Source organism: Petromyzon marinus, chromosome 74, assembly GCF_048934315.1.
Source record: "Petromyzon marinus isolate PM22_M1 ecotype Great Lakes invasive population chromosome 74, UKy_Petmar_22M1.pri1.0, whole genome shotgun sequence".
NCBI classification, from domain to species: domain Eukaryota; kingdom Metazoa; phylum Chordata; class Hyperoartia; order Petromyzontiformes; family Petromyzontidae; genus Petromyzon; species Petromyzon marinus.
This window is the reverse complement of record NC_133740.1, coordinates 10,821,145-10,893,233: the sequence shown is the minus strand read 5'-3', so window position 1 is coordinate 10,893,233 and position 72,089 is coordinate 10,821,145. Positions and strand designations below refer to the sequence as shown.

The 72,089-nt window shown below is 47.7% G+C and overlaps 2 protein-coding genes and 1 long non-coding RNA gene across 4 annotated transcripts in view; 2 read left to right on the top strand and 1 right to left on the bottom strand.

The window, feature by feature from the left end:
• LOC142907089 (high affinity copper uptake protein 1-like) overlaps positions 1 to 2,875 on the top strand; it is a 12,660-nt gene extending 9,785 nt beyond the window's left edge. The window contains exon 4 of the mRNA XM_076056116.1: positions 1 to 2,875. This exon is cut by the window's left edge and continues 3,821 nt beyond it. The gene's annotated coding sequence lies outside the window, so the exon portion shown is untranslated.
• Positions 2,876 to 5,702: 2,827 nt separating this feature from the next.
• On the top strand, positions 5,703 to 10,451 carry LOC142907088 (uncharacterized). The gene is made up of 5 exons (XR_012930791.1): positions 5,703 to 5,802; positions 6,921 to 6,978; positions 8,252 to 8,410; positions 9,646 to 9,728; positions 10,326 to 10,451. It is a non-coding gene; the product is annotated as an uncharacterized LOC142907088 (long non-coding RNA).
• A 1,077-nt stretch (positions 10,452 to 11,528) lies between these two features.
• LOC142907087 (transmembrane emp24 domain-containing protein 5-like) lies at positions 11,529 to 70,406 on the bottom strand. Of its 2 annotated transcripts, none has more exons than XM_076056114.1 (4): positions 69,761 to 70,406; positions 66,383 to 66,583; positions 63,892 to 63,989; positions 11,529 to 12,123 (listed from the first exon to the last, which is right to left on the bottom strand). In XM_076056114.1, exons 1-4 carry the CDS (start codon positions 69,827 to 69,829, stop codon positions 11,883 to 11,885), a joined length of 609 nt encoding a protein of 202 aa, XP_075912229.1. In that variant the 5' UTR covers positions 69,830 to 70,406; the 3' UTR covers positions 11,529 to 11,882. The 2 variants fall into 2 exon arrangements, with proteins under 2 accessions (XP_075912229.1, XP_075912230.1); XM_076056115.1 differs by lacking the exon at positions 69,761 to 70,406 and adding an exon at positions 68,841 to 68,903.
• Positions 70,407 to 72,089: the final 1,683 nt, after the last annotated feature.

Genomic DNA, 72,089 nt, shown 5'->3' with positions numbered 1-72,089 from the left:
AAAGCACAGCAGGTTGGCACAGTAGGGGGCACAGGTGGTGCATCAGCCAGTAGTCTCAGTCGACCCGTGGCACCTGGGTCTGCCCCGTGACCTGCCAGCGGGCGTTCGACACTTCACGTTGCCTCAAGGTGCACATGGCCTGGCACAAGCGTCGTGGTGACGTCACCGCCACTTAGTGGCGAATGGCGGTTGTGTGTGTGCGTGAATGTGTGTGTGTCAATGTGTGTGTGTCAATGTGTGTGTCACTGTGTGTGTGTCAATGTGTGTGTGTCACTGTGTGTGCGGGGAGTGGTGGCGTAGCGATGAGCACTACGCTGCGCTACGAACCCGGCAACCCGGGTTCGATTCCCGCTCACGGCCAACACCACCAGTGACGATTATCTGAACCGGTCCCGGGCCTCCCCTAGGTCGACTCAGCCTCAAATGAGTAACCCGGTGCTGTGTGCAGTAAGAGACAAAGGCGGCCGGGCGTGGTGCTGGCCACCCACCCTCCTCACGTGCCGTGCCGGCCTTCATAGCTGCTGCTACTCGCTAAAGGCACTTGCCCCCTACAGTCTGAAGGCTATTCGGGGGAGCTTTGTCTCGTCACTTCTTCTCTACGAGGGAAATCGGTGATCGAACTGACAAAATCAATCACGTGGGGTTGCTCGGTGTGGGGGGGGGGGGGCGGGTGGTCGGAACAACCAATATGAAAAGGTGATTGATTTTATTGTCCGAGTGACCTTGTGATTCTAATCAAAGACGTTGCCTCGCTGTGGTTCGTGGTAGTTGATGGTAGCGCCGTCTGCAAGCACGAAAACAAAATTCTGTTCAAAATGTCCCGGTTCGAACCACGCCCCAGGGGTCAATCGTTGTCGTTCGATTCCCGTTGCAGTAATTACTAAACACAATGATGTCTCGTTGGTTCTTACACGCAGTCGTCGCAGTAGTAGTCGTAGTAGTTGACGTTTGTTGGGTTAGGGGCCGTCCATAAATGACGTCACTCACCTAGGGGGCGGGGTCAGATATTTGTGACGATGTGTGACGTGAGGGGGGGGGTGAGAAATGTGACGTCACATCAAAATGTGCAACTTTGAAATAAATAAATACTGGCAACACGTTCTACTTAATTAAATAGACTTTACATAAATACAGACAACACGTTCTACTTAATTAAATATACTTTACATAAATACAGACAACACGTTCTACTTAATTAAATAGACTTTAAATGAATACAGACAACACGTTCTACTTAATTAAATAGACTTTTTAATATTTTGTTTTTTGGTCCTACAACATCAGAGTGCAGCGCCACATTAAATACGCACTACAATGACAATAGTTTAAAGCTTTCGGTAAAGTCACATAGAAACAAGAAAATATTTTGTATTATTTTATTGTTTCTCTTCTACGTGGTGGTAACTTTACCGAATGAACCAAGAATAATAATTGTATTGTTTTACAATAATTTTATTGTTTTATATTTTTATTATTTTATTGTTTCCCTTCTACGTGGTGGTGACTTTACCGAAAGAACCAAGAATATGAATCCCTGCAGTCACGAAAGCTTTAAATCAATATTTGAAGCATGTTTTATTTTTTTGGGTGGGGAGGAGGGGGGGGGCAGATCTTTATGACGTCATATTTGAGGGGGGGGTCAAAAATCGTCCAAAATCGCGTGACGTCATTTATGGACGGATCTTAACCCAATCCCAAACAAAAACCTCCCCTATTACGGATCATTAATCCTAACGCGGATTCATTTTTTTTGTTCCATTCCATGACATCTTTGTCCAAGCCCGCAAGGTTTAGGCCTTAATTCTTGTTACAGGGAAAATTGAGTTTGTAGATCCATGCGGTGTACAGCCGTTTCAATAGGTATAACACAAATATACAGTGTCTATTTGTTTGTGTTTTCTACCTTGTGATGGGACTTTGTAGGATGACACTTTGAGATTTGTAAGGGGGCCACGGGTTGACCAATAAGATCTGAATTGGTCTGGAGTAATGGTTGACAGACAGTGTGGATTTCTGCAGTCACGACAGCTTCAAATCTAGATTAGGTGTGATGAGGTGGGACACTGATCAGGAGCTGACAGCTGTGATGAGGTGGGACACTGATCAGGAGTTGACAGCTGTGATGAGGTGGGACACTGATCAGGAGTTGACAGCTGTGATGAGGTGGGACACTGATCAGGAGCTGACAGCTGTGATGAGGTGGGACACTGATCAGGAGTTGACAGCTGTGATGAGGTGGGACACTGATCAGGAGCTGACAGCTGTGATGAAGTGGGACACTGATCAGGAGCTGACAGCTGTGATGAAGTGGGACACTGATCAGGAGTTGACAGCTGTGATGAGGTGGGACACTGATCAGGAGTTGACAGCTGTGATGAGGTGGGACACTGATCAGGGGTTGACAGCTGTGATGAGGTGGGACACTGATCAGGAGCTGACAGCTGTGATGAAGTGGGACACTGATCAGGAGTTGACAGCTGTGATGAGGTGGGACACTGATCAGGGGTTGACAGCTGTGATGAGGTGGGACACTGATCAGGAGCTGACAGCTGTGATGAGGTGGGACACTGATCAGGAGTTGACAGGTATATACAGACACATTTATATATTCTTTAGTTTTGCCGAAACGTTAACCGAACCCGTGTCATCGCGTGAGCCTCATCCACCAACGTTTAAGCTGTTTGTCGATGTTGTTGTTTTCTGTGGATGTTGATGACGACGTGGTTGTTGGGCTGTTGTTGTTGTTGCTGTTTTGGTTGTTTAAAATGATCTTTCACGTTGCCTCAATCGAACGGTAAATCAAATCTGGCGTTGGGCCCCTGTGTGGCTCCTCGGATTTCCACCACGATGAATAAAGATGCTGATTCTGGGTGGTGATGATCGTCCTTACAGGAGTTGTTGTGTGTGAGTCCTAGCCTAGGGGCACCCCCAGTGGCAGCTGTCCCTGTGTGTTAGTAGGGGAGGCGATGTTGCTACTGCTGCTGTGTGGTCTAGCCTAGGGGCACCCCCAGTGGCAGCTGTCCCTGTGTGTTAGTTTGTCAGTAGGGGAGGTGATGCTGCTGCTGTGTGAGTCTAGCCTAGGGGCACCCCCAGTGGCAGCTGTCCCTGTGTGTTAGCCTGTCAGTAAGGGAGGTGATGCTGCTGCTACTGCTGTGTGGTCTAGCCTAGGGACACCCCCAGTGGCAGCTGTCCCTGTGTGTTAGTCTGTCATTAGGGGAGGGCGATGCTGCTGCTGTGTGAGTCTAGCCTAGGGACACCCCCAGTGGCAGCTGTCCCTGTGTGTTAGCCTGTGAGTAGGGGAGGTGATGCTGCTGCTGGTCTAGCCTATGGACACCCCCAGTGGCAGCTGTCCCTGTGTGTGAGTCTGTCAGTAGGGGAGGCGATGCTGCTGTGTGGTTAGCGCGCTGCGCTACGAACCCGGCGACCCGAGTTCGATTCACGCTCACGGCCAACACCGGCGGCGATGATCCGAACCGGTCCTGGGCCCGTCCCCTAGGTCGGCTCGGCATCGAATGAGTGCCTGGCGCAGTGTAAACCTCGCCACTGGGGGGGAGACAAAGGCGGTCGCGAGTGGTGCTGGTCACCTCCCCCCCCCCCTCGTGTGTCACAGGCGCTGCTGCTGCTGCTCGTTGCTAACAGCACTTGCCCCGACAGTTCGTTAAGGCTACCTGGGGGGGGCGGAACCTTTGCCTTTGTGATTCGTCAAATAGTGGACCGTGGACGTTGGCACGCAGTGGGGGCCTCCTCCTCCCTCCTCCTCCCTCCTCCTCCTCCTCCCCCCCCTCCCTCCTCCTCCCCCCTCCTCCTCCCTCCACCTCCTCCCTCCCTCCACCTCCTCCCTCCTCCTCCCCCCCTCCTCCCCCCTCCCTCCTCCTCCCCCCTCCTGCTCCCTCCTCCTGCTCGAGTCACGTGGGGGGATCTCCACACGACCTTCGCCAGCGCCACGCCCCTCCCAAGCGGCGGCGGCGGCGCCGCCATCGGCAAAATCCGCGACCCGCAGACCCGGAGGGAGGCAACTTTGGACAACTCGGGGCTGGGTGGTCCGCTTCGCGACGCGTCACACCCCCACCCCACCCACTCCCACCCACCACCCACACCCACCCACCATCCACATCCACCCACCACCCACGCCTACCCACCCACCATCCACCCACACCTACCCCACCCACACCTACCCACCCACCACCCATCCACCACCCACACCTACCCACCCACCATCCACCCACACCTACCCACCCACCTACACCTACCCACCCACACCTACCCACACCTACCCACCCACCACCCACTCCCACCCACCACCCACACCAACCCACCACCCACATCCACCCACACCTACCCACCCACCACCCACACCCCACCCACTCTCACCCACCACCCACACCTACCCACCATCCACATCCACCCAACACCCACACCTACCCACCCACCATCCACATCCACCCACACCTACCCACCCACCACCCACACCCACCCACCATCCACATCCACATCCACCCACCACCCACACCTACCCACCCACCATCCACATCCACCCACACCTACCCACCCACCACCCACACCCACCCACCATCCACATCCACCCACCACCCACGCCTACCCACCCACCATCCACCCACACCTACCCACCCACCCACACCTACCCACCCACCACCCATCCACCACCCACACCTACCCACCACCCACACCCACCCACCACCCACACCAACCCACCCACCACCCACATCCACCCACACCTACCCACCCACCACCCACACCCCCACCCCACCCACTCTCACCCACCACCCACATCTACCCACCCACCATCCACCCACACCTACCCACCCACCCACACCTACCCACCCACCACCCATCCACCACCCACACCTACCCACCCACCACCCACTCCCACCCACCACCCACACCTACGCACCCACCATCCACATCCACCCACACCTACCCACCCACCACCCATACCAACCCACCCACCCACACCTACCCACCCACCACCCACACCAACCCACCCACCATCCACAGCCACCCACACCTACCCACCCACCACCCACGCCCAGTGATTAGAGGCGGAGGGTGGGTATTGTAATTATATAATCGATTGGTAATCAGTTAATGGTTATGATTAGTAACGAGTTGTAGATTAGTAATTAGCAAGCGAATGCGTTTGGGTTAAAGGGCCGTCCATAAATGACGTCCCGCACCTGGGGGGGGGGAGGGGAGGGTCAGACATTTGTGAAGATGTGTGACGTTGTGGGGGGGTGTGTTTGAGAAATATGACGTCACATCAAATCGCGCAACTTTAAATAAATACAGACAACATTTTGTACTTAATTAAACAGACTTTTTAATAAATGTTTTCTCCCACAACATCAGAGTGCAGCGTCACATTAAATACGCACTACAGTGACAATAGTTTAAAGCGATTTGAAGAAAGGTTTATATATTTTGGGTGGGGGGGGCAGAGCTTTGTGACGTCATATTTGAGGGGGGGGTCTGACTTTTTGTGACGCCGTGTGACGAGGAGGGGGAGGGGTCAAAAATCGCGTGACGTCATTTATTGACGGCCCCTAAAACCACCCCCTCCATGCGTTCGAACGCAATGGATGGCCCCTAAGAGGTGGGCGAATCGATAGCAGCATTAACAAGCGATTCCGTTGCACTGCACTTACGCAGGAATCGATCCGGACACTCGCCCCGCCCCCCCCCGTCACCAGCCGCCTATATAAAGGGCGCGGCCGCTGCCGCCTCCTTCTCTTGGTGGCAATGGCGGCGGTGGTGGTGGTGATTGTGGCGGCGTTGGTGATGGCGGTGAGTGCGAGGCGGATCTTGGTCGCGGCAATCCGCAGCAATCCGCGGCGAATTCCGTCGCTTTGGACGCGGGCGAGTCCAGCGGTGGAATCGCGGGCCCTTTGGGCGCTCGTGAAAGTTTTAAATGCCGCGTGGAAGTTGTTTGTCGCGGCGGCCGCGCGGTTGTGCGGCCCCCGTTTAGGCGTCTTTGGTTAGGCCTCCAATTACGGGACGTCGACTTTTATAACGTACGGGACTTTTGTCTAATTGTGTATCTGCTCACACACCCCCCCCTATCTATATAAAGTGTGATCTGATGTGTGTGGCACTGTCTTTGTAATAATCGCCTTTAGGCGTTGTGCTCTGGGTCTACTGGCACTGCTAGTGAGACTAGGCCAGAGAAGGCTGCTGTCTCTGGTGTAGGCCCCAATCGGTTTCCAAGACTATAGAACAATTACATTATAACAATAGTGGCATTGTTACAGACTATATAGAACATAATTACATTATTATAATGGCATTGTTAGACTGCACAAAGCATAATTACATTATAACAATGGTATTGTTACAGACTATAGAACATTCTAATTACATTATAACAATAATGGCATTGTTAGACTACATAGAACATAATTACATTATTGTGAAAGACGATGCGTATAACATGATTATCAGAGGATGTGATGTTTGCATGTTCACCATAAGAACCGCGTGGGGTTAATCTTAATCAGACTTTTGATTTCCTTGCTAAAGGTAAAATCTATTTGGTGTTTGAAACCGAAAGGTTAAAACCAATAATTTTTTTGATACTGAAAAAAAGCTATCCCATTTTTGTTTTACAATACGGCATTTGATCGCTATCCTGTGTGTGTACAATACTAATTGTTGGCTTAATCCTGAGCCTTGATCCATATCCACTGCTGGATGAAGATCAATGTGGTGGTGCCCAGCCTGCGTGTATTCTCTAACGCACGTGGTTCCTGTAACCACCGTGGTTTATCCACTGCTGGATGAAGATCGATGTCTCCACACCTGCGAGTCTAGTCTCTCATCCAAGTGGCTCCTCTCCAGGCTTTTTTGTGACATTCTCACTATATCGTGAATGTTCAATGAACGTCGTTTTATTTTTCTTTACGCAGCATCGCCATGGATTTCCAAGTCGAGACCCGGCGGTTCTCCGTTTGCAGCCACCACGTGGTGAGTCTTGCAGTACACCGTGGCTATGAGATGTTAACTACCTCGCCTGGTACTCAGGATGTCGTGGGTTCGATACCGACCCTGACGATGCCTGCTGCTGCTGTGTATTTGGGAGTCTTTCCCCTCCCACGTTTTAGAATCGACATCGCCACGTGTTTAGAATATTTGGCTCCTGCTGTAAATATCCACGTGGTGGTGGTGGTGATGATGATGATGGTATGCGACTTCTTTGAGCTATCATTTGTAATGGGGGCAGGTCGCTTCTGAAGAGCTACATAGCTCGGTTGGGTTTGCCTGGTAGAATAAAAAAATATATATTTTTTTGGTTTGTTAATTATTTGCGTACCGTGTGCTTTGCACGCCTATCGTGTCTTTTTGACCCCGTGACTACTAACCGGGACATCTGCGAGGGTTTTTTGGGGGGTAGGGGAAGAGCTTTATAGCTCATCGTATTTGTCCGCTATAAACGTTATTTAGCAACACGCGTGCACTCAAAACCAAACCATGCTCAACCAGGCTATGGGGCCCCGTGCCTTGCTGGGGTCCGTGACTTTGGTTTTCACAAGCGACCTGGCCATCGCAAACGATAGCTCGACAAAAAACGAAGCGGCTTGTTAATCGACATCATCATCGCCGCGAGGACATGTCGAGCGGCAAAAGCATCGCTGAAACGATGTGGGCGCGTGGCTTCGGGGATGAGGGTCTGGCAAGGTTTTTGTGGGCAGTTTGATGACTGAGGTGGGTCTGGGAGCCTGGGAGGTGGCGTGCAGAGGTGATGACATTTACAGATAGGGACATCTGAATCTTCGTGTCGATTTATCTCGAACATTGTTCTGATCTGCGCCGCCTCCCAGCACCAGCCCGTAAGGACGGGTGGTGGGCGACGCCCTCCCCCACAGCAACAAGCGTCTGGGTTCGACTCCACGCTCGGGCGGCCTGTGTGTGCAGTCTGTGCGTTCCCGGCGACCCGAGTTCGATTCCCGCTCACGGCCACCCCAACACCAGTGACGATTATCTGAACCGGTCCTGGGCCTCCGACTCTGCCTCGAACGAGTTACCTGGTGCGGTGTGTGTAGTAAACATCGCCACTGGGGGAGACAAAGGCGGCCGGGCGTGGTGGTGCTGGCCACCCAACCGCTGTACCACCGTGCCGGCCTTCATAGGTGCTGCACTCAAAGCCCAGGCGATACGGGGTGGGGGGAGGAGGGGTCTTTGTGGTGTGTGTGCACGCATGCGTAATCAAGCATGTGCCTGGTTTTTGTTTTCGTTGCAGGGACTGCGAGGTGTGGGTGATGTGGTGGGGGAGGTGATGGTGACCTGAATTGTGGGGGGGGGGGGGGTAGGTCCCCCCCCCCTCCTGGAGAGGCTCGCTGGCTCGGCAGGGAGCCCGTGACGGCACTGCACGTTAGGACAGCGCCTCCGTGCCTTGTGGGTAAGTTTGCCCGACGGGCTATGCGAGTTTTTTTTTATAAGTTTGTCTCTGGTTCAGAAGCTCGCGTCAGCCGCCAGTGCCCTTGCGACATAATTGTTTTAAGTTGGCGGCGAAGTTAAAATGGTTCCGTCCATTCCAATGGCGTACGCCGTCGGGGGGGGAAACTAAAATAACTTTTTATCGGTACCGAGGGCTCCCCACGAAGCCACAGAGAGTGGGCGCGGTGGCGGTGCTGCCGCTACGGTCCTACTGCGGCGAGTTTCAACGTGGTTGTGAAACCGACGGATTCGCCGCCACCGCTACGTAATGCTGCGAAAGCTCTCTCGCGCGCGGGCGTTCCTCGGACACGGCGGCGGTGGAACAGCGCCGTTGAAAACCGCCCGAGTGCGGCTGGCCAATCCGCTCCTGGCCAATCCGCTCCTGGCCAATCCGCTCCTGGCCAATCCGCTCCTGGCCAATCCGCTCCTGGCCAATCCGCTCCTGGCCAATCCGCTCCTGGCCAATCCGCTCCTGGCCAATCCGCTCCTGGCCAATCCGCTCCTGGCCAATCCGCTCCTGGCCAATCCGCTCCTGGCCAATCCGCTCCTGGCCAATCCGCTCCTGGCCAATCCGCTCCTGGCCAATCCGCTCCTGGCCAATCCGCTCCTGGCCAATCCGCTCCTGGCCAATCCGCTCCTGGCCAATCCGCTCCTGGCCAATCCGCTCCTGGCCAATCCGCTCCTGGCCAATCCGCTCCTGGCCAATCCGCTCCTGGCCAATCCGCTCCTGGCCAATCCGCTCCTGGCCAATCCGCTCCTGGCCAATCCGCTCCTGGCCAATCCGCTCCTGGCCAATCCGCTCCTGGCCAATCCGCTCCTGGCCAATCCGCTCCTGGCCAATCCGCTCCTGGCGGTGAACGTGGGGGGGGTGGGGGGGAGCCCGTGATGCCCGACAAAACGAGTAGTGGACAGAATTTCATTTCTGAAACCTATTATGGTCTGAGGCTCCCCGAAAGGCGAAACATCTCCTGCCCTAGGGGGGTTGGTGGTGCGTGTAGGGGGGTGGGGGTGGTGCAGTTGCTAGCGGTCGCGAATCATCGTCAGCCGATTGCTGGGTTCGTGGTGGAATGCGCCAACCGCCGTGCCACCGCTCGTCCGTCCGTACGCGGGGGGGGGGGGGGGGGGGGGTGGAGTTGGAGCGGTGGGTGACGACCATTGCCACGTGTTGTAACGCTCCGGGGTTTCTCCCTCTGCCAGCAGGAGGATCGCTCGGGGCCAGTCCCCACCCCCCGTCTCGTCGGCACGGCGACAGGGGAGAGCGTGGCGCTCACCCCCCCCAGGTGGGTCTGGTGGGGCTGCCCTGGGCACGTGGGTGGGAAGGGGGGGGGGGCTCATCTTCTTTGGTTCTTTCGGTAAAAGTCCACGTAGAATGAGAGTAAAATTAATAAATTGATAAAATTTAAAATAACACCGATAAAATTCTCACGACGTTTTGTGTTTTATTTTATTTAATCAATGTATTATTTTATTCTCATTCTGCGTGGTGACTTTACCGAAAGAACCGAAGAAGGTTAATCCTTGCAGTCACGAAAGCTTTGAATCGAAATAAATGTAAGGGGGGTTGTGTTGGTGGAGAGAGGGTGGGGGGGGGGGGTTGTTGGTGGAGCGTGTGCCACGAAGCAGCCAAGCGTGATGATAAACGTTGACCACACGTTGACTGCGCGTGCGCGCGTGGTGTGATGTCGTGAATATATTAGCTCTATCTGATTCTTGGCTGCGGGCACGCTCCTAGTTCAATTATAATATTGATTAGTTCGTCTGTATTTAGTTACTCTTGATGTGGTGGTGGGTTTACTTTTCGGTAAGCGCGCACACACAGGCGCGCCTGAACTCGCGACTAAATTGTGGCACGTTGTGGGTGTTTGTGCTGCTTGCAGGTGGGAGCTTGGGGGGGGGGGGGGCTGGATCTACCCATCTGTGCGGAGTTTGGAGGCGGTGGTCCGTGGGTTGGTGTTGGATGTCCTGAACGTGTCGCTATTTAATAAACAACAAAGACACTGCCAGTGGTTTGTCGGAGCTTGTGTTTATTGTTCTCTGGCGTCACGTGTTGAGGCCCCCCCCCCCACCAGGGTGCCCCCCACTTCCTACCCCCCCCCAGGGTGCCCCCCACTTCCTACCCCCCCAGGGTGCCCCCCACTTCCTACCCCCCCAGGGTGCCCCCCACTTCCTACCCCCCCGTGGCCCCCCACTTACTACCCCCCCGGGGTGCCCCCATTTCCTACCCCCCCAGTGGCCCCCCCACTTACTACACCCCCCAGGGTGCCCCCCACTTCCTACCCCCCCCCGGTGGCCCCCCACTTCACGGCGTGGTGTTGACGCACCGCTGCTGCCCCGCGTAGTGACCGCCGCTGCCCCCGCCCCCGCCTGCGAAGAGGGCCCGCAGGGTGAGGGCCGAGGCCGCGGCCACGGCCACGAGGGCCGCGCACTGCGCCGCCGACCAGGCCGCCACGCGGGCCGCCTTCGCCTCCAGCAGGCGGCGGTCGCGGGCCTCGGAGGCGCGCAGAGCGTGCTGCAGGGAGCCGCTGCGGGCCAGGTTGGCGCGCACGCGCAGCAGGGAGTCCTGGGGGGGGAGTGGGGGAGGGTGAGAGAGTGGAAAGGTCGTCTCCACTCGCTCGCCCATCCACACTCACCTGGAGGTCATCCACTCAGCCTCCCACTCGCCCTCCCATCTCCACTCGCCCATCTTCACTCGCCCTCCCACTCACCTGGAGGTCCTTCACTCAGCTTCCCACTCACCCTCCCATCTTCACTCGCCCTCCCACTCACCTGGAGGTCATCCACTCGCCCTCCCATCTTCACTCACCTGGAGGTCATCCACTCGCCCTCCCACTCACCTGGAGGTCCTTCACTCAGCTTCCCACTCACCCTCCCATCTTCACTCGCCCTCCCACTCACCTGGAGGTCATCCACTCGCCCTCCCATCTTCACTCACCTGGAGGTCATCCACTCGCCCTCCCACTCACCTGGAGGTCCTTCACTCAGCCTCCCACTCACCCATCGTCACTCGCCCTCCCATTCACCTGGAGGTCATCCACTCGGCCTCCCACTCGCCCTCCCACTCACCTGGAGGTCATCCACTCGCCCTCCCATCTTCACTCACCTGGAGGTCATCCACTCAGCCTCCCACTCACCCTCCCACTCACCTGGAGGTCCTTCACTCAGCTTCCCACTCACCCTCCCATCTTCACTCGCCCTCCCACTCACCTGGAGGTCATCCACTCGCCCTCCCATCTTCACTCACCTGGAGGTCATCCACTCGCCCTCCCACTCACCTGGAGGTCCTTCACTCAGCCTCCCACTCACCCATCGTCACTCGCCCTCCCATTCACCTGGAGGTCATCCACTCGGCCTCCCACTCGCCCTCCCACTCACCTGGAGGTCATCCACTCGCCCTCCCATCTCCACTCACCTGGAGGTCATCCACTCACCCATTGTCACTCGCCCTCCCACTCACCTGGAGGTCCTTCACTCAGCCTCCCACTCGCCCTCCCATCACTCACCTGGAGGTCGTCCACCTGCACGTCCACCATCTGTTGCGAGCTCAGGAAGCTTCTCCAGTCGCCCTGGACATCGAGGTCATCCACCATCACCTCCATCCACACGGTCTTGCTGGACACGCGGCTGAATGTGTTGTCGAAGCAGACGGTGTAGTCTCCATCCTCCACCGCCTTGATGCTGCGCAGGATGAGACCCATAGACTCTGAAATTTCTGGACTCGCACAGACCCACACAGCGATTCCTATATTCACAGAGCCCTATAGACTGGGCCGTAGACTGAGCCATAGACTCGCACAGAGTGCCATAGACTCACAGGGAAACATGGACTCAGAGACCCACGTACTCGCACGGAAATCCACAGACCTACAGACTCGCACAGAGACCTAGAGACAGACCCACAGACTCGCACTGAGCCATATACTCGGAGCCAGAGACGAATACAGAGATTTATAGACTCAAGAGACCCAGAGGCTCACAAAGATTTATAGACTTGCAAGAGACCCATAGGCTCACATAAAGATTTCTTAACTCACCCAGAGATTTGTAGACTCGCACAGAGACCCACAGACTCAGACCCGCAGACTCGCAAAGTGACCAAAAGACTAAGGCTAACACAGAGACCCATAGACTAACACAGACCCAGAGACTAACAGATCCATAGACTCACCCATAGGCTAACACAGACCCATAGACTAACACAGACCCATAGACTAACACAGACCCATAGACTAACAGACCCATAGACTAACACACAGACTGATACTAACACAGACCCATAGCGTAACACACAGACTCATAGACTAACACACAGACCCACAGACTAACACACATACCCAGAGACACACAGACCCAGAGACTAACACATAGACCCAGAGACTAACACAGACCCAGAGACTAAAACAGACCCATAGAGTAACACATAGACCCAGAGAATATCACATTGACCCAGAGACTAACACAGATCCATAGACTCACACAGACCCATAGACTAACACAAACCCAGAGACGAACACACAGACCCAGAGACTAACACACAGACCCAGAGACCAACACATAGACCCAGAGACTAACACACATACCCAGAGACTAACAGACCCATAGACTAACACACATACCCAGAGACTAACATATAGACCCAGAGACTAACACATAGACCCATAGACTAACACAGACCCAGAGACTAACACAGACCCAGAGAATAACACATAGACCCAGAGACTAACACATAGACCCAGAGACTAACACACAGACCCAGAGACTAACACACAGACCCAGAGACTAACACATAGACCCAGAGACTAACACACATACCCAGAGACTAACACACAGACCCAAAGACTAACACATAGACCCAGAGACTAACATATAGACCCGTAGACTAACACAGACCCATAGACTAACACAGAGACCCATAGACTCACACAGAGACCCAGAGACTAACACAGATCCATAGACTCACCCAGAGACTAACACACAGACCCAGAGACTAACACAGACCCATAGACTAACACAGAGACCCATAGACTAACACACAGACCCAGAGACTAACACAGACCCAGAGACTAACACACAGACCCAGAGGCTAACACAGACCCATAGACTAACACAGAGACCCATAGACTAACACACAGACCCAGAGACTAACACAGACCCATAGACTCACCCATAGACTAACACAGACCCAGAGACTAACAGATCCATACTCACCCATAGGCTAACACAGACCCATAGACTAACAGACCCATAGACTAACACACAGACCGATACTAACACATAGACCCATAGCGTAACACACAGACTCATAGACTAACACACAGACCCACAGACTAACACACATACCCAGAGACACACAGACCCAGAGACTAACACATAGACCCAGAGACTAACACATAGACCCAGAGACTAACACAAATCCATAGACTCACCCAGACCCATAGACTAACACATAGACCCAGAGACTAACACACAGACCCAGAGACTAACACATAGACCCAGAGGCTAAAACAGACCCATAGAGTAACACATAGACCCAGAGAATATCACATAGACCCAGAGACTAACACAGATCCATAGACTCACACACAGACCCATAGACTAACACAAACCCAGAGACGAACACACAGACCCAGAGACTAACACACAGACCCAGAGACCAACACATAGACCCAGAGACTAACATACCCATAGACTAACACACATACCCAGAGACTAACATATAGACCCAGAGACTAACACATGGACCCAGAGACTAACACAGACCCATAGAGTAACATAGACCCATAGAGTAACACAGACCCAGAGATTAACACATAGACCCAGAGAATATCACATAGACCCAGAGACTAACACAGATCCATAGACTCACACACAGACCCAGAGACTAACACACAGACCCAGAGACTAACACATAGACCCATAGATGAACACAGACCCAGAGACTAACACAGACCCAGAGACTAACACAGACCCAGAGAATAACACATAGACTCAGAGACTAACACATAGACCGAGAGACTAACACATAGACCCAGAGACTAACACACATACCCAGAGACTAACACACAGACCCAAAGACTAACACATAGACCCAGAGACTAACATATAGACCCGTAGACTAACACAGACCCATAGACTAACACAGAGACCCATAGACTCACACAGAGACCCATAGACTCACACATAGACCCAGAGACTAGCACAGATCCATAGACTCACCCAGAGACTAACACACAGACCCAGAGACTAACACAGACCCAGAGACTAACACAGACCCATAGACTAACACAGAGACCCATAGACTAACACAGACCCAGAGACTAACACAGATCCATAGACCCACCCATAGAATAACAGACCCATAGACTAACACACAGACCCAGAGACTAACACAGACCCAGAGACTAACACACAGACCCATAGACTAACACAGACCCATAGACTCACCCATAGACTAACAGACCCATAGACTAACACAGACCCATAGACTCACCCATAGACTAACACAGACCCAGAGACTAACACAGACCCAGAGACTAACACACAGACCCAGAGACTAACACACAGACCCAGAGACTAACACAGAGACCCATAGGCTAACACAGATCCATAGACTCACCCATAGACTAACACAGACCCAGAGACTAACAGATCCATAGACTCACCCATAGGCTAACACAGACCCATAGACTAACACAGACCCATAGACTAACAGACCCATAGACTAACACACAGACCGATACTAACACATAGACCCATAGCGTAACACACAGACTCATAGACTAACACACAGACCCACAGACTAACACACATACCCAGAGACACACAGACCCAGAGACTAACACATAGACCCAGAGACTAACACATAGACCCAGAGACTAACACAGATCCATAGACTCACCCAGACCCATAGACTAACACATAGACCCAGAGACTAACACATAGACCCAGAGACTAACACACAGACCCAGAGACTAACACATAGACCCAGAGACTAAAACAGACCCATAGAGTAACACATAGACCCAGAGAATATCACATAGACCCAGAGACTAACACAGATCCATAGACTCACACACAGACCCATAGACTAACACAAACCCAGAGACGAACACACAGACCCAGAGACTAACACACAGACCCAGAGACCAACACATAGACCCAGAGACTAACACACATACCCAGAGACTAACAGACCCATAGACTAACACACATACCCAGAGACTAACATATAGACCCAGAGACTAACACAGACCCATAGAGTAACATAGACCCATAGAGTAACACAGACCCAGAGATTAACACATAGACCCAGAGAATGTCACATAGACCCAGAGACTAACACAGATCCATAGACTCACACACAGACCCAGAGACTAACACACAGACCCAGAGACTAACACATAGACCCATAGACTAACACAGACCCAGAGACTAACACAGACCCAGAGACTAACACAGACCCAGAGAATAACACATAGACCCAGAGACTAACACACAGACCCAGAGACTAACACATAGACCGAGAGACTAACACATAGACCCAGACTAACACATATACCCAGAGACTAACACACAGACCCAAAGACTAACACATAGACCCAGAGACTAACATATAGACCCGTAGACTAACACAGACCCATAGACTAACACAGAGACCCATAGACTCACACAGAGACCCATAGACTCACACATAGACCCAGAGACTAACACATAGACCCAGAGACTAACACAGATCCATAGACTCACCCAGAGACTAACACACAGACCCAGAGACTAACACAGACCCATAGACTAACACAGAGACCCATAGACTAACACAGACCCAGAGACTAACACAGATCCATAGACCCACCCATAGACTAACAGACCCATAGACTAACACACAGACCCAGAGACTAACACAGACCCAGAGACTAACACACAGACCCATAGACTAACACAGACCCATAGACTCACCTATAGACTAACAGACCCATAGACTAACACAGACCCAGAGACTAACACACAGACCCAGAGACTAACACACAGACCCAGAGACTAACACAGAGACCCATAGGCTAACACAGATCCATAGACTCACCCATAGACTAACACAGACCCATAGACTAACACACAGACCCAGAGACTAACACAGACCCATAGACTAACACAGACCCAGAGACTAACACACAGACCCAGAGACTAACACACAGACCCAGAGACTAACACACATACCCCGAGACACACACAGACCCAGAGACTAACACAGATCCATAGACTCACCCATAGACTAACACAGACCCAGAGACTAACACACAGACCCAGAGACTAACACACAGACCCAGAGACTAACACACATACCCCGAGACACACATAGACCCAGAGACTAACACATATACCCAGAGACTAACACACAGACCCATAGACTAACACACAGACCCAGAGACTAACACACAGACCCATAGACTAACACACAGACCCAGAGACTAACACACATACCCAGAGACACACAGACCCAGAGACTAACACATAGACCCAGAGACTAACATAGATCCATAAAATCACACAGAGACCCAGAGACTAAAACACATACCCAGAGACTAACACATAGACCCAGAGACTAACACAGACCCATAGAGTAACACAGACCCAGAGATTAACACATATACCCAGAGAATATCACATAGACCCAGAGACTAACACAGATCCATAGACTCACACACAGACCCAGAGACTAACACATAGACCCATAGACTAACACAAACCCAGAGACGAACACAGACCCAGAGACTAACACACAGACCCAGAGACTAACACAGACCCAGAGACTAACACAGACCCAGAGAATAACACACAGACCCAGAGACTAACACACAGACCCAGAGACTAACACATAGACCCAGAGACTAACACACAGACCCAGAGACTAACACACAGACCCAAAGACTAACACATAGACCCAGAGACTAACATATAGACCCAGAGACTAACACAGACCCATAGACTCACCCATAGACTAACAGACCCATAGACTAACACAGACCCATAGACTCACCCATAGACTAACACAGACCCAGAGACTAACACAGACCCAGAGACTAACACACAGACCCAGAGACTAACACAGAGACCCATAGGCTAACACAGATCCATAGACTCACCCATAGACTAACACAGACCCAGAGACTAACAGATCCATAGACTCACCCATAGGCTAACACAGACCCATAGACTAACACAGACCCATAGACTAACAGACCCATAGACTAACACACAGACCGATACTAACACATAGACCCATAGCGTAACACACAGACTCATAGACTAACACACAGACCCACAGACTAACACACATAACCAGAGACACACAGACCCAGAGACTAACACATAGACCCAGAGACTAACACATAGACCCAGAGACTAACACAGATCCATAGACTCACCCAGACCCATAGACTGACACATAGACCCAGAGACTAACACACAGACCCAGAGACTAACACATAGACCCAGAGACTAAAACAGACCCATAGAGTAACACATAGACCCAGAGAATATCACATAGACCCAGAGACTAACACAGATCCATAGACTCACACACAGACCCATAGACTAACACAAACCCAGAGACGAACACACAGACACAGAGACTAACACACAGACCCAGAGACCAACACATAGACCCAGACACTAACACACATACCCAGAGACTAACAGACCCATAGACTAACACACATACCCAGAGACTAACATATAGACCCAGAGACTAACACATAGACCCAGAGACTAACACAGATCCATAGACTCACACACAGACCCAGAGACTAACACACAGACCCAGAGACTAACACATAGACCCATAGACTAACACAGACCCAGAGACTAACACAGACCCAGAGACTAACACAGACCCAGAGAATAACACATAGACCCAGAGACTAACACACAGACCCAGAGACTAACACATAGACCGAGAGACTAACACATAGACCCAGAGACTAACACACATACCCAGAGACTAACACACAGACCCAAAGACTAACACATAGACCCAGAGACTAACATATAGACCCGTAGACTAACACAGACCCATAGACTAACACAGACCCAGAGACTAACACACAGACCCAGAGACTAACACACAGACCCAGAGACTAACACAGAGACCCATAGGCTAACACAGACCCATAGACTCACCCATAGACTAACACAGACCCAGAGACTAACACAGACCCAGAGACTAACACACAGACCCAGAGACTAACACACAGACCCAGAGACTAACACAGAGACCCATAGGCTAACACAGATCCATAGACTCACCCATAGACTAACACAGACCCAGAGACTAACAGATCCATAGACTCACCCATAGGCTAACACAGACCCATAGACTAACACAGACCCATAGACTAACAGACCCATAGACTAACACACAGACCGATACTAACACATAGACCCATAGCGTAACACACAGACTCATAGACTAACACACAGACCCACAGACTAACACACATACCCAGAGACACACAGACCCAGAGACTAACACATAGACCCAGAGACTAACACATAGACCCAGAGACTAACACAGATCCATAGACTCACCCAGACCCATAGACTAACACATAGACCCAGAGACTAACACATAGACCCAGAGACTAACACACAGACCCAGAAACTAACACATAGACCCAGAGACTAAAACAGACCCATAGAGTAACACATAGACCCAGAGAATATCACATAGACCCAGAGACTAACACAGATCCATAGACTCACACACAGACCCATAGACTAACACAAACCCAGAGACGAACACACAGACCCAGAGACTAACACACAGACCCAGAGACCAACACATAGACCCAGAGACTAACACACATACCCAGAGACTAACAGACCCATAGACTAACACACATACCCAGAGACTAACATATAGACCCAGAGACTAACACAGACCCATAGAGTAACATAGACCTATAGAGTAACACAGACCCAGAGATTAACACATAGACCCAGATAATGTCACATAGACCCAGAGACTAACACAGATCCATAGACTCACACACAGACCCAGAGACTAACACACAGACCCAGAGACTAACACATAGACCCATAGACTAACACAGACCCAGAGACTAACACAGACCCAGAGACTAACACAGACCCAGAGAATAACACATAGACCCAGAGACTAACACACAGACCCAGAGACTAACACATAGACCGAGAGACTAACACATAGACCCAGACTAACACATATACCCAGAGACTAACACACAGACCCAAAGACTAACACATAGACCCAGAGACTAACATATAGACCCGTAGACTAACACAGACCCATAGACTAACACAGAGACCCATAGACTCACACAGAGACCCATAGACTCACACATAGACCCAGAGACTAACACATAGACCCAGAGACTAACACAGATCCATAGACTCACCCAGAGACTAACACACAGACCCAGAGACTAACACAGACCCATAGACTAACACAGAGACCCATAGACTAACACAGACCCAGAGACTAACACAGATCCATAGACCCACCCATAGACTAACAGACCCATAGACTAACACACAGACCCAGAGACTAACACAGACCCAGAGACTAACACACAGACCCATAGACTAACACAGACCCATAGACTCACCTATAGACTAACAGACCCATAGACTAACACAGACCCAGAGACTAACACACAGACCCAGAGACTAACACACAGACCCAGAGACTAACACAGAGACCCATAGGCTAACACAGATCCATAGACTCACCCATAGACTAACACAGACCCATAGACTAACACACAGACCCAGAGACTAACACAGACCCATAGACTAACACAGACCCAGAGACTAACACACAGACCCAGAGACTAACACACAGACCCAGAGACTAACACACATACCCCGAGACACACACAGACCCAGAGACTAACACAGATCCATAGACTCACCCATAGACTAACACAGACCCAGAGACTAACACACAGACCCAGAGACTAACACACAGACCCAGAGACTAACACACATACCCCGAGACACACATAGACCCAGAGACTAACACATATACCCAGAGACTAACACACAGACCCATAGACTAACACACAGACCCAGAGACTAACACACAGACCCATAGACTAACACACAGACCCAGAGACTAACACACATACCCAGAGACACACAGACCCAGAGACTAACACATAGACCCAGAGACTAACATAGATCCATAAAATCACACAGAGACCCAGAGACTAAAACACATACCCAGAGACTAACACATAGACCCAGAGACTAACACAGACCCATAGAGTAACACAGACCCAGAGATTAACACATATACCCAGAGAATATCACATAGACCCAGAGACTAACACAGATCCATAGACTCACACACAGACCCAGAGACTAACACATAGACCCATAGACTAACACAAACCCAGAGACGAACACAGACCCAGAGACTAACACACAGACCCAGAGACTAACACAGACCCAGAGACTAACACAGACCCAGAGAATAACACACAGACCCAGAGACTAACACACAGACCCAGAGACTAACACATAGACCCAGAGACTAACACACAGACCCAGAGACTAACACACAGACCCAAAGACTAACACATAGACCCAGAGACTAACATAGAGACCCAGAGACTAACACAGACCCATAGACTCACCCATAGACTAACAGACCCATAGACTAACACAGACCCATAGACTCACCCATAGACTAACACAGACCCAGAGACTAACACAGACCCAGAGACTAACACACAGACCCAGAGACTAACACACAGACCCAGAGACTAACACAGAGACCCATAGGCTAACACAGATCCATAGACTCACCCATAGACTAACACAGACCCAGAGACTAACAGATCCATAGACTCACCCATAGGCTAACACAGACCCATAGACTAACACAGACCCATAGACTAACAGACCCATAGACTAACACACAGACCGATACTAACACATAGACCCATAGCGTAACACACAGACTCATAGACTAACACACAGACCCACAGACTAACACACATAACCAGAGACACACAGACCCAGAGACTAACACATAGACCCAGAGACTAACACATAGACCCAGAGACTAACACAGATCCATAGACTCACCCAGACCCATAGACTGACACATAGACCCAGAGACTAACACACAGACCCAGAGACTAACACATAGACCCAGAGACTAAAACAGACCCATAGAGTAACACATAGACCCAGAGAATATCACATAGACCCAGAGACTAACACAGATCCATAGACTCACACACAGACCCATAGACTAACACAAACCCAGAGACGAACACACAGACACAGAGACTAACACACAGACCCAGAGACCAACACATAGACCCAGACACTAACACACATACCCAGAGACTAACAGACCCATAGACTAACACACATACCCAGAGACTAACATATAGACCCAGAGACTAACACATAGACCCAGAGACTAACACAGATCCATAGACTCACACACAGACCCAGAGACTAACACACAGACCCAGAGACTAACACATAGACCCATAGACTAACACAGACCCAGAGACTAACACAGACCCAGAGACTAACACAGACCCAGAGAATAACACATAGACCCAGAGACTAACACACAGACCCAGAGACTAACACATAGACCGAGAGACTAACACATAGACCCAGAGACTAACACACATACCCAGAGACTAACACACAGACCCAAAGACTAACACATAGACCCAGAGACTAACATATAGACCCGTAGATTAACACAGACCCATAGACTAACACAGAGACCCATAGACTCACACAGAGACCCAGAGACTAACACACAGACCCAGAGACTAACACATAGACCGAGAGACTAACACATAGACCCAGAGACTAACACACATACCCAGAGACTAACACACAGACCCAAAGACTAACACATAGACCCAGAGACTAACATATAGACCCGTAGATTAACACAGACCCATAGACTAACACAGAGACCCATAGACTAACACAGAGACCCATAGACTCAAACAGAGACCCATAGACTCACACAGAGACCCAGAGACTAACACACATACCCAGAGACTAACACAGACCCATAGACAAACACATAGACCCAAAGACTAACACATAGACCCCGAGACTAACACATAGACCCATAGACTAACACAGACCCATAGACTAACACAGAGACCCATAGACTCACACAGAGACCCATAGACTCACACAGAGACCCATAGACTCACACAGAGACCCATAGACTCACACAGAGAGCCATAGACTAACACAGACCCATAGACTCACACAGAGACCCATAGACTAACACGTAGACCCGAGACTAACACAGATCCATAGACTCACACAGAGACCCAGAGAATAACACATTAGACCCAGAGACTAACACAGATCCATAGACTAACACATATACCCATAGGCTAACACAGTGACCCATAAACTCACACAGTGACCCATAGACTCACACAGAGACCCATAGACTCACCACACATAGACCCATAGACTAACACATATACCCATAGACTAACACATAGACCCATAGACTAACACATAGACCCAGAGACTAACACATAGACCCAGAGACTAACACATAGACCCAGAGACTAACACAGATCCATAGACTCACCCAGAGACTAACACAGATCCATAGACTAACACATAGACCCAGAGACTAAAACACAGACCCAGAGACTAACACAGATCCATAGACTCGCACTGAGCCATATACTCGAAGCCAGAGACGAATACAGAGATTTATAGACTCAAGAGACCCATAGGCTCACAAAGATTTATAGACTCGCACAGAGACCCATAGGCTCACATGAAGATTTCTAAACTCACCCAGAGATTTGTAGACTCGCACAGAGACCCACAAACTCGCACAGATTTCTTGACTCGCACATAGACCTGCAGACTCAGAGATCCGCAGACTCACATAGCGACCCAAAGACTAAGACTAACACATAGACCCAGAGACTAAGACGCATACCCAGAGACACACAGAGACCCATAGACTAACACATAGACCCAGAGACTAACACAGATCCATAGACTCACCCATAGACTAACACAGACCCATAGACTAACACAGACCCATAGACTAACACAGACCCATAGACTAACACACAGACCGATACTAACACATAGACCCATAGCCTAACACACAGACTCATAGACTAACACACAGACCCACAGACTAACACACATACCCAGAGACACACAGACCCAGAGACTAACACATAGACCCAGAGACTAAAACACATACACAGAGACTAACACAGACACATTGAGACCCATAGACTAACACATAGACCCAGAGACTAACACATACCCAGAAACACACACAGACCCAGAGACTAACACATAGACCCATAGACTAACACATAGACCCAGAGACTAACACACAGACCCAGAGACTAACACAGACCCATAGACTAACACATAGACCCATAGAGTAACACATAGACCCAGAGATTAACACATAGACCCAGAGACTAACACAGATCCATAGACTCACACACAGACCCAGAGACTAACACATAGACCCATAGACTAACGGAAACCCAGAGACGAACACACAGACCCAGAGACTAACACACAGACCCAGAGACTAACACATAGACCCAGAGACTAACACAGACCCAGAGACTAACACAGACCCAGAGACTAACACATAGACACAGAGACTAACACATAGACCCAGAGACTAACACACAGACCCGGAGACTAACACATAGACCCAGAGACTAACACAGACCCATAGACTAACACAGACCCATAGACTAACACAGAGATCCATAGACTCACACAGTGACCCATAGACTCACACAGAGACCCATAGACTCACCACACATAGACCCATAGACTAACACATAGACCCATAGACTAACACATAGACCCATAGACTAACACATAGACCCAGAGAATATCACATAGACCCAGAGACTAACACAGATCCATAGACTCACACACAGACCCAGAGACTAACACATAGACCCATATACTAACACAAACCCAGAGACGAACACACAGACCCAGAGACTAACACACAGACCCAGAGACTAACACATAGACCCAGAGACTAACACAGACCCAGAGACTAACACAGACCCAGAGACTAACACAGACCCAGAGAATAACACATAGACCCAGAGACTAACACATAGACCCAGAGACTAACACACAGACCCAGAGACTAACACATAGACCCAGAGACTAACACAGACCCATAGACTAACACAGACCCATAGACTAACACAGAGATCCATAGACTCACACAGTGACCCATAGACTCACACAGAGACCCATAGACTCACGACACATAGACCCATAGACTAACACATAGACCCATAGACTAACACATAGACCCATAGACTAACACATAGACCCAGAGACTAACACATCGACCCAGAGACTAACACATAGAGCCAGAGACTAACACAGATCCATAGACTCACCCAGAGACTAACACAGACCTATAGACTAACACATAGACCCAGAGACTAACACACAGACCCAGAGACTAACACAGATCCATAGACTCGCACTGAGCCATATACTCGAAGCCAGAGACGAATACAGAGATTTATAGACTCAAGAGACCCATAGGCTCACAAAGATTTATAGACTCGCACAGAGACCCATAGAGTAACACATAGACCCAGAGATTAACACATAGACCCAGAGACTAACACAGATCCATAGACTCACACACAGACCCAGAGACTAACACATAGACCCATAGACTAACACAAACCCAGAGACGAACACACAGACCCAGAGACTAACACACAGACCCAGAGACTAACACATAGACCCAGAGACTAACACAGACCCAGAGACTAACACAGACCCAGAGACTAACACAGACCCAGAGAATAACACATAGACCCAGAGACTAACACATAGACCCAGAGACTAACACACAGACCCAGAGACTAACACATAGACCCAGAGACTAACACAGACCCATAGACTAACACAGACCCATAGACTAACACAGAGATCCATAGACTCACACAGTGACCCATAGACTCACACAGAGTCCCATAGACTCACCACACATAGACCCATAGACTAACACATAGACCCATAGACTAACACATAGACCCATAGACTAACACATAGACCCAGAGAATATCACATAGACCCAGAGACTAACACAGATCCATAGACTCACACACAGACCCAGAGACTAACACATAGACCCATAGACTAACACAAACCCAGAGACGAACACACAGACTCAGAGACTAACACACAGACCCAGAGACTAACACATAGACCCAGCGACTAACACAGACCCAGAGACTAACACAGACCCAGAGACTAACACAGACCCAGAGAATAACACATAGACCCAGAGACTAACACATAGACCCAGAGACTAACACACAGACCCAGAGACTAACACATAGACCCAGAGACTAACACAGACCCATAGACTAACACAGACCCATAGACTAACACAGAGATCCATAGACTCACACAGTGACCCATAGACTCACACAGAGACCCATAGACTCACCACACATAGACCCATAGACTAACACATAGACCCATAGACTAACACATAGACCCATAGACTAACACATAGACCCAGAGACTAACACATCGACCCAGAGACTAACACATAGACCCAGAGACTAACACAGATCCATAGACTCACCCAGAGACTAACACAGACCCATAGACTAACACATAGACCCAGAGACTAACACACAGACCCAGAGACTAACACAGATCCATAGACTCGCACTGAGCCATATACTCGAAGCCAGAGACGAATACAGAGATTTATAGACTCAAGAGACCCATAGGCTCACAAAAATTTATAGACTCGCACAGAGACCCATAGGCTCACATGAAGATTTCTAAACTCACCCAGAGATTTGTAGACTCGCACAGAGACCCACAAACTCGCACAGATTTCTTGACTCGCACATAGACCTGCAGACTCAGATCCGCAGACTCGCATAGCGGCCCAAAGACTAAGACTAACACATAGACCCAGAGACTAAGACGCATACCCAGAGACACACAGAGACCCATAGACTAACACATAGACCCAGAGACTAACACAGATCCATAGACTCACCCATAGACTAACACAGACCCATAGACTAACACAGACCCATAGACTAACACAGACCCATAGACTAACACACAGACCGATACTAACACATAGACCCATAGCCTAACACACAGACTCATAGACTAACACACAGACCCACAGACTAACACACATACCCAGAGACACACAGACCCAGAGACTAACACATAGACCCAGAGACTAACACACATACACAGAGACTAACACAGACCCATAGACTAACACATAGACCCAGAGACTAACACATACCCAGAAACACACACAGACCCAGAGACTAACACATAGACCCATAGACTAACACATAGACCCAGAGACTAACACACAGACCCAGAGACTAACACAGACCCATAGATTAACACATAGACCCATAGACTAACACATAGACCCATAGACTAACACACAGACCCAGAGACTAACACACATACCCAGAGACTAACACAGACCCATAGACTAACACATAGACGCAGAGACTAACACACATACCCAGAGACTAACACATAGACCCAGAGACTAACACAGATCCATAGACTCACCCAGAGACTAACACAGACCCATAGACTAACACAGAGACCCATAGACTCACACAGAGATCCATAGACTCACACAGAGACCCAGAGACTAACACAGACCCATAGACTAACACGTAGACCCAGAGACTAACACACAGACCCAGAGACTAACACACAGACCCAGAGACTAACACACAGACCCATAGACTAACACATAGACCCTTAGAATAACACATAGACCCAGAGACTAACACATAGACCCAGAGACTAACACATAGACCTAGAGACTAACACAGATCCATAGACTCACACAGAGACCCAGAGACTAACACACATGCCCAGAGACTAACACAGACCCATAGACTAACAGACCCATAGACTAACACACAGACCGATACTAACACATAGACCCATAGCGTAACACACAGACTCATAGACTAACACACAGACCCACAGACTAACACACATAACCAGAGACACACAGACCCAGAGACTAACACATAGACCCAGAGACTAACACATAGACCCAGAGACTAACACAGATCCATAGACTCACCCAGACCCATAGACTGACACATAGACCCAGAGACTAACACACAGACCCAGAGACTAACACATAGACCCAGAGACTAAAACAGACCCATAGAGTAACACATAGACCCAGAGAATATCACATAGACCCAGAGACTAACACAGATCCATAGACTCACACACAGACCCATAGACTAACACAAACCCAGAGACGAACACACAGACACAGATACTAACACACAGACCCAGAGACCAACACATAGACCCAGACACTAACACACATACCCAGAGACTAACAGACCCATAGACTAACACACATACCCAGAGACTAACATATAGACCCAGAGACTAACACATAGACCCAGAGACTAACACAGATCCATAGACTCACACACAGACCCAGAGACTAACACACAGACCCAGAGACTAACACATAGACCCATAGACTAACACAGACCCAGAGACTAACACAGACCCAGAGACTAACACAGACCCAGAGAATAACACATAGACCCAGAGACTAACACACAGACCCAGAGACTAACACATAGACCGAGAGACTAACACATAGACCCAGAGACTAACACACATACCCAGAGACTAACACACAGACCCAAAGACTAACACATAGACCCAGAGACTAACATATAGACCCGTAGACTAACACAGACCCATAGACTAACACAGAGACACATAGACTCACACAGAGACTCATAGACTCACACATAGACCCAGAGACTAACACATAGACCCAGAGACTAACACAGACCCATAGACTAATACACAGACCCATAGACTAACACACAGACCCAGAGACTAACACACAGACCCATAGACTAACACACAGACCCAGAGACTAACACACATACCCAGAGACACACAGACCCAGAGACTAACACATAGACACAGAGACTAACATAGATCCATAAAATCACACAGAGACCCAGAGACTAAAACACATACCCAGAGACTAACACATAGACCCAGAGACTAACACAGACCCATAGAGTAACACAGACCCAGAGATTAACACATAGACCCAGAGAATATCACATAGACCCAGAGACTAACACAGATCCATAGACTCACACACAGACCCAGAGACTAACACATAGACCCATAGACTAACACAAACCCAGAGACGAACACAGACCCAGAGACTAACACACAGACCCAGAGACTAACACAGACCCAGAGACTAACACAGACCCAGAGAATAACACACAGACCCAGAGACTAACACACAGACCCAGAGACTAACACATAGACCCAGAGACTAACACACAGACCCAGAGACTAACACACAGACCCAAAGACTAACACATAGACCCAGAGACTAACACATAGACCCAGAGACTAACACAGACCCATAGAGTAACATAGACCCATAGAGTAACACAGACCCAGAGATTAACACATAGACCCAGAGAATGTCACATAGACCCAGAGACTAACACACATACCCAGAGACTAACAGACCCATAGACTAACACACATACCCAGAGACTAACATATAGACCCAGAGACTAACACATAGACCCAGAGACTAACACAGACCCATAGAGTAACATAGACCCATAGAGTAACACAGACCCAGAGATTAACACATAGACCCAGAGAATGTCACATAGACCCAGAGACTAACACAGATCCATAGACTCACACACAGACCCAGAGACTAACACACAGACCCAGAGACTAACACATAGACCCATAGACTAACACAGACCCAGAGACTAACACAGACCCAGAGACTAACACAGACCCAGAGAATAACACATAGACCCAGAGACTAACACACAGACCCAGAGACTAACACATAGACCGAGAGACTAACACATAGACCCAGAGACTAACACACATACCCAGAGACTAACACACAGACCCAAAGACTAACACATAGACCCAGAGACTAACATATAGACCCGTAGACTAACACAGACCCATAGACTAACACAGAGACCCATAGACTCACACAGAGACCCATAGACTCACACATAGACCCAGAGACTAACACATAGACCCAGAGACTAACACAGATCCATAGACTCACCCAGAGACTAACACACAGACCCAGAGACTAACACAGACCCATAGACTAACACAGAGACCCATAGACTAACACAGACCCAGAGACTAACACAGATCCATAGACCCACCCATAGACTAACAGACCCATAGACTAACACACAGACCCAGAGACTAACACAGACCCAGAGACTAACACACAGACCCATAGACTAACACAGACCCATAGACTCACCCATAGACTAACAGACCCATAGACTAACACAGACCCAGAGACTAACACAGACCCAGAGACTAACACACAGACCCAGAGACTAACACACAGACCCAGAGACTAACACAGAGACCCATAGGCTAACACAGATCCATAGACTCACCCATAGACTAACACAGACCCATAGACTAACACACAGACCCAGAGACTAACACAGACCCATAGACTAACACAGACCCAGAGACTAACACACAGACCCAGAGACTAACACACATACCCCGAGACACACACAGACCCAGAGACTAACACAGATCCATAGACTCACCCATAGACTAACACAGACCCAGAGACTAACACACAGACCCAGAGACTAACACACAGACCCAGAGACTAACACACATACCCCGAGACACACATAGACCCAGAGACTAACACATATACCCAGAGACTAACACACAGACCCATAGACTAACACACAGACCCAGAGACTAAAACACAGACCCAGAGACTAACACACAGACCCATAGACTAACACACAGACCCATAGACAAACACACAGACCCATAGACTAACACACAGACCCATAGACTAACACACAGACCCATAGACTAACACACATACCCATAGACTAACACACAGACCCATAGACTAACACGCATACCCATAGACTAACACACATACCCAGAGACTAACACACAGACCCAGAGACTAACACACAGACCCATAGGCTAACACAGACCCATAGACTAACACACAGACCCAGAGACTAACACACATACCCAGAGACACACAGACCCAGAGACTAACACATAGACCCAGAGACTAACATAGATCCATAAAATCACACAGAGACCCAGAGACTAAAACACATACCCAGAGACTAACACATAGACCCAGAGACTAACACATAGACCCAGAGACTAACACAGACCCATAGACTAATACACAGACCCATAGACTAACACACAGACCCAGAGACTAACACACAGACCCATAGGCTAACACACAGACCCAGAGACTAACACACATACCCAGAGACACACAGACCCAGAGACTAACACATAGACCCAGAGACTAACATAGATCCATAAAATCACACAGAGACCCAGAGACTAAAACACATACCCAGAGACTAACACATAGACCCAGAGACTAACACAGACCCATAGAGTAACACAGACCCAGAGATTAACACACAGACCCATAGACTAACACAGAGACCCAGAGACTAACATATAGACCCAGAGACTAACACAGATCCATAGACTCACCCAGAGGCTAACACAGACCCATAGACTAACACATAGACCCAGAGACTAACACACAGACTCAGAGACTAACACAGACCCATAGACTAACACAGAGACCCATAGACTAACACAGACCCAGAGACTAACACAGATCCATAGACTCACCCATAGACTAACAGACCCATAGACTAACACACAGACCCAGAGACTAACACAGACCCAGAGACTAACACACAGACCCATAGACTAACACAGACCCATAGACTCACCCATAGACTAACACAGACCCATAGACTAACACAGACCCAGAGACTAACACAGACCCAGAGACTAACACACAGACCCAGAGACTAACACAGAGACCCATAGGCTAACACAGATCCATAGACTCACCCATAGACTAACACAGACCCATAGACTAACACACAGACCCAGAGACTAACACAGACCCATAGACTAACACAGACCCAGAGACTAACACACAGACCCAGAGACTAACTCACAGACCCAGAGACTAACACACAGACCCAGAGACTAACACACATACCCCGAGACACACACAGACCCAGAGACTAACACAGATCCATAGACTCACCCATAGACTAACACAGACCCAGAGACTAACACACAGACCCAGAGACTAACACACAGACCCAGAGACTAACACACATACCCCGAGACACACATAGACCCAGAGACTAACACATATACCCAGAGACTAACACACAGACCCATAGACTAACACACAGACCCAGAGACTAACACACAGACCCAGAGACTAACACACAGATCCATAGACTAACACACAGACCCATAGACTAACACACAGACCCATAGACTAACACACAGACCAATAGACTAACACACAGACCCATAGACTAACACACATACCCATAGACTAACACACAGACCCATAGACTAACACGCATACCCATAGACTAACACACAGACCCAGAGACTAACACACAGACCCAGAGACTAACACACAGACCCATAGATTAACACATACCAATAGACTAACACACAGACCCAGAGACTAACACACATACCCAGAGACACACAGACCCAGAGACTAACACATAGACCCAGAGACTAACATAGATCCATAAAATCACACAGAGACCCAGAGACTAAAACACATACCCAGAGACTAACACATAGACCCAGAGACTAACACATAGACCCAGAGACTAACACGGACCCATAGACTAATACACAGACCCATAGACTAACACACAGACCCATAGACTAACACACAGACCCATAGACTAACACAGACCCATAGACTAACACACAGACCCAGAGACTAACACACATACCCAGAGACACACAGACCCAGAGACTAACACATAGACCCAGAGACTAACATAGATCCATAAAATCACACAGAGACCCAGAGACTAAAACACATACCCAGAGACTAACACATAGACCCAGAGACTAACACAGACCCATAGAGTAACACAGACCCAGAGATTAACACATAGACCCAGAGAATATCACATAGACCCAGAGACTAACACAGATCCATAGACTCACACACAGACCCAGAGACTAACACATAGACCCATAGACTAACACAAACCCAGAGACGAACAAAGACCCAGAGACTAACACACAGACCCAGAGACTAACACAGACCCAGAGACTAACACAGAACCAGAGACTAACACAGACCCAGAGAATAACACATAGACCCAGAGACTAACACACAGACCCAGAGACTAACACATAGACCCAGAGACTAACACATAGACCCAGAGACTAACACACATACCCAGAGACTAACACACAGACCCAAAGACTAACACATAGACCCAGAGACTAACATATAGACCCGTAGACTAACACAGACCCATAGACTAACACAGAGACCCATAGACTCACACAGAGACTCATAGACTCACACAGAGACCCAGAGACTAACACATAGACCCAGAGACTAACACAGATCCATAGACTCACCCAGAGACTAACACAGACCCATAGACTAACACATAGACCCAGAGACTAACACACAGACCCAGAGACTAACACAGACCCATAGACTAACACAGAGACCCATAGACTAACACAGACCCAGAGACTAACACAGATCCATAGACTCACCCATAGACTAACAGACCCATAGACTAACACACAGACCCAGAGACTAACACACAGACCCATAGACTAACACAGACCCATAGACTCACCCATAGACTAACACAGACCCATAGACTAACACAGACCCAGAGACTAACACAGAGACCCATAGACTAACACAGATCCATAGACTCACCCATAGACTAACAGACACATAGACTAACACACAGACCCAGAGACTAACACACAGACCCATAGACTAACACAGACCCATAGACTCACCCATATACTAACACAGACCCATAGACTAACACAGACCCAGAGACTAACACGCAGACCCAGAGACTAACACAGACCCATAGACTAACACAGACCCAGAGACTAACACACAGACCCAGAGACTAACACACAGACCCAGAGACTAACACACATACCCCGAGACACACACAGACCCAGAGACTAACACAGATCCATAGACTCACCCATAGACTAACACAGACCCAGAGACTAACACACAGACCCAGAGACTAACACACAGACCCAGAGACTAACACACATACCCCGAGACACACATAGACCCAGAGACTACCACATATACCCAGAGACTAACACACAGACCCATAGACTAACACACAGACCCAGAGACTAACACACAGACCCAGAGACTAACACACAGACCCATAGACTAACACACAGACCCATAGACTAACACACAGACCCATAGACTAACACACAGACTCATAGACTAACACACATACCCAGAGACTAACACACAGACCCATAGACTAACACACAGACCCATAGACTAACACACAGACCCAGAGACTAACACACAGACCCATAGACTAACACAGACCCATAGACTAACACACAGACCCAGAGACTAACACACATACCCAGAGACACACAGACCCAGAGACTAACACATAGACCCAGAGACTAACATAGATCCATAAAATCACACAGAGACCCAGAGACTAAAACACATACCCAGAGACTAACACATAGACCCAGAGACTAACACATAGACCCAGAGACTAACACATAGACCCAGAGACTAACACAGACCCATAGACTAATGCACAGACCCATAGACTAACACACAGACCCAGAGACTAACACACAGACCCATAGACTAACACACAGACCCATAGACTAACACACAGACCCATAGACTAACACACAGACCCATAGACTAACACACAGACTCATAGACTAACACACATACCCAGAGACTAACACACAGACCCATAGACTAACACACAGACCCATAGACTAACACGCATACCCATAGACTAACACACATACCCAGAGACTAACACACAGACCCAGAGACTAACACACAGACCCAGAGACTAACACACAGACCCATAGACTAACACAGACCCATAGACTAACACACAGACCCAGAGACTAACACACATACCCAGAGACACACAGACCCAGAGACTAACACATAGACCCAGAGACTAACATAGATCCATAAAATCACACAGAGACCCAGAGACTAAAACACATACCCAGAGACTAACACATAGACCCAGAGACTAACACATAGACCCAGAGACTAACACAGACCCATAGACTAATACACAGACCCATAGACTAACACACAGACCCAGAGACTAACACACAGACCCATAGACTAACACAGACCCATAGACTAACACACAGACCCATAGACTAACACGCAAACCCATAGACTAACACACATACCCAGAGACTAACACACAGACCCATAGACTAACACACAGACCCATAGACTAACACACAGACCCATAGACTAACACACAGACCCATAGACTAACACACAGACCCATAGACTAACACGCATACCCATAGACTAACACACATACCCAGAGACTAACACATAGACCCAGAGACTAACATAGATCCATAAAATCACACAGAGACCCAGAGACTAAAACACATACCCAGAGACTAACACATAGACCCAGAGACTAACACATAGACCCAGAGACTAACACGGACCCATAGACTAATACACAGACCCATAGACTAACACACAGACCCAGAGACTAACACACAGACCCATAGACTAACACATAGACCCAGAGACTAACATATAGACCCGTAGACTAACACAGACCCATAGACTAACACACAGACCCATAGACTAACACACAGACTCATAGACTAACACACATACCCAGAGACTAACACACAGACCCATAGACTAACACACAGACCCATAGACTAACACACAGACCCAGAGACTAACACACAGACTCATAGACTAACACACATACCCAGAGACTAACACACAGACCCATAGACTAACACACAGACCCATAGACTAACACACAGACCCAGAGACTAACACACAGACCCATAGACTAACACAGACCCATAGACTAACACACAGACCCAGAGACTAACACACATACCCAGAGACACACAGACCCAGAGACTAACACATAGACCCAGAGACTAACATAGATCCATAAAATCACACAGAGACCCAGAGACTAAAACACATACCCAGAGACTAACACATAGACCCAGAGACTAACACATAGACCCAGAGACTAACACATAGACCCAGAGACTAACACAGACCCATAGACTAATGCACAGACCCATAGACTAACACACAGACCCAGAGACTAACACACAGACCCATAGACTAACACACAGACCCATAGACTAACACACAGACCCATAGACTAACACACAGACCCATAGACTAACACACAGACTCATAGACTAACACACATACCCAGAGACTAACACACAGACCCATAGACTAACACACAGACCCATAGACTAACACGCATACCCATAGACTAACACACATACCCAGAGACTAACACACAGACCCAGAGACTAACACACAGACCCAGAGACTAACACACAGACCCATAGACTAACACAGACCCATAGACTAACACACAGACCCAGAGACTAACACACATACCCAGAGACACACAGACCCAGAGACTAACACATAGACCCAGAGACTAACATAGATCCATAAAATCACACAGAGACCCAGAGACTAAAACACATACCCAGAGACTAACACATAGACCCAGAGACTAACACATAGACCCAGAGACTAACACAGACCCATAGACTAATACACAGACCCATAGACTAACACACAGACCCAGAGACTAACACACAGACCCATAGACTAACACAGACCCATAGACTAACACACAGACCCATAGACTAACACGCAAACCCATAGACTAACACACATACCCAGAGACTAACACACAGACCCATAGACTAACACACAGACCCATAGACTAACACACAGACCCATAGACTAACACACAGACCCATAGACTAACACACAGACCCATAGACTAACACGCATACCCATAGACTAACACACATACCCAGAGACTAACACATAGACCCAGAGACTAACATAGATCCATAAAATCACACAGAGACCCAGAGACTAAAACACATACCCAGAGACTAACACATAGACCCAGAGACTAACACATAGACCCAGAGACTAACACGGACCCATAGACTAATACACAGACCCATAGACTAACACACAGACCCAGAGACTAACACACAGACCCATAGACTAACACAGACCCATAGACTAACACACAGACCCAGAGACTAACACACATACCCAGAGACACACAGACCCAGAGACTAACACATAGACCCAGAGACTAACATAGATCCATAAAATCACACAGAGACCCAGAGACTAAAACACATACCCAGAGACTAACACATAGACCCAGAGACTAACACAGACCCATAGAGTAACACAGACCCAGAGATTAACACATAGACCCAGAGAATATCACATAGACCCAGAGACTAACACAGATCCATAGACTCACACACAGACCCAGAGACTAACACATAGACCCATAGACTAACACAAACCCAGAGACGAACAAAGACCCAGAGACTAACACACAGACCCAGAGACTAACACAGATCCAGAGACTAACACAGACCCAGAGACTAACACAGACCCAGAGAATAACACATAGACCCAGAGACTAACACACAGACCCAGAGACTAACACATAGACCCAGAGACTAACACATAGACCCATAGACTAACACACATACCCAGAGACTAACACACAGACCCATAGACTAACACAGAGACCCATAGACTCACACAGAGACTCATAGACTCACACAGAGACCCAGAGACTAACACATAGACCCAGAGACTAACACAGATCCATAGACTCACCCAGAGACTAACACAGACCCATAGACTAACACATAGACCCAGAGACTAACACACAGACCCAGAGACTAACACAGACCCATAGACTAACACAGAGACCCATAGACTAACACAGACCCAGAGACTAACACAGATCCATAGACTCACCCATAGACTAACAGACCCATAGACTAACACACAGACCCAGAGACTAACACACAGACCCATAGACTAACACACAGACCCAGAGACTAACACACAGACCCATAGACTAACACAGACCCATAGACTAACACAGAGACCCATAGACTAACACAGATCCATAGACTCACCCATAGACTAACAGACCCATAGACTAACACACAGACCCAGAGACTAACACACAGACCCATAGACTAACACAGACCCATAGACTCACCCATAGACTAACACAGACCCATAGACTAACACAGACCCAGAGACTAACACAGACCCAGAGACTAACACACAGACCCAGAGACTAACACACAGACCCAGAGACTAACACAGAGACCCATAGGCTAACACAGATCCATAGACTCACCCATAGACTAACACAGACCCATAGACTAACACACAGACCCAGAGACTAACACAGACCCATAGACTAACACAGACCCAGAGACTAACACACAGACCCAGAGACTAACACACAGACCCAGAGACTAACACACATACCCCGAGACACACACAGACCCAGAGACTAACACAGATCCATAGACTCACCCATAGACTAACACAGACCCAGAGACTAACACACAGACCCAGAGACTAACACACAGACCCAAAGACTAACACACATACCCCGAGACACACATAGACCCAGAGACTAACACATATACCCAGAGACTAACACACAGACCCATAGACTAACACACAGACCCAGAGACTAACACACAGACCCAGAGACTAACACACAGACCCAGAGACTAACACACAGACCCATAGACTAACACACAGACCCATAGACTAACACACAGACCCATAGACTAACACACAGACCCATAGACTAACACGCATACCCATAGACTAACACACATACCCAGAGACTAACACACAGACCCAGAGACTAACACACAGACCCAGAGACTAACACACAGACCCATAGACTAACACAGACCCATAGACTAACACACAGACCCAGAGACTAACACACATACCCAGAGACACACAGACCCAGAGACTAACACATAGACCCAGAGACTAACATAGATCCATAAAATCACACAGAGACCCAGAGACTAAAACACATACCCAGAGACTAACACATAGACCCAGAGACTAACACATAGACCCAGAGACTAACACAGACCCATAGACTAATACACAGACCCATAGACTAACACACAGACCCAGAGACTAACACACAGACCCATAGACTAACACAGACCCATAGACTAACACACAGACCCAGAGACTAACACACATACCCAGAGACACACAGACCCAGAGACTAACACATAGACCCAGAGACTAACATAGATCCATAAAATCACAGAGACCCAGAGACTAAAACACATACCCAGAGACTAACACATAGACCCAGAGACTAACATATAGACCCAGAGACTAACACAGATCCATATATTTCGATTTAAAGCTTTCGTGACTGCAATGATTCATCTTCTTTGGTTCTTTCGGTAAAGTCACGTAGAATGAGAATAAAATAATAAATTGATAAAACAAAATAACACAATAATATTCTCACGACGTTTCGGCCACAACACAAGCGGCCTTCATCAGGTGAAGGGACGAGACTGTCTGGTAGGACAGCGCTGGAGTGAAAGAGCCATGTTCAGATCACGGCCTTTAAGCTGTGTGAGAGGAACAAAGCGCTTTGACAAAGGAATTAGCATATAATTTAGCATTGAAATGGCTGAATGATTAGCTTGTGACTGGTCACAGAAATAGTTAGCTGATTGGAGAATATAGAGTTTATTGATAACATGAAGGTAATTTATATTTTAGTTTTCATTGGTTCACTATATAGTACTGTGAATAGCTCAGATGTGTAGGCCTTGACTTCAACATAGTCATTTCTGTGACCAGGCACTAGCTAATCACTCAGTTATTTCAATGCTAAATTTGCCTAGTTATTTCAATGCTAAATCCTCCTGTTTGATTTGTACTAAGTGCCTCGGTGAATGTGTATGGTCTGACTTTAACGTAGCTATTTCTGTGAGCAGTTACAAGCTAATCACTCAGCTATTCCAATGCTAAATTCTATGCTAATTCCATTGTCAAGGGGTGCCTCTGCAGATGTGTATGCTTTAACTTAGCTATTTCAATGCTAAATATGCTAATTCCATTGTCAAGGGGTGCCTCTGCGGATGTGTATGCTTTAACTTTTAACATAACTATTTCTGTGACCAGTCACAAGCTAATCATTCAGCCATTTCAATGCTAAATTATATGCTAATTCCTTTGTCAAGGCGCTTTGTTCGTCTCACACAGCTTAAAGGCCGTGATCTGAACGTGGCTCTTTCACTCCAGCGCTGTCCTACCAGACAGTCTCGTCCCTTCACCTGATGAAGGCCGCTTGTGTTGTGGCCGAAACGTCGTGAGAATATTATTGTGTTATTTTGTTTTATCAATTTATTATTTTATTCTCATTCTACGTGACTTTACCGAAAGAACCAAAGAAGATGAATCATTGCAGTCACGAAAGCTTTAAATCGAAATTTAACCGCCTCTACGGGGTGGGATTCCACACATCCTTAAGATCATTCAACAGACTTCGGGATAAGAAGGCTCAACTAATCGAGTCTCTCACCTTTCTGAAGAGATGCCGCGACTCTAAGGTAATACCAACCGCATTTACACTAACCTCTGCTGTTGCAACTTCTCTCAATGCAAAACGAATTCTAGCTAGAACTAGCTTCGCTCTTATCTCGGAAAAAATCAGACTTACACGCACCGAACTCGATCAGTTAGACAAGACACTCTACAAATCACACTTAAAATTGACAGCAACAATGTCTACATCGGATTGGGAACATGTAGACAATATGACTACCTCTTCGGCTGCCACTATGTCGAACAAATGTAGGGACAATTTGATTTCCAAATTCAATCACCTCTCCAGCAAAAAATCGGATCCACACACCGAAAAGATAGACGTCAACAAAGTCGTAATTAATCGCAGTAACAGTTCCATTTCTGATGGTCTGAAATCCGTTTTAGCTAAAGGTCTAAACTTTGCTGTCACACCGAGACACTTACCGGTTAATGATATCATTGCCCATGTCGACGTTGCACTCAAGGGCTTGAGTCACATCTCTGCAGATGTAGCAAGATCTGAAATCGCTGCAACCCTCAAAAACGCTAAGTTGCCACCCAGCAACATCAGCAAAGACGAACGTTTTGAATTATCTCAATTAAAAAAGAGGGATGATATTGTCGTCCTCTCAGCCGACAAAGGCAATGCCACTGTCATCATGGACAAAACAGAATATAACAACAAAATTCAAGAACTACTCAACGATGGCAGCTATACAAAAATAAAAAGAGATCCCACCAACAGCCTAGTCACCAAAACGAACAAAATCATCTCTGATTCAACAGCATTAATTGATGAGATCAAACAGTTCTCGTTGAAACCCTCTGCTGCCAGACCACCAAGATTATATGGCCTTCCAAAGATACACAAAGAAGATACACCCCTTCGTCCCATCGTCTCTACTATCAACTCCCCCACCTATAAACTGGCATGTTTTCTTGCTGATATACTGCGACCTTTCACTGGAAAAACCACCTCTCCGGTACTAAATTCTACTCACCTGGTATCGACAATCAAAGGCATTTCCCTGTCCCCAAACGACCTGCTTGTCAGTTTTGATGTGGTGTCCTTGTTCACCAAAGTCCCGGTACCTGACACCATCGCTATCATTGAAGACCTGGTTCATCAAGGACTGCATACTGATGTACCCCCCCTGGTGAGACATTGCTTAACCAACACATACTTCACCTGGAATGGAACTTTCTACAAACAAACTGAGGGCACCCCAATGGGCTCCCCCCTATCTCCGGTTGTAGCCAACGTATTCATGGAAAAATTTGAAACTGACGCCATCCAGACTGCCACTCTACGCCCGACCTTATGGAAGAGGTACGTTGATGACACCTTTGTCATCTGGCCACATGGCCAGCCTGCTCTAGACCAATTCCGCGACCACATCAATTCCATACACCCAGCCATCAGATTTACCATGGAGGTCGAAAAAGATGGCAAACTACCCTTTTTGGATGTCTTAATTAAAAGGAGACATGATGGTTCAATGAGCCACTCTGTCTACAGGAAAGCTACCCATACAGATGCTTACTTGAAACCGGATTCCCACCACCATCCAGCCCAGAAGAACTCCCTCATCAAGACTCTATACCATAGAGCCCAATGCATTTCCGACCAGGAACACATTACCAGTGAACTCAAGCACGTACACCAGGCTCTCAGGGCTAATGGCTACTCCGACTACACAATCCGCAAAGCCATCACTCCAGTTATGAAGAAGGATTCTCTTGTGGAGCCACTCAAAACCATCACCTTACCCTACATTGCAGGGGTCACTAAAAAGATCTCCAAAATCCTGAATAAACACAAGATCCAGGTCCGATTCAACACAGTACATAAAATCCGTGATTTAGTTCCATCTGTAAAAGATGCTGTTCCAGACACACAGTACCCGGGCGTTTACAAACTAAAGTGCCTCTGTGGTAGTAGCTACATTGGAGAAACCAAAGACATATCTCGGACCGCATCCGCGAACATAAAGCAGACTTGAAACACGGTAGGACGAACTCCTCTGTCGTGGCAGATCACTGTTTTAATTCAGTGGGCTCACATGACATTGACTTCTCCAAGACGGAGGTTCTTTGCAAACCAAACGGCTACCATGAGAGATTCGTTCATGAGGCCATTCACATATACAAGCACAGAGACAATTTCAACCGAGAAGATGGATACTGGCTTAGTAACCACTGGAAAGATGTTTTAAATCATTTCTGTTCTTAATTAATTGTATTTTTACGATGACCTTCAGACCGCAGCTCTTTCGCCAGCATTGCCTCTTAATACCTCTCACACCACGGTTAATGGTATGGTTTTACAACATGGAGTATACGAGGGCCTCGCAGCTGTCTCTCTCCCCCTCCTCTGTTCCGACCATGGACGAACTCGTCCGTCTGAACGGAGCCCGTAGCTATCCGTGGTGCTGAAGTTGAGGGTAAGAATCCACCCATTTTTTTCGCCATATAGCATTGTGATATATAACGACTTATTGTTGGTAGCTTAGCTGATTGGAGAATATAGAGTTTATTGATAACATTAAGGTAATTTATATTTTAGTTTTTATTGGTTCACTATATAGTACTGTGAATAGCTCAGATGTGTAGGCCTTGACTTCAACATAGTCATTTCTGTGACCAGTCACTAGCTAATCACTCAGTTATTTCAATGCTAAATTCACCTAGTTATTTCAATGCTAAATTCTCCTGTTTGATTTGTACTAAGTGCCTCGGTGAATGTGTATGGTCTGACTTTAACGTAGCTATTTCTGTGAGCAGTTACAAGCTAATCACTCAGCTATTCCAATGCTAAATTCTATGCTAATTCCATTGTCAAGGTGTGCCTCTGCGGATGTGTATGCTTTAACTTAGCTATTTCAATGCTAAATATGCTAATTCCATTGTCAAGGGGTGCCTCTGCGGATGTGTATGCTTTAACTTTTAACATAACTATTTCTGTGACCAGTCACAAGCTAATCATTCAGCCATTTCAATGCTAAATTAAATGCTATTTCCTTTGTCAAGGCGCTTTGTTCCTCTCACACAGCTTAAAGGCCGTGTTCTGAACGTGGCTCTTTCACTCCAGCGCTGTCTTACCAGACAGTCTCGTCCCTTCACCTGATGAAGGCCGCTTGTGTTGTGGCCGAAACATCGTGAGAATATTATTGTGTTATTTTGTTTTATCAATTTATTATTTTATTCTCATTCTACGTGACTTTACCGAAATAACCAAAGAAGACAGATCCATAGACTCACCCAGAGACTAACACAGACCCATAGACTAACACAGATCCATAGACTCACCCAGAGACTAACACAGACCCACACATAGACCCCGAGACTAACACACAGACCCATAGACTAACACACAGACCCAGAGACTAACATACAGACCCAGAGACTAACACATAGACCCATACTAACATAAAGACCCAGAGACTAACACATAGACCCAAAGACTAACGCACATACCCAGAGGCTAACACAGACCCAGAGACTAACACAGACCCATAGACTAACACATAGACCCAGAGACTAACACATAGACCCAGAGACTAACACACAGACCCAGAGACTAACACATACCCTGAGACTAACACATAGACCCAGAGACTAACACATAGACCCAGAGGCTAAAACAGACCCATAGAGTAACACATAGACCCAGAGATTAACACATAGACCCAGAGAATATCACATAGACCCAGAGACTAACACAGATCCATAGACTCACACACAGACCCAGAGACTAACACATAGACCCATAGACTAAAACAAACCCAGAGACGAACACACAGACCCAGAGACTAACACACAGACCCAGAGACCAACACATAGACTCAGAGACTAACACACATACCCAGAGACTAACACAGACCCATAGACTAACACATAGACCCAGAGACTAACACACATACCCAGAGACTAACATATAGACCCAGAGACTAACACATAGACCCAGAGACTAACACAGACCCATAGAGTAACACATAGACCCAGAGATTAACACGTAGACCCAAAGAATATCACATAGACCCAGAGACTAACACAGATCCATAGACTCACACACAGACCCAGAGACTAACACATAGACCCATAGACTAACACAAACCCAGAGACGAACACAGACCCAGAGACTAACACACAGACCCAGAGACTAACACATAGACCCAGAGACTAACACAGACCCAGAGACTAACACAGACCCAGAGACTAACACAGACCCAGAGAATAACACATAGACCCAGAGACTAACCAATAGACCCAGAGACTAACACACAGACCCAGAGACGAACACATAGACCCAGAGACTAACACAGACCCAGAGACTAACACGGACCCAGAGACTAACACATAGACCCAGAGACTAACACATAGACCCAGAGACTAACACACACATACCCAGAGACTAACACACAGACCCAAAGACTAACACATAGACCCAGAGACTAACATATAGACCTATAGACTAACACAGACCCATAGACTAACACAGAGACCCATAGACTCAAACAGAGACCCATAGACTCACACAGAGACCCAGAGACTAACACACATACCCAGAGACTAACACAGACCCATAGACAAACACATAGACCCAAAGACTAACACATAGACCCCGAGACTAACACATAGACCCATAGACTAACACAGACCCATAGACTAACACAGAGACCCATAGACTCACACAGAGACCCATAGACTCACACAGAGACCCATAGACTCACACAGAGACCCATAGACTCACACAGAGAGCCATAGACTAACACAGACCCATAGACTCACACAGAGACCCATAGACTAACACGTAGACCCGAGACTAACACAGATCCATAGACTCACACAGAGACCCAGAGAATAACACATTAGACCCAGAGACTAACACAGATCCATAGACTAACACATATACCCATAGGCTAACACAGTGACCCATAGACTCACACAGTGACCCATAGACTCACACAGAGACCCATAGACTCACCACACATAGACCCATAGACTAACACATATACCCATAGACTAACACATAGACCCATAGACTAACACATAGACCCAGAGACTAACACATAGACCCAGAGACTAACACATAGACCCAGAGACTAACACAGATCCATAGACTCACCCAGAGACTAACACAGACCCATAGACTAACACATAGACCCAGAGACTAAAACACAGACCCAGAGACTAACACAGATCCATAGACTCGCACTGAGCCATATACTCGAAGCCAGAGACGAATACAGAGATTTATAGACTCAAGAGACCCATAGGCTCACATGAAGATTTCTAAACTCACCCAGAGATTTGTAGACTCGCACAGAGACCCACAAACTCGCACAGATTTCTTGACTCGCACATAGACCTGCAGACTCAGAGATCCGCAGACTCACATAGCGACCCAAAGACTAAGACTAACACATAGACCCAGAGACTAAGACGCATACCCAGAGACACACAGAGACCCATAGACTAACACATAGACCCAGAGACTAACACAGATCCATAGACTCACCCATAGACTAACACAGACCCATAGACTAACACAGACCCATAGACTAACACAGACCCATAGACTAACACACAGACCGATACTAACACATAGACCCATAGCCTAACACACAGACTCATAGACTAACACACAGACCCACAGACTAACACACATACCCAGAGACACACAGACCCAGAGACTAACACATAGACCCAGAGACTAAAACATATACACAGAGACTAACACAGACACATTGAGACCCATAGACTAACACATAGACCCAGAGACTAACACATACCCAGAAACACACACAGACCCAGAGACTAACACATAGACCCATAGACTAACACATAGACTCAGAGACTAACACACAGACCCAGAGACTAACACAGACCCATAGACTAACACATAGACCCATAGAGTAACACATAGACCCAGAGATTAACACATAGACCCAGAGACTAACACAGATCCATAGACTCACACACAGACCCAGAGACTAACACATAGACCCATAGACTAACGGAAACCCAGAGACGAACACACAGACCCAGAGACTAACACACAGACCCAGAGACTAACACATAGACCCAGAGACTAACACAGACCCAGAGACTAACACAGACCCAGAGACTAACACAGACCCAGAGACTAACACAGACCCAGAGAATAACACATAGACACAGAGACTAACACATAGACCCAGAGACTAACACACAGACCCGGAGACTAACACATAGACCCAGAGACTAACACAGACCCATAGACTAACACAGACCCATAGACTAACACAGAGATCCATAGACTCACACAGTGACCCATAGACTCACACAGAGACCCATAGACTCACCACACATAGACCCATAGACTAACACATAGACCCATAGACTAACACATAGACCCATAGACTAACACATAGACCCAGAGAATATCACATAGACCCAGAGACTAACACAGATCCATAGACTCACACACAGACCCAGAGACTAACACATAGACCCATAGACTAACACAAACCCAGAGACGAACACACAGACCCAGAGACTAACACACAGACCCAGAGACTAACACATAGACCCAGAGACTAACACAGACCCAGAGACTAACACAGACCCAGAGACTAACACAGACCCAGAGAATAACACATAGACCCAGAGACTAACACATAGACCCAGAGACTAACACACAGACCCAGAGACTAACACATAGACCCAGAGACTAACACAGACCCATAGACTAACACAGACCCATAGACTAACACAGAGATCCATAGACTCACACAGTGACCCATAGACTCACACAGAGACCCATAGACTCACCACACATAGACCCATAGACTAACACATAGACCCATAGACTAACACATAGACCCATAGACTAACACATAGACCCAGAGACTAACACATCGACCCAGAGACTAACACATAGACCCAGAGACTAACACAGATCCATAGACTCACCCAGAGACTAACACAGACCTATAGACTAACACATAGACCCAGAGACTAACACACAGACCCAGAGACTAACACAGATCCATAGACTCGCACTGAGCCATATACTCGAAGCCAGAGACGAATACAGAGATTTATAGACTCAAGAGACCCATAGGCTCACAAAGATTTATAGACTCGCACAGAGACCCATAGAGTAACACATAGACCCAGAGATTAACACATAGACCCAGAGACTAACACGGACCCAGAGACTAACACATAGACCCAGAGACTAACACATAGACCCAGAGACTAACACACATACCCAGAGACTAACACACAGACCCAAAGACTAACACATAGACCCAGAGACTAACATATAGACCTATAGACTAACACAGACCCATAGACTAACACAGAGACCCATAGACTCAAACAGAGACCCATAGACTCACACAGAGACCCAGAGACTAACACACATACCCAGAGACTAACACAGACCCATAGACAAACACATAGACCCAAAGACTAACACATAGACCCCGAGACTAACACATAGACCCATAGACTAACACAGACCCATAGACTAACACAGAGACCCATAGACTCACACAGAGACCCATAGACTCACACAGAGACCCATAGACTCACACAGAGACCCATAGACTCACACAGAGAGCCATAGACTAACACAGACCCATAGACTCACACAGAGACCCATAGACTAACACGTAGACCCGAGACTAACACAGATCCATAGACTCACACAGAGACCCAGAGAATAACACATTAGACCCAGAGACTAACACAGATCCATAGACTAACACATATACCCATAGGCTAACACAGTGACCCATAGACTCACACAGTGACCCATAGACTCACACAGAGACCCATAGACTCACCACACATAGACCCATAGACTAACACATATACCCATAGACTAACACATAGACCCATAGTCTAACACATAGACCCAGAGACTAACACATAGACCCATAGACTAACACATAGACCCAGAGACTAACACAGATCCATAGACTCACCCATAGACTAACACAGACCCATAGACTAACACAGACCCATAGACTAACACAGACCCATAGACTAACACACAGACCGATACTAACACATAGACCCATAGCCTAACACACAGACTCATAGACTAACACACAGACCCACAGACTAACACACATACCCAGAGACACACAGACCCAGAGACTAACACATAGACCCAGAGACTAAAACACATACACAGAGACTAACACAGACACATTGAGACCCATAGACTAACACATAGACCCAGAGACTAACACATACCCAAAAACACACACAGACCCAGAGACTAACACATAGACCCATAGACTAACACATAGACTCAGAGACTAACACACAGACCCAGAGACTAACACAGACCCATAGACTAACACATAGACCCATAGAGTAACACATAGACCCAGAGATTAACACATAGACCCAGAGACTAACACAGATCCATAGACTCACACACAGACCCAGAGACTAACACATAGACCCATAGACTAACGGAAACCCAGAGACGAACACACAGACCCAGAGACTAACACACAGACCCAGAGACTAACACATAGACCCAGAGACTAACACAGACCCAGAGACTAACACAGACCCAGAGACTAACACAGACCCAGAGACTAACACAGACCCAGAGAATAACACATAGACACAGAGACTAACACATAGACCCAGAGACTAACACACAGACCCGGAGACTAACACATAGACCCAGAGACTAACACAGACCCATAGACTAACACAGACCCATAGACTAACACAGAGATCCATAGACTCACACAGTGACCCATAGACTCACACAGAGACCCATAGACTCACCACACATAGACCCATAGACTAACACATAGACCCATAGACTAACACATAGACCCATAGACTAACACATAGACCCAGAGAATATCACATAGACCCAGAGACTAACACAGATCCATAGACTCACACACAGACCCAGAGACTAACACATAGACCCATAGACTAACACAAACCCAGAGACGAACACACAGACCCAGAGACTAACACACAGACCCAGAGACTAACACATAGACCCAGAGACTAACACAGACCCAGAGACTAACACAGACCCAGAGACTAACACAGACCCAGAGAATAACACATAGACCCAGAGACTAACACATAGACCCAGAGACTAACACACAGACCCAGAGACTAACACATAGACCCAGAGACTAACACAGACCCATAGACTAACACAGACCCATAGACTAACACAGAGATCCATAGACTCACACAGTGACCCATAGACTCACACAGAGACCCATAGACTCACCACACATAGACCCATAGACTAACACATAGACCCATAGACTAACACATAGACCCATAGACTAACACATAGACCCAGAGACTAACACATCGACCCAGAGACTAACACATAGACCCAGAGACTAACACAGATCCATAGACTCACCCAGAGACTAACACAGACCTATAGACTAACACATAGACCCAGAGACTAACACACAGACCCAGAGACTAACACAGATCCATAGACTCGCACTGAGCCATATACTCGAAGCCAGAGACGAATACAGAGATTTATAGACTCAAGAGACCCATAGGCTCACGAAGATTTATAGACTCGCACAGAGACCCATAGAGTAACACATAGACCCAGAGATTAACACATAGACCCAGAGACTAACACGGACCCAGAGACTAACACATAGACCCAGAGACTAACACATAGACCCAGAGACTAACACACATACCCAGAGACTAACACACAGACCCAAAGACTAACACATAGACCCAGAGACTAACATATAGACCTATAGACTAACACAGACCCATAGACTAACACAGAGACCCATAGACTCAAACAGAGACCCATAGACTCACACAGAGACCCAGAGACTAACACACATACCCAGAGACTAACACAGACCCATAGACAAACACATAGACCCAAAGACTAACACATAGACCCCGAGACTAACACATAGACCCATAGACTAACACAGACCCATAGACTAACACAGAGACCCATAGACTCACACAGAGACCCATAGACTCACACAGAGACCCATAGACTCACACAGAGACCCATAGACTCACACAGAGAGCCATAGACTAACACAGACCCATAGACTCACACAGAGACCCATAGACTAACACGTAGACCCGAGACTAACACAGATCCATAGACTCACACAGAGACCCAGAGAATAACACATTAGACCCAGAGACTAACACAGATCCATAGACTAACACATATACCCATAGGCTAACACAGTGACCCATAGACTCACACAGTGACCCATAGACTCACACAGAGACCCATAGACTCACCACACATAGACCCATAGACTAACACATATACCCATAGACTAACACATAGACCCATAGACTAACACATAGACCCAGAGACTAACACATAGACCCAGAGACTAACACATAGACCCAGAGACTAACACAGATCCATAGACTCACCCAGAGACTAACACAGACCCATAGACTAACACATAGACCAAGAGACTAAAACACAGACCCAGAGACTAACACAGATCCATAGACTCGCACTGAGCCATATACTCGAAGCCAGAGATGAATACAGAGATTTATAGACTCAAGAGACCCATAGGCTCACAAAGATTTATAGACTCGCACAGAGACCCATAGGCTCACATGAAGATTTCTAAACTCACCCAGAGATTTGTAGACTCGCACAGAGACCCACAAACTCGCACAGATTTCTTGACTCGCACATAGACCTGCAGACTCAGAGATCCGCAGACTCACATAGCGACCCAAAGACTAAGACTAACACATAGACCCAGAGACTAAGACGCATACCCAGAGACACACAGAGACCCATAGACTAACACATAGACCCAGAGAATATCACATAGACCCAGAGACTAACACAGATCCATAGACTCACACACAGACCCAGAGACTAACACATAGACCCATAGACTAACACAAACCCAGAGACGAACACACAGACCCAGAGACTAACACACAGACCCAGAGACTAACACATAGACCCAGAGACTAACACAGACCCAGAGACTAACACAGACCCAGAGACTAACACAGACCCAGAGAATAACACATAGACCCAGAGACTAACACATAGACCCAGAGACTAACACACAGACCCAGAGACTAACACATAGACCCAGAGACTAACACAGACCCATAGACTAACACAGACCCATAGACTAACACAGAGATCCATAGACTCACACAGTGACCCATAGACTCACACAGAGACCCATAGACTCACCACACATAGACCCATAGACTAACACATAGACCCATAGACTAACACATAGACCCATAGACTAACACATAGACCCAGAGACTAACACATCGACCCAGAGACTAACACATAGACCCAGAGACTAACACAGATCCATAGACTCACCCAGAGACTAACACAGACCTATAGACTAACACATAGACCCAGAGACTAACACACAGACCCAGAGACTAACACAGATCCATAGACTCGCACTGAGCCATATACTCGAAGCCAGAGACGAATACAGAGATTTATAGACTCAAGAGACCCATAGGCTCACAAAGATTTATAGACTCGCACAGAGACCCATAGAGTAACACATAGACCCAGAGATTAACACATAGACCCAGAGACTAACACGGACCCAGAGACTAACACATAGACCCAGAGACTAACACATAGACCCAGAGACTAACACACATACCCAGAGACTAACACACAGACCCAAAGACTAACACATAGACCCAGAGACTAACATATAGACCTATAGACTAACACAGACCCATAGACTAACACAGAGACCCATAGACTCAAACAGAGACCCATAGACTCACACAGAGACCCAGAGACTAACACACATACCCAGAGACTAACACAGACCCATAGACAAACACATAGACCCAAAGACTAACACATAGACCCCGAGACTAACACATAGACCCATAGACTAACACAGACCCATAGACTAACACAGAGACCCATAGACTCACACAGAGACCCATAGACTCACACAGAGACCCATAGACTCACACAGAGACCCATAGACTCACACAGAGAGCCATAGACTAACACAGACCCATAGACTCACACAGAGACCCATAGACTAACACGTAGACCCGAGACTAACACAGATCCATAGACTCACACAGAGACCCAGAGAATAACACATTAGACCCAGAGACTAACACAGATCCATAGACTAACACATATACCCATAGGCTAACACAGTGACCCATAGACTCACACAGTGACCCATAGACTCACACAGAGACCCATAGACTCACCACACATAGACCCATAGACTAACACATATACCCATAGACTAACACATAGACCCATAGACTAACACATAGACCCAGAGACTAACACATAGACCCATAGACTAACACATAGACCCAGAGACTAACACAGATCCATAGACTCACCCATAGACTAACACAGACCCATAGACTAACACAGACCCATAGACTAACACAGACCCATAGACTAACACACAGACCGATACTAACACATAGACCCATAGCCTAACACACAGACTCATAGACTAACACACAGACCCACAGACTAACACACATACCCAGAGACACACAGACCCAGAGACTAACACATAGACCCAGAGACTAAAACACATACACAGAGACTAACACAGACACATTGAGACCCATAGACTAACACATAGACCCAGAGACTAACACATACCCAAAAACACACACAGACCCAGAGACTAACACATAGACCCATAGACTAACACATAGACTCAGAGACTAACACACAGACCCAGAGACTAACACAGACCCATAGACTAACACATAGACCCATAGAGTAACACATAGACCCAGAGATTAACACATAGACCCAGAGACTAACACAGATCCATAGACTCACACACAGACCCAGAGACTAACACATAGACCCATAGACTAACGGAAACCCAGAGACGAACACACAGACCCAGAGACTAACACACAGACCCAGAGACTAACACATAGACCCAGAGACTAACACAGACCCAGAGACTAACACAGACCCAGAGACTAACACAGACCCAGAGACTAACACAGACCCAGAGAATAACACATAGACACAGAGACTAACACATAGACCCAGAGACTAACACACAGACCCGGAGACTAACACATAGACCCAGAGACTAACACAGACCCATAGACTAACACAGACCCATAGACTAACACAGAGATCCATAGACTCACACAGTGACCCATAGACTCACACAGAGACCCATAGACTCACCACACATAGACCCATAGACTAACACATAGACCCATAGACTAACACATAGACCCATAGACTAACACATAGACCCAGAGAATATCACATAGACCCAGAGACTAACACAGATCCATAGACTCACACACAGACCCAGAGACTAACACATAGACCCATAGACTAACACAAACCCAGAGACGAACACACAGACCCAGAGACTAACACACAGACCCAGAGACTAACACATAGACCCAGAGACTAACACAGACCCAGAGACTAACACAGACCCAGAGACTAACACAGACCCAGAGAATAACACATAGACCCAGAGACTAACACATAGACCCAGAGACTAACACACAGACCCAGAGACTAACACATAGACCCAGAGACTAACACAGACCCATAGACTAACACAGACCCATAGACTAACACAGAGATCCATAGACTCACACAGTGACCCATAGACTCACACAGAGACCCATAGACTCACCACACATAGACCCATAGACTAACACATAGACCCATAGACTAACACATAGACCCATAGACTAACACATAGACCCAGAGACTAACACATCGACCCAGAGACTAACACATAGACCCAGAGACTAACACAGATCCATAGACTCACCCAGAGACTAACACAGACCTATAGACTAACACATAGACCCAGAGACTAACACACAGACCCAGAGACTAACACAGATCCATAGACTCGCACTGAGCCATATACTCGAAGCCAGAGACGAATACAGAGATTTATAGACTCAAGAGACCCATAGGCTCACGAAGATTTATAGACTCGCACAGAGACCCATAGAGTAACACATAGACCCAGAGATTAACACATAGACCCAGAGACTAACACGGACCCAGAGACTAACACATAGACCCAGAGACTAACACATAGACCCAGAGACTAACACACATACCCAGAGACTAACACACAGACCCAAAGACTAACACATAGACCCAGAGACTAACATATAGACCTATAGACTAACACAGACCCATAGACTAACACAGAGACCCATAGACTCAAACAGAGACCCATAGACTCACACAGAGACCCAGAGACTAACACACATACCCAGAGACTAACACAGACCCATAGACAAACACATAGACCCAAAGACTAACACATAGACCCCGAGACTAACACATAGACCCATAGACTAACACAGACCCATAGACTAACACAGAGACCCATAGACTCACACAGAGACCCATAGACTCACACAGAGACCCATAGACTCACACAGAGACCCATAGACTCACACAGAGAGCCATAGACTAACACAGACCCATAGACTCACACAGAGACCCATAGACTAACACGTAGACCCGAGACTAACACAGATCCATAGACTCACACAGAGACCCAGAGAATAACACATTAGACCCAGAGACTAACACAGATCCATAGACTAACACATATACCCATAGGCTAACACAGTGACCCATAGACTCACACAGTGACCCATAGACTCACACAGAGACCCATAGACTCACCACACATAGACCCATAGACTAACACATATACCCATAGACTAACACATAGACCCATAGACTAACACATAGACCCAGAGACTAACACATAGACCCAGAGACTAACACATAGACCCAGAGACTAACACAGATCCATAGACTCACCCAGAGACTAACACAGACCCATAGACTAACACATAGACCCAGAGACTAAAACACAGACCCAGAGACTAACACAGATCCATAGACTCGCACTGAGCCATATACTCGAAGCCAGAGATGAATACAGAGATTTATAGACTCAAGAGACCCATAGGCTCACAAAGATTTATAGACTCGCACAGAGACCCATAGGCTCACATGAAGATTTCTAAACTCACCCAGAGATTTGTAGACTCGCACAGAGACCCACAAACTCGCACAGATTTCTTGACTCGCACATAGACCTGCAGACTCAGAGATCCGCAGACTCACATAGCGACCCAAAGACTAAGACTAACACATAGACCCAGAGACTAAGACGCATACCCAGAGACACACAGAGACCCATAGACTAACACATAGACCCAGAGACTAACACATAGACCCAGAGACTCACCCATAGACTAACACAGACCCATAGACTAACACAGACCCATAGACTAACACAGACCCATAGACTAACACACAGACCGATACTAACACATAGACCCATAGCCTAACACACAGACTCATAGACTAACACACAGACCCACAGACTAACACACATACCCAGAGACACACAGACCCAGAGACTAACACATAGACCCAGAGACTAAAACACATACACAGAGACTAACACAGACACATTGAGACCCATAGACTAACACATAGACCCAGAGACTAACACATACCCAGAAACACACACAGACCCAGAGACTAACACATAGACCCATAGACTAACACATAGACCCAGAGACTAACACACAGACCCAGAGACTAACACAGACCCATAGACTAACACATAGACCCATAGAGTAACACATAGACCCAGAGATTAACACATAGACCCAGAGACTAACACAGATCCATAGACTCACACACAGACCCAGAGACTAACACATAGACCCATAGACTAACGGAAACCCAGAGACGAACACACAGACCCAGAGACTAACACACAGACCCAGAGACTAACACATAGACCCAGAGACTAACACAGACCCAGAGACTAACACAGACCCAGAGACTAACACAGACCCAGAGACTAACACAGACCCAGAGAATAACACATAGACACAGAGACTAACACATAGACCCAGAGACTAACACACAGACCCGGAGACTAACACATAGACCCAGAGACTAACACAGACCCATAGACTAACACAGACCCATAGACTAACACAGAGATCCATAGACTCACACAGTGACCCATAGACTCACACAGAGACCCATAGACTCACCACACATAGACCCATAGACTAACACATAGACCCATAGACTAACACATAGACCCATAGACTAACACATAGACCCAGAGAATATCACATAGACCCAGAGACTAACACAGATCCATAGACTCACACACAGACCCAGAGACTAACACATAGACCCATAGACTAACACAAACCCAGAGACGAACACACAGACCCAGAGACTAACACACAGACCCAGAGACTAACACATAGACCCAGAGACTAACACAGACCCAGAGACTAACACAGACCCAGAGACTAACACAGACCCAGAGAATAACACATAGACCCAGAGACTAACACATAGACCCAGAGACTAACACACAGACCCAGAGACTAACACATAGACCCAGAGACTAACACAGACCCATAGACTAACACAGACCCATAGACTAACACAGAGATCCATAGACTCACACAGTGACCCATAGACTCACACAGAGACCCATAGACTCACCACACATAGACCCATAGACTAACACATAGACCCATAGACTAACACATAGACCCATAGACTAACACATAGACCCAGAGACTAACACACATACCCAGAGACTAACACACAGACCCAAAGACTAACACATAGACCCAGAGACTAACATATAGACCTATAGACTAACACAGACCCATAGACTAACACAGAGACCCATAGACTCAAACAGAGACCCATAGACTCACACAGAGACCCAGAGACTAACACACATACCCAGAGACTAACACAGACCCATAGACAAACACATAGACCCAAAGACTAACACATAGACCCCGAGACTAACACATAGACCCATAGACTAACACAGACCCATAGACTAACACAGAGACCCATAGACTCACACAGAGACCCATAGACTCACACAGAGACCCATAGACTCACACAGAGACCCATAGACTCACACAGAGAGCCATAGACTAACACAGACCCATAGACTCACACAGAGACCCATAGACTAACACGTAGACCCGAGACTAACACAGATCCATAGACTCACACAGAGACCCAGAGAATAACACATTAGACCCAGAGACTAACACAGATCCATAGACTAACACATATACCCATAGGCTAACACAGTGACCCATAGACTCACACAGTGACCCATAGACTCACACAGAGACCCATAGACTCACCACACATAGACCCATAGACTAACACATATACCCATAGACTAACACATAGACCCATAGACTAACACATAGACCCAGAGACTAACACATAGACCCAGAGACTAACACATAGACCCAGAGACTAACACAGATCCATAGACTCACCCAGAGACTAACACAGACCCATAGACTAACACATAGACCCAGAGACTAAAACACAGACCCAGAGACTAACACAGATCCATAGACTCGCACTGAGCCATATACTCGAAGCCAGAGACGAATACAGAGATTTATAGACTCAAGAGACCCATAGGCTCACAAAGATTTATAGACTCGCACAGAGACCCATAGGCTCACATGAAGATTTCTAAACTCACCCAGAGATTTGTAGACTCGCACAGAGACCCACAAACTCGCACAGATTTCTTGACTCGCACATAGACCTGCAGACTCAGAGATCCGCAGACTCACATAGCGACCCAAAGACTAAGACTAACACATAGACCCAGAGACTAAGACGCATACCCAGAGACACACAGAGACCCATAGACTAACACATAGACCCAGAGACTAACACAGATCCATAGACTCACCCATAGACTAACACAGACCCATAGACTAACACAGACCCATAGACTAACACAGACCCAGAGACTAACACACAGACCGATACTAACACATAGACCCATAGCCTAACACACAGACTCATAGACTAACACACAGACCCACAGACTAACACACATACCCAGAGACACACAGACCCAGAGACTAACACATAGACCCAGAGACTAAAACACATACACAGAGACTAACACAGACACATTGAGACCCATAGACTAACACATAGACCCAGAGACTAACACATACCCAGAAACACACACAGACCCAGAGACTAACACATAGACCCATAGACTAACACATAGACCCAGAGACTAACACACAGACCCAGAGACTAACACAGACCCATAGACTAACACATAGACCCATAGAGTAACACATAGACCCAGAGATTAACACATAGACCCAGAGATTAACACATAGACCCAGAGACTAACACAGATCCATAGACTCACACACAGACCCAGAGACTAACACATAGACCCATAGACTAACGGAAACCCAGAGACGAACACACAGACCCAGAGACTAACACACAGACCCAGAGACTAACACACAGACCCAGAGACTAACACATAGACCCAGAGACTAACACAGACCCAGAGACTAACACAGACCCAGAGACTAACACAGACCCAGAGAATAACACATAGACCCAGAGACTAACACATAGACCCAGAGACTAACACACAGACCCGGAGACTAACACATAGACCCAGAGACTAACACAGACCCATAGACTAACACAGACCCATAGACTAACACAGAGATCCATAGACTCACACAGTGACCCATAGACTCACACAGAGTCCCATAGACTCACCACACATAGACCCATAGACTAACACATAGACCCATAGACTAACACATAGACCCATAGACTAACACATAGACCCAGAGAATATCACATAGACCCAGAGACTAACACAGATCCATAGACTCACACACAGACCCAGAGACTAACACATAGACCCATAGACTAACACAAACCCAGAGACGAACACACAGACTCAGAGACTAACACACAGACCCAGAGACTAACACATAGACCCAGCGACTAACACAGACCCAGAGACTAACACAGACCCAGAGACTAACACAGACCCAGAGAATAACACATAGACCCAGAGACTAACACATAGACCCAGAGACTAACACACAGACCCAGAGACTAACACATAGACCCAGAGACTAACACAGACCCATAGACTAACACAGACCCATAGACTAACACAGAGATCCATAGACTCACACAGTGACCCATAGACTCACACAGAGACCCATAGACTCACCACACTTAGACCCATAGACTAACACATAGACCCATAGACTAACACATAGACCCATAGACTAACACATAGACCCAGAGACTAACACATCGACCCAGAGACTAACACATAGACCCAGAGACTAACACAGATCCATAGACTCACCCAGAGACTAACACAGACCCATAGACTAACACATAGACCCAGAGACTAACACACAGACCCAGAGACTAACACAGATCCATAGACTCGCACTGAGCCATATACTCGAAGCCAGAGACGAATACAGAGATTTATAGACTCAAGAGACCCATAGGCTCACAAAAATTTATAGACTCGCACAGAGACCCATAGGCTCACATGAAGATTTCTAAACTCACCCAGAGATTTGTAGACTCGCACAGAGACCCACAAACTCGCACAGATTTCTTGACTCGCACATAGACCTGCAGACTCAGATCCGCAGACTCGCATAGCGGCCCAAAGACTAAGACTAACACATAGACCCAGAGACTAAGACGCATACCCAGAGACACACAGAGACCCATAGACTAACACATAGACCCAGAGACTAACACAGATCCATAGACTCACCCATAGACTAACACAGACCCATAGACTAACACAGACCCATAGACTAACACAGACCCATAGACTAACACACAGACCGATACTAACACATAGACCCACAGCCTAACACACAGACTCATAGACTAACACACAGACCCACAGACTAACACACATACCCAGAGACACACAGACCCAGAGACTAACACACAGACCCAGAGACTAACACACATACACAGAGACTAACACAGACCCATAGACTAACACATAGACCCATAGACTAACACATAGACCCAGAGACTAACACATACCCAGAAACACACACAGACCCAGAGACTAACACATAGACCCATAGACTAACACATAGACCCAGAGACTAACACACAGACCCAGAGACTAACACAGACCCATAGATTAACACATAGACCCATAGACTAACACATAGACCCATAGACTAACACACAGACCCAGAGACTAACACACATACCCAGAGACTAACACAGACCCATAGACTAACACATAGACGCAGAGACTAACACACATACCCAGAGACTAACACATAGACCCAGAGACTAACACAGATCCATAGACTCACCCAGAGACTAACACAGACCCATAGACTAACACAGAGACCCATAGACTCACACAGAGACCCATAGACTCACACAGAGACCCATAGACTAACACATAGACCCAGAGAGTAAAACATAGACCCAGAGACTAACACAGATCCATAGACTCACACAGAGACCCAGAGACTAACACAGACCCAGAAACTAACACATAGACCCATAGACTAACACATAGACCCGCAGAGTCACACAGACCCATAGACTAACACATCGACCCAGAGACTAACACACAGACCCAGAGACTAACACATAGAACAAGAGACTAACACATAGACCCAGAGACTAACACATAGACCCAGAGACTAACACATAGAACAAGAGACTAACACATAGACCCAGAGACTAACACAGATCCATAGACTCACACATAGACCCAGAGACTAACACAGACCCATAGACTAACACGTAGACCCAGAGACTAACACACAGACCCAGAGACTAACACACAGACCCAGAGACTAACACACAGACCCATAGACTAACACATAGACCCTTAGAATAACACATAGACCCAGAGACTAACACATAGACCCAGAGACTAACACATAGACCTAGAGACTAACACAGATCCATAGACTCACACAGAGACCCAGAGACTAACACACATGCCCAGAGACTAACACAGACCCATAGACTAACACATAGACCCGGAGACTAACACATAGACCAATAGACTGACACAGACCCATAGACTAACACAGAGACCCATAGACTCACAAATAAACCCAGAGACTAACACAAAGACCCATAGACTCACACAGAGACCAATAGACTCACACAGAGAGAAATAGACTAACACAGACCCATATACTCACACAGAGACCAATAGACTAACACATAGACCCATAGACTAACACATAGACCCAGAGACTAACACATAGACCCAGAGACTAACACAGATCTATAGACTCACCGAGAGACTAACACAGACCCATAGATTAACACATAGACCCAGAGACTAACACACAGACCCAGAGACTAACACAGATCCATAGACTCGCACTGAGCCATATACTCGGAGCCAGAGACGAATACAGAAATTTATAGACTCAAGATACCCATAGGCTCACATAGATTTATAGACTCGCACAGAGACCCATAGGCTCACATAAAGATTTCTTAACTCACCCAGAGATTTGTAGACTCGCACAGAGACCCACAAACTCGCACAGATTTCTTGACTCGCACATAGACCCACAGACTCAGATCCGCAGACTCGCATAGCGACCCAAAGACTAAGACTAACACATAGACCCAGAGACTAACACACATACCCAGAGACACACAGAGACCCATAGACTAACACATAGACCCAGAGACTAACACAGATCCATAGACTCACCCATAGACTAACACAGACCCATCGACTAACACATAGATCCATAGACTAACACACAGACCCATAGACTAACACACAGACCTAGAGACTAACACACAGACCCATAGACTAACACATAGACCCAGAGACTAACACACATACCCAGAGACACACACAGACCCAGAGACTAACACATAGACCCAGAGACTAACACACATACCCAGAGACACACAGAGACCCATAGACTAACACATAGACCCATAGACTAACACATAGACCCAGAGACTAACACAGATCCATAGACTCACCCATAGACTAACACAGACCCATAGACTAACACAGACCCATAGACTAACACATAGATCCATAGACTAACACACATACCCATAGACTAACACACAGACCGATACTAACACATAGACCCATAGCCTAACACACAGACCCATAGCCTAACACACAGACCCATAGACTAACACATAGACCCATAGACTAACACATAGACCCATAGACTAACACAGAGACCCATAGACTCACAAATAAACCCAGAGACTAACACAAAGACCCATAGACTCACACAGAGACAAATAGACTCACACAGAGAGAAATAGACTAACACAGACCCATAGACTCACACAGAGACCAATAGACTAACACATAGACCCATAGACTAACACATAGACCCAGAGACTAACACATAGACCCAGAGACTAACACAGATCTGTAGACTCACCGAGAGACTAACACAGACCCATAGATTAACACATAGACCCAGAGACTAACACACAGACCCAGAGACTAACACAGATCCATAGACTCGCACTGAGCCATATACTCGGAGCCAGAGACGAATACAGAGATTTATAGACTCAAGATACCCATAGGCTCACATAGATTTATAGACTCGCACAGAGACCCATAGGCTCACATAAAGATTTCTTAACTCACCCAGAGATTTGTAGACTCGCACAGAGACCCACAAAACTCGCACAGATTTCTTGACTCGCACATAGACCCACAGACTCAGATCCGCAGACTCGCATAGCGACCCAAAGACTAAGACTAACACATAGACCCAGAGACTAACACACATACCCAGAGACACACAGAGACCCATAGACTAACACATAGACCCAGAGACTAACACAGATCCATAGACTCACCCATAGACTAACACAGACCCATCGACTAACACATAGATCCATAGACTAACACACAGACCCATAGACTAACACACAGACCCAGAGACTAACACACAGACCCATAGACTAACACACAGACCGATACTAACACATAGACCTATAGCCTAACACACAGACCCATAGACTAACACATAGACCCAGAGACTAACACACATACCCAGAGACACACACAGACCCAGAGACTAACACATAGACCCAGAGACTAACACACATACCCAGAGACACACAGAGACCCAGAGACTAACACAGATCCATAGACTCACCCATAGACTAACACAGACCCATAGACTAACACAGACCCATAGACTAACACATAGATCCATAGACTAACACACATACCCATAGACTAACACACAGACCCAGAGACTAACACACAGACCCATAGACTAACACACAGATCGATACTAACACATAGACCCATAGCCTAACACACAGACCCATAGCCTAACACACAGACCCATAGACTAACACATAGACCCATAGACTAACACATAGACCCATAGACTAACACATAGACCCAGAGACTAACACATAGACCCAGAGACTAACACATAGACCCATAGACTAACACATACACCCATAGACTAACACATAGACCCATAGACTAACACATAGACCCAGAGACTAACACATAGACCCAGAGACTAACACACAGACCCAGAGACTAACCCATAGACCTAGAGACTAACACACAGACCCATAGACTAACACACAGACCCATAGACTAACACACAGACCCAGAGACTAACACAGACCCATAGACTAACACACAGACCCGCAGGCTCACACAGAAGCCCACAGACCCGCGCACGACTTGCACTAACATGGGACACACAAACGGGCGACGTTTCGGGCAATGCCCCCTTTTCCTCGTGCAGGCCACACTCGCCTATGCGTGTTGTCCTGCTTCCTCTCGTCGCGGGCGACCGTGAGTCCGCCGGGTGACACGGCGACGAAGTTGATGTCCAGCTCGCCCCCATCGATGACCTGGCAGGCCGGGGCGACGTCACCCAGACGCACGCACAACGAAAAACGACTCCGTTATCTCCATATGTGGAAAAGGCAAAGTTGTGATTGTGTGCTGTCTGTTCAAAATGTTTTAGCGTACTTCCCGACATGCAACAAACTGGAAATTTGTGCCATGTGGGTACTTTGCAGACTGTACACCATGCAAACGTTATAAAAATAACAGTTTTGTGATTTTTTTGGGGGGGGGGGTGGAGCTCAATAATACGTATTTGTTTTGCACGGCGAGTGAGCTGTGACGTCAAATGTGTCACGTGACCCGCGCACGTGGAAGCGTGACGCATTGTAGCGTAGCGGTTAGCGCGCTGTCTGTGTGTCTGTGTGTGTGTCTGTGTGTGTGTCTGTGTGTGTGTGTCTGTGTGTGTCTGTGTGTGTCTGTGTGTGTGTGTGTCTGTGTGTGTGTGTGTGTCTGTGTGTGTGTATCTGGGTGTGTGTATCTGGGTGTGTGTGTATCTGTGTGTGTTTGTGTGTGGGGAGCGGTAGTGTAGTGGTTAGCGCCACGCCGCGCTACGAACCCGGCGACCCGAGTTCGATTCCCGCTCACGGCCACCAACCGGAGACGATTATTTGAACCGGTCCTGGGCCTCCCTTAGATCGACTCAGCCTCAAACGAGTAACTTCTGTGGTTGTCTGAACATCGCCACTGGTGGAGACAAAGGCGGCCGGCCGGGCGTGGTGCTGGCCACCCACCCCCTCGTGTGCCGTGCCGGCCTTCTAAGGTGCTGCTCGCTAACAGCGCTTGCCCCCTACATGCTACATGGGGGATTTTGTCTTTATCCTGTGTGTGTGTGGGGGGGACGGGACTGCGTAGTGGTTAGCGCAACGCCGTGCTACGAACCCGGCGACCCGAGTTCGAGTCCCGCTCACGGCCGACACCGCCAGTGACAGCGATTATCTGAACCGGTACCTGGGCCTCCCCTAGGTCGGACTCAGCCTCAAATGAGTAACCCGGTGCGGTGTGTGTGTTAGTAAACATCGCCACTGGGGGAGACAAAGGCGGCCGGGCGTGGTGAATCGAAGCCCGGGTAGTACAGCTAGCAGTCAATAAAACAAATAAACCACTCCAAGTCTTGATTTAAAGCTTTCGTGACTGCAGTAATTCATATTCTTAGCTCTTTCGGTAAAGTCACGTTGAAGGGAAACAATAAAATAATTATATATATAAAACAATAAAAATTCTCACGACGTTTCGACCGTAACACAAACGGTCATCATCAGGTGTGAAAACCAACGACATGAAACATTTGAAAGAAGTGGCGGTCCGCATTTATTTATTTATTTATATTTTTTACGGTGTTTGTATTTATTTAGTATTTAAAAATAAATAAATACAGATACCGTTTAAAAATAAATAAATACAAACCGCCACTTCTTTCAAATGTTTCTTGCCGTTGGTTTTTTCACACCTGATGATGACCGTTTGTGTTATGGTCAAAACGTCGTGAGAATTTTATTGTTTTATATATATTTTTATTGTTTTATTGTTTCCCTTCAACCGTGACTTTACCGAAAGAGCTAAGCATATACACTCCAAGTCTTTTCATTGCAACGGACCAAAGACAAAGATCCCCCTCCGTGTGGCCTGTAACAACAGACTGTAGGGGCAAGTGCACACACACACAATTAAATTTGCACTCAAAAGTAAAAACTGGATCATTTCACCCCGTAATGAATCGACTTTGACGCGCTCGAGAAAAGTGGGTGGATGCTCCTTGTGTTCTTTCGGTAAAGTCACGTAGAAGGGAAATAATAAAATAATAAAAATAAAATGATCACGACCTTTCGATTACCAACACAAGCAACCATCATCAGGTGTGAAAACCACAGAGAGATGGAGAGGGAGAGAGATGGAGAGAGAGATGGAGAGATGGAGAGAGAGATGGGGAGAGAGATGGAGAGAGAGAGATGGGGAGAGAGATGGAGAGAGAGAAGGAGAGAGAGAGATGGAGAGAGAGAGATGGAGAGAGAGATGGAGAGAGAGAAGGAGAGAGAGAGATGGAGAGCGAGATGGAGAGAGAGAGATGGAGAGAGAGAGATGGGAAGAGAGAGATGGGGAGAGAGATGGAGAGAGATGGAGAGAGATGGAGAGAGATGGGGAGAGAGATGGAGAGAGAGATGGAGAGAGAGAGGGAGAGAGATGGAGAGAGAGAGATGGAGCGAGATGGGGAGAGATGGGGGGAGAGATGGAGAGAGAGATGGAGAGAGAGATGGAGAGAGAGATAGAGAGATGGAGAGAGATCGGGAGAGATGGAGAGAGAGAGATGGAGAGAGAGAGATGGAGAGAGAGAGAGATGGAGAGAGAGAGATGGAGAGAGAGAGAGATGGAGGCACACACCAGGTCGAGCTCCTCTCACCTGGAACTCCACCTCCAGGATGGCGTCTCGCTTCATGGGCTGCGAGAAGCACTCCTGCTGTCCAGCAGCCACCGAGAAGGTGAACGTCTTGTCCAGGGAGGCGGCCCGTACGGGGCCCAGCAGGGCCAGCCACACGGGGCCCAGCAGGGCCAGCCACACGGAGCCCAGCAGGGCCACCCGCCGGGGAGCACGCGGCTCCATCTGCCCCAGGGAGGGAGGGGGAGGAGGTGAGGGGGTCACCCAGTGAGTGAGTGGTGAGAGAGCGGGATAGGTGAGTGAGCGAACAGGGTAGGTGAGTGAGTGGTGAGCGATCAGGGTAGGTGAGTGAGTGGAGAGCGGGGCAGGGTAGGTGAGTGAGCGATCAGGGTAGGTTAGTGAGCGATCAGGGTAGGTGAGTGAGTGAGGAGCGATCAGGGTAGGTGAGTGAGTGGTGAGGGTAGGTGAGTGAGTGGTGAGCGATCAGGGTAGGTGAGTGAGTGGTGAGCGATCAGGGTAGGTGAGTGAGCGATCAGGGTAGGTGAGTGAGTGGTGAGTGATCAGGGTAGGTGAGTGAGTGGTGAGTGATCAGGGTAGGTGAGTGAGTGATCAGGGTAGGTGAGTGAGCGATCAGGGTAGGTGAGTGAGTGGTGAGGGTAGGTGAGTGAGTGGTGAGCGATCAGGGTAGGTGAGTGAGTGGTGAGCGGGGAAGCAAAAAGCAACACGGATGCGTCCCGAGTGGGGCTGTACCACCACGTGACGCGCGATGGGTGGGGAGCGTTCCTCTCACCACCAACAACACAAAGACAAAGATCCCCCGTGTAGCCTCAGACTGTTGGGGCAAGTGGTGTTAGACACACACAGACCCATAGACTCACACAGAGACCCATAGACTCACACAAGAGACCCACACAGAGGACCCACAGACGCACACAGAGATCCACAGACTCACACAGAGATCCACAGACTCATACACAGAGACCCACAGACTCACGCAGGGACCCACAGACTCACACAGAGATCCACAGACTCACACAGAGACCCACAGACTCACACAGAGATCCACAGACTCACACAGAGACCCACAGACTCACACAGAGATCCACAGACTCACACAGAGACCCACAGACTCATAGATAGAGTCCCACAGACTCACACAGAGATCCACAGACTCACACAGAGATCCACAGACTCATACACAGAGACCCACAGACTCACGCAGAGACCCACAGACTCACACAGAGATCCACAGACTCACACAGAGACCCACAGACTCACACAGAGATCCACAGACTCACACAGAGACCCACAGACTCAAACAGAGACCCACAGACTCACAGAGAGGCCCACAGACTCACACATAGACCCACAGACTCACACAGAGACCCACAGACTCACACAGAGACCCACAGACTCACAGAGAGACCCACAGACTCGCACAGAGACTCACAGACTCACACAGAGACCCACAGACTCACACAGAGATACACAGACTCACACAGAGACCCACAGACTCACACAGAGATCCACAGACTCACACAGAGACCCACAGACTCACGCAGAGACCACAGACTCACACAGAGACCCACAGACTCGCAAAGAGAGACCCACAGACTCACACAGAGATTCACAGAGAGTGCCACACTCACACAGAGACACACAGACTCACACAGAGACTCACAGACTCACACAGAGACCCACAGACTCACACAGAGACTCACAGACTCACACAGAGACCCACAGACTCACACAGAGACCCACAGACTCACAGAGAGACCCACAGACTCACACAAAGACTCACAGAGAATGCCACACTCATACAGAGACCCGCAGACTCACACAGAGACCCGCAGACTCACACAGAGACCCACAGACTCACACAGAGACCCACAGACTCACACAGAGACCCACAGACTCACACAGAGACCCACAGACTCGCACAGAGACCCACAGACTCGCACAGAGACCCACAGACTCACACAGAGACCCACAGACTCACACAGAGACTCACAGACTCACAGAGAGCCTCACAGACTCACACAGCCCAAACAGACAGACACAGAGAGACCCACAGACTCACACAGAGACCCACAGACTCGCACAGAGACCCACAGACTCACACAGAGACCCACAGACTCACACAGAGACCCACAGACTCACACAGAGACCCACAGACTCGCACAGAGACCCACAGACTCACACAGAGACCCACAGACTCACACAGAGATCCACAGACTCACACAGAGACCCACAGACTCACACAGAGACCCACAGACTCACACAGAGACCCACAGACTCACACAGAGACCCACAGACTCGCACAGAGACCCACAGACTTACACAGAGAGTGCCACAGACTCACACAGAGACCCACAGACTCACACAGAGACCCACAGACTCACACAAAGACCCACAGACTCACGCAGAGACCCACAGACTCACACAAAGACCCACAGACTCACACAAAGACCCACAGACTCACACGAGATGAATCAAGGTACTCAAGTGCAGTCAGCTGTTGGTCTCGGTGGCATCAGTGGAACATTCCAAATACATCCGGTTAGAACACAAAGATTCCCCGTATAGCCTCAACAGGCTGTAGGGGCAAGTGCTGTTAGCGAGCACCTATGAAGGCCGGAACGGCACACGAGGGGGTGGGTGGCCAGCACCACGCCCGGCCGCCTTTGTCTCCCCCAGTGGCGATGTTTACACACAGCACCGGGTACTCATTTGAGGCCGAGCTGACCTACACGCACACGTACACATACACGTACGCACGTACACACACACAAGTACACACACAAGTACACACACGTACATACATACACACACACGTACACACACAATTACACACACAATTACACACACATGTACACACACAAGTACACACAAAAAGACAAAGATCCCCCATATAGCCTTAACAGACTGTAGGGGCAAGTGCTGTTAGCGAGCACCTCACACACACACACGTACACACACACGCACACACGTACACACACACGCACACACAAGTACACACACACATGTACACACACGTACACATACAACACACACACGTACGCACACAATTACACACACAATTACACACAAGCACACGTACACACACAGACACACGTACACACACACAAGTACACACACGTACACACACACTCACACACAAGTACACACAAGTACACACACACGTACACACACACAGACACACGTACACACACACGTACACACATACACACACACACAAGTACACACACACAGACACACGCACACACACACGTACACACACACAAGTACACACACACGTACACACACACTCACACACAAGTACACACACACACGTACACACACACTCAGACACAAGTACACACACACTCACACACAAGTACACACACACACGTACACACGTACACAGAGCTCTCCAACCACAGCAGCTGCCTGGGTCTTGACAACTTCCATCGATTTCATCTCCGAGGGCATCAGCGTGAAGACCCAGGGCCTAGCAGCGAGAGGCGGCTGGGTTCGATCCCAGTCTCGAGCTCCTTTCTACAGAGCCAGAGTGCAGTTTGTGTGGTGGTGGTGATGGTGGAAGTGGTGGTTGAACACACTGTGGTGGTGGTTCAACAAAGTGTGGTGGTTGTTGAACACAGTGTGTGGTGGTGGTGGTGGTTGTTGAACACAGTGTGTGGTGGTGGTGGTTGTTGAACACTGTGTGTGGTGGTGGTGCTTGTTGAACACTGTGTGGTGGTGGTGGTTGTTGAACACTGTGTGGTGGTAGTGGTTGTTGAACACTGTGTGGTGGTGGTGGTTGTTGAACACTGTGTGGTGGTAGTGGTTGTTGAACACTGTGTGGTGGTAGTGGTTGTTGAACACTGTGTGGTGGTGGTGGTTGTTGAACACTGCGGTGGTGGTTCAACAAAGTGTGGTGGTTGTTGAACACTGTGTGTGGTGGTGGTGGTTGTTGAACAGGGTGGTGGTGGTAGTTGAACACACTGTGTGGTGGTGGTTGTTGAACACACTGTGTGGTGGTGGTTGTTGAACACAGTGTGTGGTGGTGGTAGTTGAACAGTGTGGTGGTGGTGGTAGTTGAACAGGGTGGTGGTGGTAGTTGAACAGGGTGGTGGTGGTAGTTGAACACACTGTGTGGTGGTGGTTGTTGAACACAGTGTGTGGTGGTGGTAGTTGAACAGTGTGGTGGTGGTGGTAGTTGAACAGGGTGGTGGTGGTAGTTGAACACACTGTGTGGTGGTGGTTGTTGAACAGGGTGGTGGTGGTAGTTGAACAGGGTGGTGGTGGTAGTTGAACAGGGTGGTGGTGGTAGTTGAACACACTGTGTGGTGGTGGTAGTTGAACACACTGTGTGGTGGTGGTTGTTGAACACAGGGTGGTGGTGGTGGTGGTTGGTGTTTATCTCAAGCGTGGTGTGTCGATGCTCTCAGCCCGGCCACCATCGCCTGCACGAACTCCCCGTACCCCGCCACGTGCATCTCGTCCCTCGACTTTCAGTTATCATCCAGGGTGGGCCCTGCTGGGCGCGACCCCGAAATCACAACGATCTCTTCTTTGGTTCTTTCGGTAAAGTCACGTAGAATGAGAATAAAATAATAAATTGATAAAATAAAATAATACAATAATATTCTCACGACGTTTCGGCCACAACACAAGCGACCGAAAGAACCAAAGAAGATTAATCATTGCAGTCACGAAAGCTTTAAATCGAAATCACAACGATCTCGTTATAGCGCTCTGGGTGTGGGTGGGGGGGTGGAGCAGCCCTGGATAAACATTACAAACAACAACAACATACAAAATATTCTTGGTTCTTTCGGTAAAGTCACGTAGAAGGGAAATAATAAAAATAATAAAAACATAAAACAATGACATGATTATTTTTTTTAATTTCCCTATCTACGTGGTGGTAACTTTACCGAAAGAACCAAGGGTATTAATCCCTGCAGTCACGAAAGCTTTAAAGCGAAACAAACAAAATATACGTAATAAACAAAACAAAAATCAAAAATATTAAAAAGCTATATTCTTAGTTTTTTCGGTAAAGTCACGTTGAAGAGAAACAACAAAATAATAAAATATATATAAAACAATAAAAAATTCTCACGACGTTTCGACCATAACTCAAACGGTCATCTTCAGGTGTGTTGGTTTGCATAAATTTATTTGTAAACGGCGCATTTATTTATTTATTTAAAAAAAACGTTAGCGTCACGCGCAGCGATTTGGCAGTTTACCCAGGACTAGTCCATCTATATTTTGAAAAGAGGAGGGGGGAGACGAATTTTTTTTATTTTTTTTATTTTTCATAATGTATGCTGTCTGAAAGCCAATGTAAGCGTGAACAATCAATTAAGAACTGAAATGGTTTATCAAATCTTTCCAATGATTGCTAAGATAGAATCCATCTTCTCGGTTGAAATTGTCTCTGTGCTTGTATATGTGGATAGCCTCATGAACGAATCTCTCATGGAAGCCAGATGGCTTACAAAGAACCTCTGTCTTGGAAAAGTCAATGGCATGTGAGCCTACTGAATTAGAACAATGATCTGCTACGGCCGAGGTGTTGGTCCTACCGTGTTTAAGGTCTGCTTTGTGTTCACGAATGCGGTCCGAGACATGGCGTTTGGTTTCTCCAATGTAACTACTACCACAGAGGCAACTTAGTTTGTAGACACCAGGGTATTGTATGTCCGGAATCACATCTTTTACAGACGGAACCAGATCACGG

Bases quoted from the DNA above. Each gene is read 5' to 3' on its own strand.
- LOC142907087 (XM_076056114.1), bottom strand. From the start codon at position 69,829: ATGCCCTCGGAGATGAAATCGATGGAAGTTGTCAAGACCCAGGCAGCT. The intron at 66,584-69,760 runs GTACGTGTGTAC...TCCCTGGGGCAG, and splicing joins CTGTGGTTGGAGAGCTCTGT to ATGGAGCCGCGTGCTCCCCG. The intron at 12,124-63,891 runs GCGAGTGTGGCC...CATCCTGCGCAG, and splicing joins AAGCAGGACAACACGCATAG to CATCAAGGCGGTGGAGGATG.